This window comes from Arachis hypogaea, chromosome 20 (genome assembly GCF_003086295.3).
Source record: "Arachis hypogaea cultivar Tifrunner chromosome 20, arahy.Tifrunner.gnm2.J5K5, whole genome shotgun sequence".
NCBI lineage: Eukaryota > Viridiplantae > Streptophyta > Magnoliopsida > Fabales > Fabaceae > Arachis > Arachis hypogaea.
The window spans coordinates 89,929,266-90,001,354 of record NC_092055.1 but is presented as its reverse complement, the minus strand read 5'-3'; the positions used below and the strand labels follow the sequence as shown (position 1 = coordinate 90,001,354).

The 72,089-nt window shown below is 38.7% G+C and overlaps 1 protein-coding gene, 1 long non-coding RNA gene and 1 other non-coding gene across 3 annotated transcripts; all 3 read right to left on the bottom strand.

Moving 5' to 3' along the window:
• Positions 1-31,022: 31,022 nt before the first annotated feature.
• Positions 31,023-31,418, bottom strand: LOC112786003 (uncharacterized). The gene has a single exon (XM_025829426.1). It carries the CDS (start codon positions 31,416-31,418, stop codon positions 31,023-31,025), a length of 396 nt encoding a protein of 131 aa, XP_025685211.1.
• Positions 31,419-45,057: 13,639 nt separating this feature from the next.
• On the bottom strand, positions 45,058-45,685 carry LOC112784388 (uncharacterized). Its single transcript, XR_003193871.2, has 3 exons — positions 45,562-45,685; positions 45,195-45,297; positions 45,058-45,114 (listed from the first exon to the last, which is right to left on the bottom strand). It is a non-coding gene; the product is annotated as an uncharacterized lncRNA (long non-coding RNA).
• Positions 45,686-49,386: 3,701 nt separating this feature from the next.
• On the bottom strand, positions 49,387-49,494 carry LOC112788179 (small nucleolar RNA R71). The gene has a single exon (XR_003195555.1). It is a non-coding gene; the product is annotated as a small nucleolar RNA R71 (small nucleolar RNA).
• Positions 49,495-72,089: the final 22,595 nt, after the last annotated feature.

Below are 72,089 nucleotides of genomic sequence, written 5' to 3'. Positions count from 1 at the left end.
GTGACACTCATCATCATTCTCACCAATGAACGCGTGCCTGACAACCACTGCCGTTCTACATGCAAACAAGCTTGAATGTGTATCTCTTGGGTTTCTAATCTAAAATTAAAACCTTCGTGGTATAGGCTAGAATCATTGGCGGTCATTCTTGAGATCCGGAAAGTCTAAACCTTGTCTGTGGTATTCCGAGTAGGATCTGGAATGGGATGACTGTGACGAGCTTCAAACTCGCGAGTGTTGGGCGTGTGACAGACGCAAAAGGATCAATGGATCTTATTCCAACATGATCGAGAACCAACAGCTTATTAGCCGTGCGGTGACAGCGAATTTGGAACATTTTCACTGAGAGGACGGAAAGTAGCCATTGACAATGGTGATGCCCAACATAAAGCTTGCCATGGAAAGGAGTATGAATGATTGGAAGAAGGCAATAGGAAAGCAGAGGTTCAGAAGGAACAAAGCATCTTCATACGCTTATCTGAAATTCTCACCAATGAATTACATAAGTATCTCTATCCTATTTTATGTTTTATTCATATTTTAATTATCAATTCTCCATAACCATTTGAATCCGCTTGACTGAGATTTACAAGGTGACCATAGCTTGCTTCAAGCCGACAATCTCCATGGGATCGACCCTTACTCACGTAAGATATTACTTGGACGACCCAGTGCACTTGCTGGTTAGTTGTGCGGAGTTGTGATAAAGAGTTGAGATTACAATTGTGCGTACCAAGTTTTTGGCGCCATTGATGATCACAATTTCGTGCACCAAGTTTTTGGCGCCGTTGCCGGGAATTGTTCGAGTTTGGACAACTGACGGTTCATCTTCTTGCTTAGATTAGGTAATTTTACTTTATGCTTTAAGCTTTTTACTTTTTATTTTCGAAATTTTTTTTTCAAAAATACAAAAATATTTCTATTCTATTCTTCAGAGTTTTTAAGAATGGATTCTAGAGTTTCATGATGATTTGTTGAAGTCTGGCTGGCTGTGAAGCCATGTCTAATCTTTTGGACCGAGGTTTCAACAAATCATCATAAGAGCTTGTTGATTTCTATCAATCTTGCTATTGAAAGTAATGATCTGCTAAAGCTTAGCTGGCCATTGGCTACGTCTAGTGTTTTGGACCGAAGCTTTCACTGAAAGCTTGGCTGGCTAGTAAGCCATGTCTAATTCCTGGACAGGAGTTTTAGACTAACATTGCATGATTCCTGGAATTCTTATTAAAAATTTTGAATCTCTTTATTTTCTTTTCCATATAATTTTTGAAAAATCACAAAATTTTTTTATAAAATCATAAAAACCAAAATTATTTTGTGTTTCTTGTTTGAGTCTAGTGTCTAATTTTAAGTTTGGTGTCAATTGCATGTCTTTATTCTTCTTGCATTTTTCGAATATATGCATTATGTTCTTCATTAATCTTCAAGTTGTTCTTGATGATTTCATTGCTCTGATCTTTAATTTCTCTTGTTTTGTGTCTTTTGTTGTTTCTCATATGCATTTTCAAATTGTTATAGTCCTTAGTATACAAACTTCTAAGTTTGGTGTCTTGCATGCATTGTTTATTTGATCTTAGTTGCATTTTGATTGGTTCTCATCATTAAAAATTCAAAAAATATTTTTAATTGTGTCTTTTCAAAGTCAATAATACAGAGAATTGAAGATTCAGAACATTCAGTAGAGGAATCACAGAGAAAATGCTGGGCATTCAAAACGCCCAGAATGGAAGGAAAACTGGCATTTAAACGCCAGCCAGGGTACCTGGCTAGGCGTTAAACGCCCAAAAAGGTAGCATTTTGGGCGTTAAACGCCAGAATGGATGCCATTCTGGGCGTTTAACGCCAGGAGGACACTAGAGGGAAGATTTTGTTTTTAATTCAAATCTTTTTCAAAATTTTCATAATTTTTCAAAATCAAATTTTTTTCAAATCATATCTTTTCAATCATATGTTTTAAAAATCAATTTCTTTTTAATTTTTTTTATTTATTACTATTTTCGAAAATCCTTGCTACAATTAGTGATTTGATTCAAAATTTTCAAGTTGTTACTTGCCTATTAAGAAAGGATCAAAAGTTTTAATTCTAGAATCATATCTTTTAATTTCTTGTTGGTCAAGTAATCAACTTTAATTTTCAAAACTTTCTTCCTTTAAATTTGATTTTCAATCATATCTTCTCAATCATGCCTTTTCAATCACATCTTTTTCAAAATTTAGTTTCAATCATATCTTTTTGATTTCTAATTTCAAAATCTTTTCCAAAAAATCACTTAATTTCTTTCCCAATCTTAGTTTTCGAAAATCATCCATCAAATTTTTAAATTTCTTTTAATTATTTAAAAATATTTTTAGTTTATTTTCGAAAATTCTTCCCCTCTTCTCACATCCTTCTATTTATGGACTAACACTCCTCCTCAATATACAATTCAAACTCTATCTCTCTTGATAAGTTCGAATTCTTTCTTTTCTACCTTCTCCTTCTATTCTTCTTTTCCTCTGACATCTCAAGGAATCTCTATACTGTGACATAGAGGATTCTATATTTTCTTCTCCTCTCTTTTCATATGAGCAGGAGCAAGGACAAAGGCATTCTTGTTGAAGCTGATCCTGAACCTGAAAGGACCTTGAAGAGAAAGCTAAGAGAAGCTAAAGTACAACTCTCTATAGAGGACCTAACAAAAATTTTCAAACAAGAAGAAGCCATGGCAGCCGAAAACAACAACAATGCCAACAATGCAAGGAAGGTGCTTGGTGACTTTACTGCACCTACTCCTGACTTCAATGGGAGAAGCATCTCAATCCCTTCCATTGGAGCAAACAACTTTGAGCTTAAGCCTCAATTAGTTTCTCTAATGCAACAGAACTGCAAGTTTCATGGACTTCCATTTGAAGATCCTCATCAATTCTTAGCTGAATTCTTGCAAATCTGTGACACTGTCAAGACCAATGGGGTTGATGCCGAGGTCTACAAGCTTATGCTTTTTCCCTTTGCTGTAAGAGACAGAGCTAAAACATGGTTGGATTCACAACCTAAAGAAAGCCTGAACTCTTGGGAAAAGCTAGTCAATGCCTTCTTGGCAAAATTCTTTCCACCTCAAAAATTGAGCAAGCTTAGAGTGGAAGTCCAAACCTTCAGATAGAAGGAAGGTGAATCACTCTTTGAATCCTGGGAAAGATACAAGCAATTGATCAGAAGGTGCCCTTTTGACATAATTTCAGAATGGAGCATCATAGGTATTTTCTATGATGGTCTATCTGAACTGTCCAAGATGTCATTGGACAACACTATTGGAGGATCTTTTCATCTGAAGAAGACGCCTGCAGAAGCTCAGGAACTCATTAAAATGGTTGCAAATAACCAATTCATGTACACCTCTGAAAGGAATCCTGTGAATAATAGGACAAGTCAGAAGAAAGGAGTTCTTGAGATTGATACTCTGAATGCCATATTGGCTCAGAACAAAATATTGACTCAACAAGTCAATATAATTTCTCAAAGTTTGTCTGGAATGCAATCAGCAATAGTCAGTACCAAAGAAGCTTCATCTGAAGAGGAAGCTTATGATCCTGAGAACCCGACAATGGAAGAGGTGAATTACATGGGAGAATTCTATGGAAACACCTATAATCCTTCATGGAGAAATCATCCAAACCTCTCATGGAAGGATCAACAGAGGCCTCAACAAGGCTTCAACAACAATAATGGTGGAAGAAATAGGTTTAGCAATAGCAAGCCTTTTCTATCATTTTCTCAGCAACAGACAGAGAATTCTAAGCAGAGCCACTCTGACTTAGCAACTGTAGTCTCTGATCTAATTAAAACCACTCAACATTTCATGACTGAAACAAGGTCCTCCATTAGAAATTTGGAGGCACAAGTGGGTCAGCTGAGCAAGAAAGTTACTGAACTCCCTCCTAGTACTCTCCCAAGCAATACAGAAGAGAATCCAAAAAGAGAGTGTAAGGCCATCAACATAATCCACACAGCCAAACCTGGAGAGGAGGAAGAGGCAGTGATTTCCACTGAGGAAGACCTCAATGGACATCCACTAGCTTCCAAGGAGTTCCCTAATGAGGAACCATGGGAATCTGAGGCTCACACTGAGACCATAGAGATTCCATTGAATTTACTTCTGCCATTCATGAGCTCTGATGAGTATTCTTCCTCTGAAGAGGATGAAGATGTTACTGAAGAATAAGTTGCTAAGTACCTTGCAGCAATCATGAAGTAAAATACCAAGCTATTTGGTAATGAGACTTGGGAGGATGAACCCCCCTTGCTCACCAAAGAACTGGATGACCTGACTAGGCAGAAATTACCTCAAAAGAAATAGGATCCTGGAAAGTTCTCAATACCTTGTACCATAGGCATCATGACCTTTGAGAAGGCTCTGTGTGACCTAGTGATGAGCGGATAATTTATACGCTTTTTGGCATTGTTTTTACATAGTTTTTAGTATGATTTGATTAGTTTTTAGTATTTTTTATTAGTTTTTAAACAAAAATCACATTTCTGGACTTTACTATGAGTTTGTGTATTTTTCTGTGATTTTGGGTATTTTCTGACTGAAATTGAGGGACCTGAGCAAAAATCTGATTCAGAGGCTGAAAAAGGACTGTAGATGCTGTTGGATTCTGACCTCCCTGCACTCAAAGTGGATTTTCTGGAGCTACAAGAGTCCAACTGGTGCACTCTCAATTGCGTTGGAAACTAGACATCCAAGGCTTTCCAGAAATATATAATAGTCCATACTTTGCTCGAGGATAGATGATGTAAACTGGCGTTCAACGCCAGTTCCATGTTGCATTATGGCATTAAACGCCAGAAATAGGTTACAAGTTGGAGTTAAACGCCAAAAACAGGTTACAACCTGGCGTTTAACTCTAGAAACAGCCTAGGCACGTCAAAAGCTCAAGTCTCAGCCTCAGCACACACCAAGTGGGCCCTAAATATGGATTTCTGCACTATCTATCTCAGTTTACTCATTTTCTGTAAACCTAGGTTACTAGTTTAGTATTTAAACAACTTTTAGAGATTTATTTTGTATCTCATGACATTTTAGATCTGAACTTTGTACTCTTTGACGGCATGAGTCTCTAAACTCCATTGTTGGGGGTGAGGAGCTCTGTTGTGTCCCGATGAATTAATGCAATTATTTCTGTTTTCTATTCAAACATGCTTGTTTCTATCTAAGATGTTCATTCGCACTTCAATATGATGGAAGGGATGATCCATGACACTCATCACCATTCCCAAACTATGAACGCGTGATTGACAACCACCTCCGTTCTACCTCCGATTGAATGAGTATCTCTTGGATTTCTTAATCGGAATCTTCGTGGTATAAGCTAGAATCCATTGGCAGCATTCTTGAGAATTCAGAAAGCCTAAACCTTGTCTGTGGTATTCCAAGTAGGATTTAGAGATTGGATGACTGTGACGAGCTTCAAACTCACAAGGGTTGGGAGTAGTGACAGACGCAAAAGGATCAATGGATCCTATTCCAGCATGAGTGAGAACCGACAGATGATTAGCCGTGCGGTGACAGTGCACCCGGACCATTTTCACTGAGAGGATGGATGGTAGCCAACACACAGCTTGCCATACGAGGAACCTTACGTGCGTGAAGAAGAAGACAGGGGGAAAGCAGAGATTCAGAAGACAAAACATCTCCAAAACTCCAACATATTCTCCATTACTGCATAACAAGTATTTAATTCATGCTCTTTTATTTTTCGCAATCCAAACTAATAATTATAATTGATTTCCTGACTAAGAAATACAAAATAATCATAGCTTGCTTCAAGCCGACAATCTCCGTGGGATCGACCCTTACTCACGTAAGGTATTACTTGGACGACCTAGTGCACTTGCTAGTTAGTGGTACGAGTTGTGAAAAGTGTGATTTAAAATTCGTGCACCAAGTTTTTGGCGCCGTTGCCGGGGATTGTTCAAGTTTGGACAACTGACGGTTTAATTTGTTGCTTAGATTAGGAAAAATTTTTCTTTTTGGTTTAGAGTCTTCTATTATTATTTTTGGTTGAAATTTCTTTTTTAAATCCTTATTTTTCTTTTTAAATTTTTCGAAAATTTTATAAACTGATAATTGAGTTTTTCTGTTTGAGTTTAGTTTCATATTTTAAGTTTGGTGTCAATTGCATGTTTTTATTTTCTTTTAAATTTTTGAATTTGTGTTCATTGTTCTTTCTTAATCTTCAAGTTGTTCTTGTTTATTTTCCTTGTTTGATCTCTGGTTTGTCTTGTTTTGTGTCTTTTCTTATTTTTCTCGTGCTTTTTCAAATTTTTAGTTTCAAAAAATTTTTATTTATTAAATACCTTGTTAAAACACGTTAAATTTATAGCTCAATTGGCTAGAGTGTTGTGCTTATGTTCTTGGTAATTGGCTATCTTCCTTTTAAAACTTTTTCAAAAATAATTTTTCTTTGATTAAATCTTGTGTCAATTTTTATGTTTGGTGTTCTCTTGTTAATTTTCCTTTAGTTTTCGAAAATTTCATTGTGGTTTGCTAAAAATTTTAAGTTTGGTGTTCTATCTCCATGTTCTTGTTGTTCTTGAGTCTTCCTTGTGTAATGATCTTAAAAATTTTTAAGTTTGGTGTTCCTTGGTGTTTTCCCTCCAAAATTTTCGAAAATAAGGAGCATTAGATCTAAAAATTTTAAGTTGTGTGTCTTTTGCGTGTTTTTCTCTTTCATCATAAAATTCAAAAATAAGAAAAATATATATATATTTCTAACTATTTTTAAGCAAATATTTCGAAAATTTCCTTAAAAATTCAGATTTCAATTTCAAAATTTTATCTTATCATATCTTAGTTGTCAAGTTTTTTTTTTAAAAAATCATATCTTTTTCAAAACCTCCTAACCACTTTTTCTCTCTCTTCATTTTTTGAAAATCCTCACCCATTTTTCATTTTATTTTATTTTTTTTAATTTCCATTTTCTAAAAAAAATTTAATAAAAAAATTATTTTAATACTATTTGAATCTCCAATTCACAACATCTCCCTTTCTCCATCATGGACCTAAGTGGAAATGAACAGTCCAGAAGGACTATGAGGTCATATGCTAACCCCACTACTGCTTCATTTGGGAGTAGTATCTGTATACCCTCCATCGGAGTCAGTAGTTTTGAGTTGAATCCTCAGCTCATTATCATGGTGCAGCAAAGTTGCCAGTATTTCGGTCTTCCACAGGAAGAACCTACAGAGTTTCTGGCACAGTTTTTACAAATTGCTGACACAATACATGATAAAGAAGTAGATCAGGATGTCTACAGATTATTACTGTTTTCATTTGCTGTAAAAGACCAAGTTAAGAGGTGGTTAAATAACCAACCTAAGGCTAGCATAAGGACATGGAAACAGCTGTCAGAAAAATTCCTGAATTAATATTTCCCTCCAAAACGGATGACACAGCTAAGGCTGAACATCCAAGGCTTGGGAGAGATACAGAGAGATGCTAAGAAAATGCCCCTCTGAAATGTTTTCAGAGTGGGTGCAGTTAGACATCTTCTATTATGGGCTTACAGAGAAAGCTCAGATGTCTTTGGACCACTCAGCTGGTGGATCTATACACATGAGAAAGACAATTGAAGAAGCTCAAGAGCTCATTGATACAGTTGCCAGAAATCAGCATCTGTACCTCAGTAGTGAGTCTTCCATGAAAGAAGAGACTAAAACAGTAACTACTGAACTCAGTCCTGCAGAACAAGTTACTGAATTCAATCAGCAATTAGATTTTCTAACAAAACAGCTAGCCAAATTCAAGGAAATACTACAAGATACAAGAATGGCTAATATGAATATGGAAGTACAGTTGAAGCAAACAAAACAGCAGTTACCAAAATAAATAACAGAAGAGTGCCAAGCAGTTCAATTAAGAAGTGGGAAAACATTAAATACCTCACTTCAAACCAGCAGGAAGCCAAGAAATGAACAAACTGCTACCCAAAATCCCTCTGAGGACAGTAAGAGCCCAGAGAAGAATAATTCTGGCGCTCAAACGCCAGAAAAAGGTGAAGGGCTGGCGTTAAACGCCCAACCCATGCTCAGTTCTGGCGTTCAAACGCCACAAACAAGCAAGGAGTTGGCATTAAACGCCCAATCAAACCTCAGTTCAGGCGTTCAAACGCCAGAAATAGGTAAGGAGTTGGCGTCCAACGCTAATCCAGCTTCCAACCCTGGCATTCAAACGCCAGTGAGGGATCAGATACACACACGTGCTGATAACAACCCCTCTAAAAAGTCTTTTCCAACCACCTCTGTATGAAATAAACCTGCAGCAACCAAGGTTGAGGAATACAAAGCCAAGATACCTTATCCTCAAAAACTCCGCCAAGAGGAGTAGGATAAGCAATTTGCTCGCTTTGCAAACTATATGAGGACTCTTGAAATAAAGATTCTGTTTCCAGAGGCACTTGAGAAAATACTATCTTATGCCAAGTTCATGAAAGAAATCTTGAGTCATAAGAAGGATTGGAGAGAAACTGAAAGAGTTCTCCTCACTGAAGAATATAGTGCAGTCATTCTGAAAAGCTTCCCAAAAAAGCTTAAAGATCCCGGGAGCTTTATCATACCATGCATATTAGAGGGTAATTGCACCAAGACAGCTTTATGTGATCTTGGGGCAAGCATCAACCTAATACCTGCATCCACTATCAGAAAGCTTGGTTTAACTGAAGAAGTTAAACCAACCCGAATATGTCTCCAACTTGCTGATGGCTCCATTAAATACCCATCAGGCGTGATTGAAGACATGATTGTCAAGGTTGGGCCATTCGCCTTCCCCACTGACTTTGTAGTACTGGAAATGGAGGAGCACAAGAGTGCTACTCTCATTCTAGGAAGACCTTTCCGAGAAACTGGACAAACTCTCATTGATGTCCAAAAGGGGAAAGTAACCCTGAGAGTCAATGAGGATGAGTTTAAGTTGAATGTTGTCAAGGCCATGCAGCATCCAGACGCACCAAAAGACTGCATGAAAGTTGATCTTATTGACTCTTTGGTAGAGGAGATCAACATGGCTGAGAATCTCGAATCAGAGCTGGAAGACATCTTTAAAGATGTTCAGCCTGATCTGGAAGATTCAGAGGAATTGAAAGAGCCTCTGAAACTTCCTCAGGAAGAGGAAAAACCTCATAAACTCGAGCTCAAACCATTACCACCATCCCTGAAATATGCATTTATGGGAGAAGGTGACACTTTTCCGGTGATCATAAGCTCTGCTTTAAATCCACAGGAAGAGGAAGCACTACTTCAAGTGCTAAGGACACACAAGACAGCTCTTGGGTGGTCCATAAGTGACCTTAAGGGCATAAGCCCAGCTAGATGCATGCACAAGATCCTATTGGAGGATGATGTTAAGCCAGTGGTTCAACCACAGAGGCGGCTAAATCCAGCCAAGAAGGAAGTGGTGCAGAAAGAGGTCACCAAGTTACTGGAGGCTGGGATTATTTATCCTATTTCTGATAGCCCCTGGGTGAGCCCTGTCCAAGTTGTCCCCAAAAAGGGAGGCATGACAGTGGTTCATAATGAAAAAAATGAACTGGTTCCTACAAGAACAGTTATAGGGTGGCACATGTGTATTGACTACAGAAGGCTCAATACAGCCACCAGAAAGGATCATTTTCCTTTACCATTCATAGACCAGATGCTAGAAAGACTAGCAAGTCATGATTATTACTACTTTTTGGATGGCTATTCAGGCTACAATCAAATTGTAGTAGATCCCCAGTATCAAGAGAAAACAACATTCACATGTCCATCTAGAGTATTTGCCTACAGAAAGATGCCATTTGGACTATGTAATGCACCTGCAACCTTTCAGAGATGCATGCTCCCTATTTTCTCTGATATGGTGGAAAAGTTTTTGAAAGTCTTCATGGATGACTTCTCAGTATATGGAGACTCATTCAGCTCCTGTCTTGATCACCTGACACTGGTTCTGAAAAGATGCCAAGAGACTAACCTGGTTTTAAACTGGAAAAAATGTCACTTTATGGTGACTGAAGGAATTGTCCTTGGGCATAAAATTTCAAACAAGGGAATAGAGGTGGATTAAGCTAAAGTGGAAGTAATTGAAAAATTACCACCACCTGCCAATGTTAAGGCAATCAGAAGCTTTTTGGGGCATGCAGGATTCTATAGGAGGTTTATAAAGGATTTTTCAAAAATTGCAAAACATCTGAGCAATCTGCTAGCTACTGATACGCCATTTGTGTTTGACACAGAGTGTCTGTAGGCGTTTAAAACTCTGAAAGCTAAGCTGGTCACAGCTCCAGTTATTTCTGCACTAGACTGGACATTACCATTTGAACTAATGTGTGATGCCAGTGACCATGCCATCGGTGCAGTACTGGGATAGAGGCATAACAAGCTTCTGCATGTCATTTATTATGCTAGCCATGTTTTAAATGATGCCCAAAGAAATTACACAACCACAAAAAGAATTGCTTGCAGTGGTTTATGCCATTGACAAGTTTAGATCATACTTAGTAGGATCAAAAGTGATTGTGTACACTGACCATGCTGCTCTTAAATATCTACTCACAAAGGAGGATTCAAAACCCAGGCTCATAAGATGGGTGTTGCTTCTGCAAGAGTTTGATATAGAAATAAGAGACATAAAAGGGACAGAGAACCAAGTGGCTGATCATCTGTCCCGGATAGAGCCAGTAGAAGGGACGTCCTTCCCCTCTATTGAGATTTCTGAAACCTTTCCGGATGAGCAACTGTTTGCCATCCAGGAAATACCATGGTTTGCAGACATTGCAAACTATAAAGCTGCAAGATTCATACCCAAGGAATACAGCAAGCAACAAAAGAAAAAATTAATTACTGATGCAAAGTACTATCTGTGGGATGAACCATATCTCTTTAAGAGATGTGCAGACAGAATAATCCGTAGGTGTGTGCCTAGAGAAGAAGCACAGAAGATCCTATGGCATTGTCATGGATCACAATATGGAGGACATTTCGGAGGTGAGCGAACAGCCACAAAAGTTCTCCAATGTGGCTTCTACTGGCCCACTCTCTATAAAGACTCCTGAAAGTTTGTGCGTAACTGTGACTGCTACCAGAGAGCTGGTAATCTACCTTACAGTTATGCCATGCCACAGCAAGGAATCTTAGAGATTGAGTTGTTTGACGTATGGGGTATTGACTTCATGGGGCCTTTCCCACCATCATACTCAAAACTTATATTCTGGTGGCAGTTGACTATGTATCCAAATGGGTAGAGGCCATTGCCACACCCACTAATGATACTAAGACAGTGCTGAAGTTCCCCCGAAAACATATCTTCAGCAGGTTTAGTGTCCCAAGAGCACTAATTAGTGATGGGGGCACTCACTTCTACAACAAACAACTTTACTCTGCTATGGTCCGGTATGGAATTAGTCACAAGGTGGCAACTCCGTATCATCCACAGACAAATGGGCAAGCTAAAGACTCTAATAGAGAAATAAAAAGAATCCTGGAATGGACTGTAAGTACACGTAGAAAAGATTGGGCGAGAAGCTTGGATGATGCTCTAAGGGCTTACAGAACAGCATTCAAGACTTCTATAGGGACCTCTCTACACCAGCTTGTGTATGGTAAGGCCTGTCATCTGCCCGTGGAACTAGAGCATAAGGCCTACTGGGCAACCAGATTCCTAAACTTTGATGCCAAATAGCTGGAGAAAAAAGATTGCTCCAGCTGAATGAGCTAGAGGAATTCAGACTCACTGCTTTCGAAAATGCCAAGCTTTACAAAGAGAAAGCAAAAAGGTGGCATGACAAAAAGCTGTCATCTAGAGTCTTTGAACCAGGACAGAAGGTTCTCCTGTTTAACTCTAGGCTTAGGCTATTCCCGGGAAACTTAAATCCCGGTGGAGGGACCATATGTGATTACAAGTGTGTCACCATATGGCTATGTGGAGCTTCAAGACATTGATTCTAATAAGAAGTTCATTGTTAATGGACAGAGAATCAAGCATTATCTTGAAGGCAATGTTGAGCAAGAGTGCTCAAGGCTGAGGCTAGATTAAAAGCTCAGCAAGGTCCAGCTAAAGACAATAAAGAAGCGCTTGTTGGGAGGCAACCCAATGTTATTTAACTATATCTATTTAGTTTCCATTGCTATTTTATGTTTTCTGTAGGTTGATGATCATGTGAAGTCACAAAAACTACTGAAAATCAAAAACAGAATGAAAAACAGCATTAAAAATAGCTCACCTTGGAGGAAGAGCTTACTGGCGTTTAAACGCCAGTAAGAAGCAACAAGCTGGCGTTTAACGCCAGAAAGAAGCATCAAGCTGGCGTTAAACGCCAGAAAGAAGCACCAAGTTGGCGTTCAACGCCAAGAAAGGGGAAAAGCTGGCGTTTAACGCCAGAAACAAGCAGCAGTCTGGTGTTAAATGCCAGGATTGCACACTAAGGGCGTTTTGCATGCCTCAATGGAGCAGGGATGCTAAATCCTTGACCCCTCAGGATCTGTGGACCCCACAGGATCCCCACCTACCTCACCATTCAAATTCAAACTATTAACCTCCCAGACCCACCCATTCACACACCTCCATCTCCTCCACTTCTCCTTCTATTCCCTTCTTTCTTCTTTTGCTCGAGGACGAGCAAACCTTTTAAGTTTGGTGTGAAAAAAAAGCGTTGCTTTTTGTTTTTCCATAACCATTTATGGCACCTAAGGCCAGAGAAACCTCTAGAAAGAGAAAAAGGAAGGCAGTTGCCTCCACCCCCGAGTCATGAGAAATGGAGAGGTTCATCTCAAGGGTCCATAGTTCAGTGCTAGAGCATTTGACTGCAGATCAAAGAGACATAGAGGAGCTCAAGAGCACCATTGGTTCTTCAAGAGGAAGAAGACGCCACCCTCACTAAGGTGGACCCGCTCCTTAATCTCCTTGTCTATTTATTTTTCTGTTTTTTTGATTTATATGCTTTATGTTTTATCTATGTTTGTGTCTTTATTACATGATCATTAGTGTCTAGTGTCTATGTCTTAAAGATATGAATGTCCTATGAATCCATCACCTTTCTTAAATGAAAAATGTTTTCTGAAAAAGAAAAAGAAGTACATGAATTTCAAATTTTAAAACAGTTTAATTATTTTGATGTGGTGGTAATACTTTTTATTTTCTGAATGAATGCTTGAACAGTGCATATGTCTTTTGATAGTGTTGTTTATGAATGTTAAATATGTTGGCTCTTGAAAGAATGATGAAAAGGAGAAATATTATTGATAATCTGAAAAATCATAAAATTGATTCTTGAAGCAAGAAAAAGCAGTGAATACAAAAGCTTGCGGAAAAAAAAGAAAAGAAAAATGGCGAAAAAAGAAAAAAAAGAGAAAGAAAAAGAAAAAGCAAGCATAAAAAGCCAAAAGCTCTTTAAACCAAAAGGCAAGAGAAAAAATCTAATAGCCCTTAAAACCAAAAGGCAAGGGTAATAAAAAGGATCCAAGGCTTTGAGCATCAGTGGATAAGAGGGCCTAAAGAAATAAAATCCTGGCCTAAGCGGCTAAACCAAGCTGTCCCTAACCATGTGCTTGTGGCGTGAAGGTGTCAAGTGAAAACTTGAGACTGAGCGGTTAAAGTCAAGGTCCAAAGCAAAAAAAGAGTGTGCTTAAGAACCCTGGACACCTCTAATTGGGGACTTTAGCAAAGCTGAGTCACAATCTGAAAAGGTTCACCTAGTTATGTGTCTGTGGCATTTATGTATCCGGTGGTAATACTGGAAAACAAAGTGCTTAGGGCCACGGCCAAGACTGATAAAGTAGCTGTGTTCAAGAATCAACATACTGAACTAGGAGAATCAATAACACTATCTGAATTCTGAGTTCCTATAGATGCCAATCATTCTGAACTTTAAAGGATAAAGTGAGATGCCAATTTTACTTATCTATGATAAATTTCTATTTTCCATTGTTATTTTATGTTTTCTGTAGGTTGATGATCATGTGAAGTCACAAAAACAATTGAAAAAGCAAAAACAAACTGAAAAATAGAATGAAAAATAGCATACCCTAGAGGAGAATCCTACTGGCGTTTAAACGCCAGTATGGGCAGCAGAATGGGCATTAAACGCCCAGTCTAGCACCATTCTGGGCGTTTAACGCCAGAAATGGGCACCCGACTGGCGTTTGGTGTGGAAAAGCTCAGCTTTTTTGTTTTTCCATAACCATTTATGGCACCTAAGGCCGGAGAAACCTCTAGAAAGAGGAAAGGAAAGGTAATTGCTTCCACCTTCGAGTCATGAGAGATGGAGAGATTCATCTCAAAGGTCCATCAAGACCACTTCTATGAAGTTGTGGCCAAGACTCCTCATTGAAGAGGACAAGCCCATCACTAAAAAAAGGATGGAGCAAACAAGAGAGCCCACTCATGGACCTCAAAAAGAGCATGAGGAAAATCCTCATCATGAAATCCCTGAGATGCCTCAAGCGATGCATTTTCCTCCACAAAACTATTGGGAGCAAATCAATACCTTCCTAGGAGAATTAAGTTCCAATATGGGACAACTAAGGGTGGAGCACCAAGAGCATTCCATGAAATTAGAGAAGACCAAATAGTCATGAGGGAGTAGCAACAAAGGCAAGGAAGAGACATTGAGGAGCTCAAGCACTCCATAAGATCTTCAAGAGGAAGAACAAGCCGCCATCACTAAGGTGGACCCGTTCTTTAATCTCCTTGCTCTTATTTTTCTGTTTTTCAAAAATTATGCTTTATGTTTATCTATGTTTGTATCTTCATTACATGATCATTAGTGTCTAAGTGTCTATGCCTTAAAGATATAAATATGAATCCATCACCTTTCTTAAATCAAAAATGTTTTTAATTGCAAAAAGAAAAAGAAGTACATGAATTTCGAATTTTAAAATAGACTAATTATTTTGATGTGGTGGCAATACTTTTTGTTCTTCTGAATGAATGCTTGAACAGTGCATATTTTTTGAATTTGTTGTTTATGAATGTTAAAATTGTTGGCTCTTGAAAGAATGATGAAAAAGGAAAAATGTTATTGATAATCTGAAAAATCATAAAAATGATTCTTGAAGCAAGAAAAAGCAGTGAAAAGCTTGTGAAGAAAAAAAAAAGAGAAGAGAAAAAAATGGCAAAAAAATAAAGAAAGAAAGAAAAAGAAAAAAAAAGAAAGCAGAAAAAGCCAATAGCCCTTTAAACCAAAAGGCAAGGGTAAAATAAAAAGGATCCAAGGCTTTGAGCATCAGTGGATAGGAGGGCCCACAGGAATAAAATCCTGGCCTAAGCGGCTAAACCAAGCTGTCCCTAATCATGTGCTTGTGGCGTGAAGGTGTCAAGTGAAAACTTGAGACTGAGCAGTTAAAGTCGTGGTCTAAAGCAAAAAGAGTGTGCTTAAGAGCTCTGGACACCTCTAATTGGGGACTCTAGCAAAGCTGAGTCACAATCTAAAAAGGTTCACCCAGTTATGTCTCTGTGGCATTTATGTATCCGGTGGTAATACTGGAAAACAAAATGCTTAGGGTCACGGCCAAGACTCATAAAGTAGCTGTGTTCAAGAATCAACATACTGAACTAGGAGAATCAATAACACTATCTAAATTCTGAGTTCCTATAGATGCCAATCATTCTGAACTTCAAGGGATAAAGTGAGATGCCAAAACTGTTAAGAGGCAAAAAGCTACTAGTCCCGCTCATCTAATTGGAGCTAAGTTTCATTGATATTTTGGAATTTATAGTATATTCTCTTCTTTTTATCCTATTTTGATTTTCAGTTGCTTGGGGACAAGCAACAATTTAAGTTTGGTGTTGTGATGAGCGGATAATTTATACGCTTTTTGGCATTGTTTTTAGTATGTTTTTAGTATATTTTAGTTAGTTTTTATTATATTTTTATTAGTTTTTAAATAAAAATCACATTTCTGGACTTTACTATGAGTTTGTGTGTTTTTCTGTGATTTCAGGTATTTTCTGGCTGAAATTGAGGGATCTGAGCAAAAATCTGATTCAGAGACTGAAGAAGGACTGTAGATGCTGTTGGATTCTGACCTTCCTGCACTCGAAGTAGATTTTCTGGAGCTACAGAAGCCCCATTGGCGCGCTCCTAATTGCGTTGGAAAGTAGACATCTTGGGCTTTCCAGCAATATATAATAGTCTATACTTTATTTTAGATTTGATGGCCCAAACTGACATTCTAAGTCAGCATAGAAATTCTGGCGTCAAAATGCCAGAACTGGCATAAAAGCAGGAGTTAAACGCCCAAACTGGCACAAAAGCTGGCGTTTAACTCTAAGAAAAGCCTCTACACATGAAAGCTTCAATGCTCAGCCCAAGCACATACCAAGTGGGCCCGGAAGAAGATCTCTGCATTAATTGCTTATTTTTGTAACCCTAGGCTACTAGTTCTCTATAAATAGGACCTTTTACTATTGTATTTTCATCTTTTGATCATCTTTGAATCATGTTTTGATGATTGAACCCTCTTTGGGAGGATGGCCATTCGGCCATGCCTAGACCTTTTGTTCTTATGTATTTTCAACGGTAGAGTTTCTACACACCATAGATTAAGGTGTGGAGCTCTGCTGTTCCTCATGATTTAATGCAAAGTACTACTGTTTTTCTATTCAATTCACGCCTACTTCTTCTCTAAGATATACACTCGTTCTTCAACTTGATGAATGTGATGATCCGTGACACTCATCATCATTCTCTCCTATGAACGCGTGCCTGACAACCACTGCCGTTCTTCATGCAAACAAGCTTGAATGTGTATCTCTTGGGTTTCTAATCTAAGATTAAAACCTTTGTGGTATAGGCTAGAATCATTGGCAGTCATTCTTGAGATCCGGAAAGTCTAAACCTTGTCTGTGGTATTCCGAGTAGGATCTGGCAAGGGATGACTGTGACGAGCTTCAAACTCGCGAGTGTTGGGCGTGTGACTGACGCAAAAGGATCAATGGATCCTATTCCAACATGATCGAGAACCAACAGCTGATTAGCCATGCGGTGACAGCGTATTTGGAACATTTTCACTGAGAGGACGGGAAGTAGCTGATGACATGTCACCATGTCATGTTTTTCTATGCTTTTTCATACAAGAAATTGATGATTTGTGCTTAAAAATTGAATGCTTTTGTGCTTAATTGGTATATTTCTTTGATCTTTTAATTTTATAAATCTTGTAGGAAATAAGAAGAAAAAGAATCAAAGAAGCACAAAATAAGCTAAAAAGGAGAAAAAAAGAGCTTTGGGGTACACTTTGAAGTTGGAGCACACTTTGGAGCCTTAGGCCACGCTTCTAAAAGCGTGGCCCATGACCAAATTAAGGGAAAATAGGGAATCAGCATACAATGCTGCGCTCACTTAGTGAGCTGAGCGCTACAAGAGTGAAAAATGTGCTTGGAGTCAAGAAATTTTGCTAAGTTAAAATCTGGGCGTTCACAGCATGACCATGCCTCCTTCCAAGGGCTATAACTTGAGCTACAGATGTCCGATTGATGTGCTTCCAGTTGCGTTGGAAAGCTGACATTCAGAGCTTTCCAACGATGTATGGCAACCTATATTTGGCATAAAATAGAGGCATGAACGAAATGCATCTTTAAGGGCTAAAAACAAGCAAAAAAATCAGCCAATGCTTCCACCAAGGCTCGAAGCTGGAACCTCACTCCAAGGCAAAGTAGCGCTCACTTAGAGAGTGCTGTGCTCTCGATAATGCTCACTTTGTGAGCTGAGCTTGGTCTTCCTTTCCTTGTTTCTTGGCCTCATATTGGGCTCAGCTCACAAAGTGAGCTGAGCGCTACCCATGGGCATCACACAAGCAATTTTGACACGGTCAGGGAAGTGGAGCGCGCATCTTGACACGGTCCAGGGGCACAAGGCATGCAACAATCTTGCACCAAGACACGAATGCTCGGCTCACTTTGTGAGCGGAGCATCCCCCTGGAAGCAAAATTTCACATGGGCCAAAATTCAACCAAAATTTCATTTAAATTCAATTCTTCTCCAAATTGAATCAAGGCCAACCAAACCCATTTCTCCTAAACTCCAAAGCAAGCAAAGCCCACATCATCACTCAATGGCACAAGGATTAGATAGATTAGGAATTTGTTTTTCATTTCATTTTTTTATTTTCATTTTGTAAAGCCTATATAAAGGCATCATTTTCATCTTTGTAGAGGAGACCCTATGAGAGCTCCATTGGAGGGTAGAGGGGCTGGCTCCATTTGAGAACTCTCTCTTTATTTTTCATTTTCTGTTTTGAATTTTGGGTGGAGAATTGAAGAAATTCTGTTTCAATCTCACCTTGAATTCTCTCTTGTTCTTTTACTGCATAATTCAAAATTTCATTTTCTGTTTTAAATCTTCTTCTTCTACAATCTGTTCTTTTACTTTTCTGCAATTATTCTCTTGTTGGATCAAGGAAGGGAGTGAGATCTAGACTTGTTTTCTAGTCTCTTTGATTCCTTGAGATCTTCAACCTTCTTTTAAATTGCTGCAAATTAAGCACTGCTTTCCTGCTTTTAAATTCTTCAAGTCATTTTAATTTTCTGTTTTGATCCTTCACTGAAATTTTCCCTTTCTGTTTAGATTTGCTGCAACTCTCAATTTACTTTCCTGCACTTTTGTTCCTCTGTATTTTACAGTTGAGTTGTTGTGATCTTGATTTATTCTTCCTGCAATTTAAATTTCCAGTTGCTTGATCTATTGCTTTCTTTAATTTTCAGCACCCACTCCCCTTTATATTTCATGCAATTTACATTTCTTGTCATTTAAGATTCTTACAATTTACATTTCTTGCTCTTTAAGTTTTCTGCCCATTTACTTTCTGTAATTTATAATTCCTTGTCATTTATATTCTGTTGCTTCAAGTTTCACCCAATTTCACTTAAATGTTAGCTTGACTAAACTAATCACCCACTAAAGTTGCTTGATCCATCAATCCCTGTGGGATCGACCTCACTCTAAGTGAGTTTTACTACTTGATACGACCCGGTACACTTGCCGGTGAGTTTTTTGGTGTTTTGGAAAATTCGTTTTTCCATAAAAATACCATCAGTAGCCATTGACAACGGTGATACCCAACATAAAGCTTGCCATGGAAAGGAGTATGAATGATTGGAAGAAGGCAATAGGAAAGCAGAAGTTCAGAAGGAACAAAGCATCTTCATACGCGAGTTTTCTCACCAATGAATTACATAAGTATCTCTATCCTATTTTATGTTTTATTCATATTTTAATTATCAGTTCTCCATAACCATTTGAATCCACCTGGGTGAGATTTACAAGGTGACCATAGCTTGCTTCAAGCCGACAATCTCCGCGGGATCGATCCTTACTCACGTAAGGTTTTACTGGGACGACCCAGTGCACTTGCTGGTTAGTTGTGCGGAGTTGTGATAAAGAGTTGAGATTAAAATTGTGCATACCAAGTTGTTGGTGCCATTTATGATCACAATTTCGTGCACCAAAGATCGGATATACATCTTAGAGATAGATCAAACACGGACTGAAGAAGAAACAGTAATACTCTTATTAATTCATAGGACTCAGCAAGGATCCTCCCCTCAACCTAGGAGGTTTAGAAACTCATACTGAAAGGAAAATACAATGTAAAATGTAAATAGGACTGAATGGTATGCGTCCTGTTTTTTGATTATGTAAAATACACTTTAAATACTAAACAAATGACTAGTAAGGGTAGAATAGTCTATTTAGTGCTAAAATTCACTTCTGGGGCCCACTTGGTGAGTGTTTGGGATGAGCTTGGCATCCAACTTGGGTGAGAGGGCATTGAATGCCCTCTAGGAGGTGTATTTGCGGCCTTGTACTCCCTCTTGGGCGTTGGGAGGCTTGGTCCTTATTGGGCGATAAACTCCAGACAGGGGGTAAGTTGGGCGTTCAACGCCCGTTTTGGGCAGTCATTTCCGAAGCAAAGTATAGACTATTATTATATATTTCAGGAAATCCCTTGAATTTAGCTTTCCAACGCCGTTGCGAGCATGTCATTTGGACCTCTGTAGCTCAAGATATACTCGTTGGAATGGACGAAGGTCAGGATTTGGCAGCATCTGCAGTCCTTTCTTTTCCTCTAAATCAGACTTTGCCAAAACTTGCCAGAATCACCCAAAATTCACCTAAAATCATAGAAAAACCACAAAGACTCAAAGTAGAATCCAAAAAGTATTTTTTTGCACTAAAACCTCCTAAAACATAACAAATCTTAACAAAACATACTAAAAATACTGAGAACATAATGCCAAAAAGTGTATAAAATATCCGCTCATCACCACATAGATAAAACCGTCAAACTTGTGAGTTTATGCAAAAGAGGCTTCAGTCCAAGTTTTCGGTTAATTTTGAAAGTCAATTTAAGGCACTCAATGCTTATGAATAGATCACAATTTTTAAAGAAAGCAAAGAAGATTAGGATTTGACCAAAACTTGCAGGAAAACATTCTTTGAGGCGCTTTTCAAAACTGATTAGGAAACAAAGTTCTATTGACACAGAAATTTGTCAAATAGAATCTTGTTGCATCAAGGCATATAATGTAGCTCAATGAAATTGGAGAATAGGAAACCTCAACAAAATAGAGAGACCATAAGCTAGGTCGTTGATTAATTGATCTTGGCAATATTCAAAACAAAAACTGGTGAACACCAAACTCAATGAATCAGTCGAGTCAAAATTTAGTTCTGAAAATAGATTTGACCAAAATTTGGCAGCATCTCAGCAGTAAATTAGCTTATTTTCCAAATTAAACGAATCAATTCAAACTTCCTATCAATGCTTTAACATTTAAACACATAAAAACCATATGTAAATTCATATGAAATAACAAATAGGCCAGCAAACAGCAACAATAGTGATGAACAATTAAGTTTTAACCCATTAAGCAACCAGCATCAATAATAACCTAAACTCAGAATTTCGGTCAAAATCATCACTGCACCATTAACCATTAACAATACCTAGCAACTGGTTCATTCTAATAGCCATAAACAATGAACAAAAATAATGGTCTAAAATTTTAGCACCATAACAGCACAATAAACAAAGGTAATAGGTTCAAGCAATAGCACCAAGCAAGCCAATTTAGCACAAGGGTAAATCATCCAGCAACAAACAAACTAAGCAAAATTAAAGAAACAGCAACATTTCCAAAGAACATTATTGATCAGGGCAACCCTAAATCCACTATCCATGCCAGATTCTCTAACCACCTAATTCAACTAAACTAAACTAATCTAACTAAACTAACTAAACAAACTGAATTAACAACCTGTAATAGACTAAACAGATTAAACAGAAGAGAAAGAATTGAAACCTGCAAAGTAAAAAACTGAGACAAGGAAGGGGAAGCGGAGCAGGGCAACGTTGGCACGGAAGCGACGGATGTTCGGCGGTAGAGGAATGGAGAGTTAGGCAAGGTGAAATAGAAGAGATAAGGGAAGAGGAAGAAGAAAGGGGAAAAGGGGCGGTGGTCAGGTGGTCGCCAGCCGTTAGTAGTGGTGGCGGGTGGTGGGTGAAGGTGGTGGTGACGGCTTGAAACAGAGAAGGAGAGGAGTGGAGTTGAACGTTGGGGAGGGAAGAAGAGGAGTGTTAGGGGGTGAAGAGAATGAAGGGACGTGAGTAAGGGAAGAGTTCTCGCGACTAAGGGGGATATGGATTACATTTGTTCGTACACATTACAAGATATGCATACGCATTACGAAGAGAGGTTAGGGGTAGCTTGCATTCGCAAATGCTTGTACGCAAGGGGTGCTCTCTGTTCTAGCCATTTGCGTATGCATATAGTGTATGCGTGCGCGTCTTGGGCAATTTTCAGTGCCATGCGTACGCACCACCAAGCATACATACGCATGGTTGTGTTTTTTTTCAAACCAGCATAGAATCGAACTAACTCTCCTACTCCATATTTACAACTCTAAACCAACCAAAATTCAAATATAATAAAATCTTTAAGTTTTTTTGAAAAAAATATTTTTCAAATACTATACTAGGCAATTCAAACTAAACTTACAATTCAAACAAAATTCTATTCAAAACAACCAACCTACAACCTAAGGCATAAATTTAATCAAAGAAACTAACAACCAAAGTAATATATACAAGAATATGGAAAGAGGAAAAGTACCTAACAATAGCAACCCAATTCATTCATTGATTATATATACAAAAGGATGGAAAGAGTTTACCATGGTGCGGTGTCTCCCACCTAGCACTTTTATGTTAAGTCCTTAAGTTGGACATTTGGAAAGCTCCTTGTCATGGTGGCTTGCGTTTGTACTCATCCTTGAACTTCAAACAAAATTTGGATTTGTAAAGTGCTCCAAGATTCCAATTCAATTACACCAAGCTTTGATGGAGTTCTTCACAAGCCACGAGCTCCCAAAGTTGGTATTCATATTGTAATCTGGGATCCCATATCTTATTTTCACACCTATCTTCAACTCGATCATGACAATCCCAATTGGGTGGCAAGTGATCTGAATTCTCATGTAAACACCAAAGCATCTTCCTAGGTCCTATCAATTAAGTTCCACACCACCCCTTGCACTTAGACATTGAGGCTTCAACATTAATGAGCCTAACATTATTTTGCCAACCACCACATAACTCTCTCTTACTCTTCAATCTACAAATATTCCTAAGTTGACCATCCATCTCAAGCAAACCATATTCAAGTGGAGTAAGAAAGCTAAGGGATATGAATTTTACCCACTTGGATGGTGTAAAAGATGATGGTGACTTAGGGAGAGATGCTCCCACCGGCCTTGTGGTTTCCACTTCCTTGTGCTCTTTTTGGATTACTTCCACCCCTTGACAAGCCTTTCCACTTTCCTCCTCTTGCTTGACAACTTCTCCCAATTCTTCATTGCTTCAAATGAGTCTTAGAGGTTGTGCACATTCCCCCTCAACTTTGCTTTCATGCTCAACAAAAGAAGGTTCAACAAGATCATCGAGGAGACTAGTTAGTGTGGACAAAAACTCATTAATGATTGAGTCCATATCTTGATTGACCTCTGGTGCACGAAACTGGCTCCACAAAATTCGCACAGATAGACCGGCAAGTATACTGGCTCCAAGTAATACCTCAGGTGAGTGAGGGTTGATCCCACGGAGATTGCTGGTTTGAGCAAGCAGTGGACACCTTGCAAATCTTAGTTAGGCGGATAGAAAATTATAAGATGTAACAAAAAAAGCATAAAAAAATTAAATAAATAAAAGTTACTAGATATATGGAAATTCAATGGTATGAGAACGGTTGAGGCTTCGAAGATGCTTTGTCTTTTCGGATCAACTTTTCTTACTATCTTCTTCAATAACCTTCTGATTCCTTCAATCGTAGCCGTAAGTGATTAATTTATGTCCTCTCATTAAGTTAACCTCCTCTACTGTAGCAATCCACCACGTTGAGATGACTCATGTCCTCTCATCAAGCCACTTCTAGGTTTTTTACGGTAGTAGAAGATGAAGCTCTAAGCAATCCACTCCCCTTCACGATCCTACTCAAGGTGCCACAGACAAGGCAGATCTTCCGGATCAGAAAGTGCTGCTTCTCTGACTCTAGCCTTAATGCCACAAAGACCTTAAACACCCATAGTCAACAAGATTATATATCACATATCCAAAGTTGCTCAGATGCTCTATTGGAATCCGCAATGCAATCTCTAACTTTAGTGCAACGCTATCGTGGTCAGGAATCGCATGGAACCCATGTAGAACAAGGGTGATTGTCACGGGTCACCCTCAACTCATAAGATGACGAACGAGGCTGCATAAGAGAATAGAATGAGATATATTGAATTAAAACAGCAATATTATTGATCCATGAAACTCAGCAGAGCTCCTAACCTTAACCTTAGGAGGTTAGTGACTCATGCTGATAGAAAAATACAATGGAAATGTAAAAGTGGGCGAGAGTCCTCTAACAAGGGTGAACTCTTGTATATATACTAACCTGCTAATTAAGGATTACAGAAATAAGATAAACTAAGCTGATAGTGCGAAAATCCACTTCTGGGGCCCACTTGGTGAGTGTTTGGGCTGAGCTTGAGTGTCTCTCACGAGCTAGTACTCCTTAAGGGCGTTGAACGCCACCCCTGGGCTCCCTTTTGGGCATTGGATGCCAGGAATGAGGTTGGTGGCTGGCGTTGAACGCCAGTTTTAGGCCTTCATTTCCAAAGCAAAGTATAAACTATTATGTATTTCTGCAAAGCCATGGATGATAGCTTTCCATAGCTGTTAAGAGCGCGCCATTGGGATTTCTGTAGCTCCAGAAAAGCTCTTTCGAGTGCACAGAGGTCAGATTTTGACAGCATCTGCAGTCCTTTCCCTGTCTCTGAATCAGACTTTTGCTTAAGCTCCTCAATTTTAGCCAGAAAATACCTGAAATCACCATAAAACACACAAACCTAAAGTAGAATCCAAAAATGTGAATTTTGCACTAAAATCTATTAAAATATAATAAAACTTAAACCAAACATAAAAAAAACTATTTGAAAATAATGCCAAAAAGCATATAAAATATCCTCTCATCAGAACACCAAACTTAAACTGTTGCTTGTTCCCAAACAACCAAAAACAAAGTAGGATAAAAAGAAGAGAAGGATACAATAAATCTCAGAGTTCTCAATAAAGCTCAGTTTCAATTAGATGAATGGGACTAGTAGTTTTTTGCTTCTGAATACTTGTGGCATCTCACTTTCCATTGAACCTTAGAATGATTGGCATCTTTAGGAAATCAGAATCCAGATGATATTATTGATTCTCCTAGTTTAGTTCTTTTTTTATTCTTGAACACAGCTTCTTTAGAGTCTTGGTCGTGACCCTAAGCACTTTGTGTTTCAGTATTACCACCGGTTACATAAATGCCACAGACACTTTAACTAGGTGAACCCCTTAGGATTGTGATTCAGCTTTGCTAGAATCCCCAGCCAGTGGTGTCCAGAGTTCTTAAGCACACTCTTTTCATTGGATTACGACTTTAACTGCTCAGTCTCAAGCTTTTCACTTGACACCTTCACACCACAAGCATATAGTTAGGGGAGCAGCTCACTTGAATTGTTTAGGCCAAGAATTTATTTTTTTTAGACCCTCCTAACCATTGATGCTCAAAGCCTTGGATCCTTACTCTTTCCTTTTGGTTTTAAGAGCTATTGGCTCTTTGCTCTTGCCTTTTGGTTTAAAGATCTATTGGCTTTTTCTTATTTTTATTTCTTTTCTGCTTGCTTTTTTTTCGCATATTTTTTTTTCTTTTATTGTTTTTTGCTGCTTTTTCTTGCTTCAAGAATAAATTTTTGGACTTTTCAGATTACCAATAATACTTCACTTTTATCATCATTCTTTCAAGAGCCAACATTCTTAACTCCAACATCAAATATGCACTGTTCATTCATACATTCAGAAAAAAAAGCAATGCAACCACATCAAATAATTGAACTATTCTTAATATATAACTCCAAATTCATGCATCTTACTTCTTTTTCAATAAAATAATTTTTCTTTTAAGCAAGGCGAGAGATGCATGGAATATTTCATAACTTTAAGACATAAAGACAAATGATCATGCACTAGAAACAGAAAATGAAACACAATACATGGAAAACAGAAAAATAACATAAACAATAGGGGAGTAAAGGGAACGAATCCACCTTAGTGATGACGGCCACTACTCCTTTTGGAGGATCCAATGGAGTGCTTGATTTCCTCTATGTCATGCCCCTGCCTCTGTTGTTCTTCCCTCATAATTCTTTGTTCTTCCCTCATGGCTCTTTGATCTTCTCTTATGTCAAGGAGGATGGTGGAGTGTTCTTGATATCCTATCCTTAGTTGATCCATGATGGAGCTCAATTCTCCTAGGAAAGTGTGCAATTGGTTCCAATAGCCTTGGGGAGGAAAATGCATCCCTTGAGGCATCTTAGGGATTTCTTGTTGAGGCAGCTCCACATGCTCTTGTTGGTCCATGTGCTTGATCTCTAATTTGCTCCATCCTCTTCTCAGTGATGGACTTGTCCTCCTCAATAGGAATGTCTCCTTATATGACAATTCCAGTTGAATTGCATAGATGACAGATAAGGTGGGGGAATGCCAACCTTGCTAAGGGGGAAGTGATAAGAGAAGATTGTCGTTGGTAAAGAATTTCACAAAAATATAGTCACATTGCAAGTATAGTCCTAGACCAACATGTAATCCTACCCATCAAATTTAGAATTATGGTTGTCACAGAGTTCAACCGCAATATAAAGTAACCAAGAGTATTGGTCTCGGGTCGTCCTCAAGAGAATGGGCAAACATGTGCATCGATATTGGTTAGAATTCTGGGGTTGAGAGTCATAAGCAAGATTTTAAACTACTAAACTTAACATGCAAGAAATCTTAGGGTGCAAGAAACTAAATTAAGTAACTAAGGCAAGGTATGAGCAATTTCAATCTAGCAAGAGAACATATAAGCTACTTCTATTCTAAGACTAAGTAAATGACTAAACTAACTACAACAAGAACTAAATAATTGGGATTTTTGGGTTTCAAATATGAACGATAAAAGGCACTCTTGGCTAGGCATAGGAATTGGGGTCACCATCCTTGTCTAATAACCATATCTTGATAATTATGAGGAACCAATCTCATTAAGTCTACCTCTATGCTTAAAGTACGTATAATGTCTACATCCAAGCTTGAAGTACGTTAAATGGCTTGGTCAATCTCAACTCATAAGTCCCAATCCAACTACTAATTGACTTAGTAGTAGATTGGTGTCAATGGGTATCAAATTGACCACTAGGGCTCTCAAATCACCAAATCAATTAGACCCAATGACTCAAGTTTACCCAATTTCCTTAGCCTAGGCCAAGAGTAAATAAAACTACTCCATAATCAAAGGAAATATTTCATCAAACACATGGCATGCATTAATAAAAGACATATTCAAATCGAAAATTAATTGGAAACTACAAATACCCACTAACAATTATCAATAGAAAATAACTCAAATAACATTATTAATCATAGAAAACATCAATGCACCAATAGGAATTCTAGATCTACAAAATTCATAAAATGAGAAGAAAATGAGAAATAACAAGAAAATTCAAATTTAAACACAAGATATAAACAAAATTATACTAGAAAATTCAAATTAAGTAATTGAAACTAAAATTAAAAAAACCAATTCAGAATTTCAACAAGGGAAGATCAAATACAACTAGATCTAGAGAGAAAATAAGAGTTTCTCTCCTTAGAACATGAGAGCCCAAAACTAGCTACAATTGTGTGTAAAGTGTAAAATGATTGATCCCCGCCTTACCCCCTTTAATTGCTGGGTCTTTTCCATGTAGAACCAAGTTAGAATTGGGCCTTGTGCTCCTCCGAAATTGCCAGCCATGAGTTCATTAATGATGTCACGTGCCGAGCATCAAACGAGCGCCTCGGCCACACGTGCCCGTCGGCCACGCGTGCGCGTCATCTGAGTTTTGTAATCCACGTGTACGCGTCAGGCATGCGTACGCATCGGTGGGATTTTTGCTCATCCACGTGAATGCGTCAGCTTTTACGCGCCAATCCTAGCAACATGCTCCCACGCGTGCGAGTCGCAGCCAATTTCCCAAAGCTCCATTCTCTCTTCTAGGCCATCCTTGCCCTATAAACTCTGAAATCACTTAACAAATATATCACGGCATCGAATGGTAATAGAAGAGGATTAAAATATAGAATTTTTTGGTAAAAAAATCATGTTTTCAACCATGAAGCGAAATTATAACGAAAACACAAAACCTTGCAATTTATATGAATAAGTGCGGAAAATATTGACAAAATCCCCCAAATTCTACATAATATAAACCAAAAAATTAGGGTTTAACAAATCTCACCACACTTAAACCAAGCATGTCCTTATGCTAAAAATAAAAAGAACCAAAGAATATAGGAGAATGGGGTTCATAAAATGCAAATTACCTAAATGGATGCAACTAATGCAAATGCGTCTACCTACTTGGTGATAGCGAATCAATCTTCCAAGAACATATATGAGCACATTGGGCCAAAATGACAAGATAATTTATGAACTCTACCAATTCAAACATCAAAGTGGAGTGTACATAACTTGCATGAAGAAAGCTCGTGAAAGCCGGGGGAACAAGGAGTTGAGCATCAAACCCTCGCCAAAAGTATTTGAACTCTTTCATCTCTATTGTTTGAGGGCCAATTCTCGCAATTCTCTAATAATCTTACTTTTTAAGGCTTGCTCTTCTTCTACCAATCAACATATGTTCAATGCATGAATACACATATCAACAGGTCTTTCCAAGGGTTGTAATGAGGTTAGGGTGAAGGTAGGATTGTATTTGATCAGGTGGACTAAAATTGAATCCTTGATTAACCTAAACTTCCCACCTAACCTAAGACAATCCATGTAATTAAAATATAAAACCTAACTAGCCATTGACTATCTTTTGCCACATGTCCATGCATCCCAATTTGAATACAATACATATGCATTGCTATCACCACTTACTTTGGGGCATTTTGTCCCCTTTTTATTACTTTCTTATTTTTTTTTCTTTTTCTTCTTTTTATTATTTATTTATCATTATTATTACTATTTTTTTATTCTTGTGATGGGTACTATATATATGAGGGATCAATGCATATGCTTAAGATATTAAATATATGAACATGTGCCTAACTCTTTTTCACATTTTTCATAAAAAGTATAACATACCCAATTCCCAAACCAAATATTCCCCACCCAATTTTCTCACACTTAAATCATGTACACTCTTCTCACTAGTCTAAGCTAACTAAGGATTCAGATCAAGGACATTCATTATTTTCAACTTAGAGTTAATGATGTGCTAACATAACGAACAAATAGGGTTAAATAGGCTCAACATTGTTTTGCAACGGATGATGAAAGGGTAAGGCCATATGGGTATATGAGCTTTGTGAAATAAAGGCCTCAATCATTTATATGCATGCATACACCAAACAATGAAAATATAGAATCAAGCAAGACAAAGATTACAATCTTAGAGAGAACAACTCACACCGAAACAAGATATATTGGTTGATAAGATGCAACCAATCAATTAGGCTCAAAATCTCACAAGGTTGTGTGTTCTAGCTCAAAAACCATGTTCCAAAATGAATTCTTCAAGCAAGTTTAACACAAAATTTTTCAAATTGGTAGGGTGCCCTAAAGATGATTTCTCAGAAAAGAAGTCATCACCCTAACCAAGTAGTCCTAACCATAAACAACTACCATGCCAAAAAGTGTTCAAATACAAAAACTAACCATGCAACTTATCCTAATTAACAAAAGAAAATCAAAATTATGGGTGTTGAAAAGAAAGGGTTGTTACCTAAGAAGTCGGTAACCGACCTCCCCACACTTAGAAGTTTGCACGGTCCTTCATGCTATTGGTGATGCACAAAGTAACAATAATCACACAAAGCATCAATAATCACACAAAGTAACACATGCAAGAAAGAGAATAAGCACAAGAAAATCATGCACCTAGTCTAACTCTAAGACAATGAAGCATGCAATGGAAGAAGGTGGAGTCAGAAAAAGTGGGACCACGAATCTTGCAATATGCTATGAAGAAGCAAGTCATGGGTAATGAGCATAAGAATGGTAAATATGAAGCATAATAGGCTCAATGCACATAAAGAAAAGCAAGTGTATGAGAAAGAAGCACTAAATTGAGAGCATAATGTCAAAATGAACCAAAATGGCATAGGTTCTTTTCAACAAACACTTGGTGTGCAATCTTCAAACAACAAGCAAATTGGAAAGAATTCAAAAATATAACATTCCAAAATGAAATACCAAATATCAAAACAACACCACATAATCATAAAGGATTCAAGAGATATCAAAATATCCCATCAATGCAAGAGCAAACTCAAAGTTCAACACCCATGAAAAATATAAAAAGAAAGAAAGAAAATACACAAGAACAAATTAATCAAACTGCAACTAAGAAGAAATGGAAGAGAGTAAATAAATGGAACCAATAAGAGAAAAATTAAACAAAGACAAAAGAGAAGGAGGGGGAGTGAAACCTTGAGAGAGGGGAAAGAAGGTAAGGTAGAGTGCAAGTGAAGATATGAGAAGAGAAAGGAGAGAGAGAAAGAATGTGGGACCGCCGGAGGTGGTGGTCGCCGGTGGTAGTGGGCGAGGGCAAGGTGGTAGCAAGAGTGGAGAAGAGAGGCGGAAGGAGTAGAAGGAGAAGATTAAAGGAAGAATTGAAAATAGGATGGGCTGCATATCAGATGCGTGGGGGACGTGACGCGTGCGTGTCATCCACGCGTACGTGTGGATGACTAGAAAATAGTAGTGATGCATAAGCGTCGCCCACGCATACGCATGGGTAGCAAAAAGGGGAGAGGACGCGTACGCATCAGGTGACGCGCACGCGTGGAAACAGTGGTGCGTTGCACACAAAGGCAGCATAGAACTCGCACAACTCTCTGGTTTTTGTACCAGGAGTTGGCTGCAGTACAAACGACCCGTACGCCTCGGCGACATATACGCGTGGAGGGTGAGATTGGCTACCGACGTGTAAGCATCGCCCATGCTTATGCGTGGGTTGTAGTTGTGCTCCCCACACAGTTCTCGCATAATTTTCGCACAATTCTCTGGTTTTCTCTCCAGTTTACGTTGTGGACACCCCTTTTTTTTACAACATAAAGAAAGGAAGTTTTAACACAATCTTGGCAGTCATTCAAGCTAGATAGTCAAGAAAACACTCACAAATTTATGCAATACTCAAAATGAAGCATTTTCTTTAACATTACCAATTTAACCAAACCAGGATAAATGAAATCTTCATGAATATCACAATAATTCAACAAAATCAACAGAATCTAGCATACCTAAACAAACTCAACAACATCAAGTAATCACAAAATCCAACAAGGCTCTAAAACTATATGCAAGAAATTATGTACAATGGAAGATCATACCATGGTAGGGGTGTCTCCCACCTAGCACTTTTCTTTAACGTCCTTAAGTTGGACGGTTATGAGCTTAAGCTTCTCCTCCTACAGGTGCATCCTCAAGTAGGAACACCTCCACTTCCCTTGGTGACTTGTAGCCATGATACTTCTTTACTCTATGGCCATTCACTTTGAATGTTGCACCACTTTGAGGGTAGAATAATTGGACCACACCATATGGATTCACCTCCTTTACTCTAAAGGGACCATCCCATCTTGACCGGAGCTTTCCGGGCATGAATCTAAGTCTTGAGTTGTAAAGAAGAACTTCGTCACCCTCTTGAAAATCTTTCTTGCAGATATGGTGATCATGGAATGCCTTAGTTTTCTCTTTGTAGATCCGTGCATTCTCATATGCCTCCATCCTAAGACATTCAAGTTCCTCTAGTTGCAATTTCCTGGCTATACCCGCCTTGGTGAAATCCATGTTAGCTTAACCCCTCAATAGGCTTTATGTTCAATTTCAACCGAGAGGTGGCATGCTTTCCCATAGACGATCCGAAAGGGACTCATCCCTAACAGTGTCTTATACGCCGTCCTATGTGCCCACAATGCATCTCCCAACCGAGAGCTCCAGTCCTTCCTTTGTGGATTCACCACTTTCTCCAAAATTCGCTTTGTCTCTCGATTGGATACCTCCGCTTGTCCATAGGTTTGGGGGTGATAAGCGGTTGCAACTTTGTGTGATACCCCATATCGCTTGAGTAGTGCTTCTACCTTCCTGTTGCAAAAGTGAGAACCTTGGTCGCTCATGATTGCTCGTGGCGACCCATAGCGGCATACAATATTATTTCTAATGAAGGAAACTACAGTATTAGCGTCATCAAGGCGGGTAGGTATTGCTTCTACCCGCTTTGATATGTAATCAACTGCTAACAGAATGTACATATATCCACTTGAGTTAGGAAATGACCCCATAAAGTCTATGCCCCATACATCAAAGATTTCACAAAACAACATTGGTTGTTGAGGCATTTCATCCTTTTGGGATGCATTTCCAGACTTTTAACACTGGTGACATGACACAAAAAATTGGTTAGCATCCTTGAACAATGTTGGCCACCAGAATCCGCAATCCAAAACCTTTTTAGCAGTCCGTTGTGGGCCAAAGTGGCCGCCACACTCGGATGAATGACAAGATTCAAGAATGGGTTGGAATTCGGATTCCGGGACACATCTGTGAATTACTTGGTCTACTCCCCTTTTCCACAAGTGAGGGTCATCCTAAATGTAATATTTGGAATCACTCCTCAACTTATCCCAAAAGTTGGGAGGGAAAATATTAGAAACTAAGTAGTTCGCCATTGGTGCAAACCAAGGAAAACTATCCGAAACAGAATGTAAACTATCCAAAGGGAATGAGTCGTCAATCGGAAATGGTTCATATTTAAGATTTTCAAGGAGGCTTAGATGGTCTGCAACTAAATTTTGTAACCTACTTCAATCCCTAATCTCAATGTCAAACTCTTGCAAGAGCAAGATCCAACGTATGAGCCTAGGTTTCAACTCATTCTTTGTCAACATGTACTTTAAAGCTGCATGATCCGTGTATACCACTATTTTGGAGCCTAGCAAGTAAGATCTAAATCTACGCAATGCATGAACAATAGCTAAGTACTCTTTTTCTGTAGTGGTATAGTTGGATTGTGCCGCATCCAATGTCTTTGAGAAATAAGCAATAATGTAAGGGAGCTTACCGTCGTGCTGTGCAAGCGCGACACCTATGACATGATTTGACGCGTCGCACATGATCTCGAACGGCTGCGTCCAGTCAGGGCCCCTCACAATTGGTGCCGTGGTAAGAGCTCTCCTCAACTCCTCAAATGCTTCTGCACAAGCACGCACTATGAAAGTCAAAGTCTACGTCCTTTTGGGGTAGGCGCAATAATGGCAATGCAATCTTGTTGAAATTCTTGATAAAACACCTATAGAATCCTGCATACCCCGAAAAAGAACGGATCTCCCACACAGAAGAGGGGTGAGGTAAACTAGTAATGACATCAACCTTGGCCGGATCCACAGAAATGCCCTTATCAGAAACTATGTGTCCTAACACTATACCTTGTGTCACCATGAAGTGACATTTTTCGAAGTTGAGGACAAGGTTAGTGTCAACACACCTCTCTAAGAACTTGGCCAAGTTCTCTAAACAACTATAAAAAAAATCCCATATACACTGAAATCATCTATAAAGACTTCTAGACAACTCTCCATGAGATCGGAAAAGACACTAGTCATGCACCGCTGAAAAGTGGCGGGTGCATTGCATAACCCAAATGGCATCCTTTTGTAAGTAAAGGTGCCAAAGAGACAAGTAAAGGTGGTCTTTTTCTAATCCTCAGGAGCAATATGTATTTGGAAGTAGCCAGTAAAACCATCAAGAAAGCAATAATGAGATTTACCTGCAAGTCGGTCCAACATCTGGTCAATGAATGGCAATGGGTAATGGTCTTTCCTTGTTGCGGCGTTTAGCCTCCTATAATCAATGCATACCCGCCAAGGATTTTGCACTCTTGTAGTGACATCTTCACCGTCATCCTTTTTTATAGTAGTGATTCCTGATTTCTTTGGAACAATTTGGACTGGGCTCACCCACTCACTATCGAAAACCGGATAGATAATACCCGCATCAAGTAGCCTTGTGACTTCCTTTTTCACCACATTAAGAATAGTGGGGTTGAGCCTTCTTTGGGGTTGTCTAACTGGCCGAGCTCCCTCTTGGAGAAAGATGCGATGCATAAACATACGGGGGTCAATCACTACAATGTCGGCCAAGCTCTAACCAATCGCTTTCTTGTGCTTTCTTAGGACCTCTAGGAGCTTCTTCTCTTCTTGGCTAGAAAGCTCACTAGCAATAATGACCGGAAACCTTTGGTTGTCCTCAAGGAATGCATACTTCTAGTGAGAAGGTAGAGGCTTCAATTCACTTTTTGCTTCAAGTTGGGGTTCTTTTTCACTGAGGACATAAAGCTCATCCTCATCAACTTTTCTTGTTCACCCTCATGTTTATCCTTCTCTTCAACAACAGGATAGTACAACTTGTTGTGATCTTCTCTTTGTATCTCCGTTACTACCTCATCAATCACATCACATCGGAGAACGGAGTGCTCTTCGGGTGGGTGTCTCATGGCCTCTTCTAAATTAAACTTGATGGTTTTATCATCTACCTCAAAGGAGTATGTGCTGGTAAAGGCATCCAATTTGAATTTAGATGTCTTCAAGAAACGTCTACCAAGCAAAACGGATGAAGAACTTCCATTATCCATCGGAGGCATCTCAAGGATATAGAAATCAACCGGAAACACTAAATCCTTGATTGTCACAAGCACATCTTCCGCTATCGGCTAAGACAAATTTGGCAGCTGACCTTTTCAATGGAGCTAAATTCAACCTTGCAAATATAGAGAGTGGCACGATACTTACACAAGCCCCTAAATTGCACATGCAATCATAAAATGCAACTCCACCAATCAAACAAGACACTAAACATGGTCCGGAGTCACTACACTTTTCCGGAATAGACTTCATCAATGAAGAAATGGAACTACCTAATGACAATGTCTCCAACTCACCAATCCTATTTTTGTGTGTGCACAAGTCCTTTAAAAACTTAGCATACTTTGGAATTTGTTGAATGGCATCAAGAAGTGGAATGGTTACCTCAACCTTCTTGAATACTTGAAGCATGTTGGGATCAAACTTCGGAGTTTTCTTGGCCTTCTTTACCATAGAAGGGAATAAGATAGGAATAGATTCATCCATTATGGCCTTCTTCTTGGGCTCCTTAGGGCTCACTTCTTCTTTCTCTTGCCTTATGTCTACCTCCTCTTCTTCATGTGGGACATCAACAACCACTTCCTCCTCATGAATGTCTTCCATGGTCCCTCCTCCAATGTAGTCTCTGACCGTAGAGTGATGGCGTTGAGACCGCCCTTTGGGTTTGGAAGTGGTTGAGATAAAAGGCTAGAAGAGCTTGAGGCTTGGTTGGTATTGTTGGAGGGAGGTAAAGACATCCTTGAAAGCATTTCAGTGATGTTGGACAATTGAGCATTTATGTTACCAAATTGAGCCTTATTGTTCTCTTCACGTTTCTCTACTATAATTCTAAGTCTCTCTTGCTCATGGTACAGTACACGGTTAGAATCATTAACTTGGTTGGTGGAAGAGGATGAGGGTTGGTTGGATTGTTGTCTTTGATGAGGGGCTTGGTATTTAGAATGATTGTTTTGGTTTTGGTGAAGTGCTTGGTATGATTGGTTGTGATGATTTTGGTTGGCTAGATGGTTGTTGCTGTGATATTGTGATGAAGATTGGTGGTTGTTGTGGTAGTGAGAAGAGGAGTTGTTCCATCTTTGGTTTTGATTGCTCCCTTGTGTATTGTCCCTCCACCCTTGGTTGGAACTATTACTATGAGAGTAATTGTGTTGGCCTTGATATTGATAGGGTGGTGGTGCACAGAATTATGATCACACTTTTCACAACTCCGTACAACTAACCAGCAAGTGCACTGTGTCGTCCAAGTAATAAAACCTTACGTGAGTAAGGGTCGATCGCACAGAGATTGTCGACTTGAAGCAAGCTATGGTCATCTTGTAAATCTTAGTCAGGAAAATTCAAATGGTTATGAGGTTTTGATAATTAAAAGAAAAATAAAACATAAAATAAAATAAGATACTTATGTAATTCATTGGTAGGAATTTCAGATAAGCGTTTGGTGATGCTTTGTTGCTTCTGAACCTCTGCTTTCCTATTGTCTTCTTCCAATCATGCTTGCTCCCTTCCATGGCAAGCTGTATGATCCTCTCGGATGAAAAATACCAGGTACGGTTTCTGCACGGCTAATCAATTGTCGGATTTCTCGTCTCGGATGAAAAATACCAGGTACAGCAACCGCACGGCTAATCATCTGTCGGTTCTCACTAGCGTCGGAATAGGATATCTCTATCCTTTTGCACACTGTCACTGTGCCCATCATTCACGAGTTTGAAGCTCGTCACAGTCATCCCTTCCCAGATCCTACTCGGAATACCACAAACAAGGTTTAGACTTTCTGAGTCTCAGGAATGCTGCCAATTGGTTCTAGCCTCTACCACGAAGGTTCTAATCTCACGGACTCGGTCCGTGAATTAGAGACCCAAGAGAATATACTCTGACTGTCATCCAATGTCTACGTTGAACATCATGTAGACCGTTTGTGGTTGTCAGGCACGCGGATCTTGGCCAAGCGAGTAACGAAGATAGTGGGTGATTGTCACGGGTCACCCCTTCATTATGACTTAACTGAATTAAGTACGAGAGTATATCTTGGAGAAGAAGTGTGAATTGAAAGAGAAACAATAGTACTTGCATTAATTCATGAAGAACAGCAGAGCTCCGCACCTTAATCTATGAGGTGTAGAAATTCCACCGTAGAAAATACATAAGAGAAAATAACCTAGGCATGGCCGAATGGCCAGCGTCCCAGTCCAAAGATCCTAGATATCCGAATACAATAGTAAAAAGTGCTATTTATACTAAACTATTTACTAAGGATTACAGAAAATAAGTAACTAAGTGCAGATAGTGCAGAAATCCACTTCCGGGGCTCACTTGGTGTGTGCTTGGGCTGAGCATTGAGCTTTACACGTGCATAGGCCATTTCTAGAGTTAAACGCCAGCTTGGATGCCAGTTTGGGCGTTTAACTCCAGTTCTGGTGTCAGTTCTGGCGTTTTACGCCAGAAAAGGGTCTCTAGTGGGCGTTTGAACGCCAGTTTGGGCCATCAAATCTCGAGCAAAGTATAAACTATTATACATTGATGGAAAGCCCAAGATGTCTACTTTCCAACGCAATTAAGAGCACGCCAATTGGGATTCTGTAGCTCTAGAAAATCCACTTCGAGTGCAGGAGGGTCAGAATCCAACAACATCTGCAGTCCTTTCTCAGCCTCTGAATCAGATTTTTGCTCAGGTCCTACAATTTCAGCCAGAAAATACCTGAAATTACAGAAAAACACACAAACTCATAGTAAAGTCCAGAAATGTGATTTTTACATAAAAACTAATAAAAATATAATAAAAAGTAACTAAAACATATTAGAAATTACCTAAAAATAATTCCAAAAAGGGTATAAATTATCTGCTCATCACAACACCAAACTTAAATTGTTGCTTGTCCCCAAGCAACTAAAAATAAAATAGGATAAAAAGAAGAGAAAATACAATAAATCTCAAAAATATCAATGAAGATTAGTTTCAATTAAATGAGCGGGACTAGTAGCTTTTTGCTTCTGAACAGTTTTAGCATCTCACTTTATCCTTTGAAGTTCAGAATGATTGGCATCCATAGGAACTTAGAATTCAAATAGTGTTATTGATTCTCCTAGTTCAGTATGTTGATTTTTAAACACAGCTACTTTATGAGTCTTGACCGTGACCCTAAGCATTTTGTTTTCCAGTATTACCACCGGATACATAAATGCCACAGACACATAACTGGGTGAACCTTTTTAGATTGTGACTCAGCTTTGCTAGAGTCCCCAATTAGAGGTGCCCAGAGCTCTTAAGCACACTCTTTTGCTTTGGACCACAACTTTAACCACTCAGTCTCATGCTTTTCACTTAGACCTTCATGACACAAGAACATGGTTAGGGACAGCTTGATTTAGCCGCTTAGGCCAGGATTTTATTCCTTTGGGCCCTCCTATCCATTAATGCTTAAAGCCTTGGATCCTTTTTACCCTTGACTTTTAGTTTAAAGGGTTACTTATAACAACCTTGATTTTCGAGTACGCGAGATCTTTTCTGAAGACACGGATTTCTCCGAAAGATCAGTAAAGGGAACACCTCTTCTGTATCATCAAGCATCTCAATCCTCATTGTCATTATATTATCTTTAACTTAGGACCTTATTTGAGACAAGCCCGACAACGCAATCGTGAAGAACCTTGTTTTTGAACCGTATCGGTTAAGAGTTTTGATTCTAGTTTTCGTAAATAATCTCAGTTTGATGAACCGGACTCGATTCATGAGAAAAGAGAGATAATAGGAAAATATTATCATTACATGGGTATTAGAAGCTTCTTGAATGATATTATAAGGTTACCTGGTCAGTTTTAGTTAAAAATCGAAAATTGGTTTAACCGGGTTCACAGTTTACTGGTGTAGCCTAGCACCAGCACTCTCTGATGACTTTAACAATGCTAAGGCCTCATCATACATGTTCTATTCTCATAATAAATATGTTACTAGTGCCATTTATGCTAGTAGCTCAGAAAAGAATTTTTAGAGATATTTTTACAAGTGTTCCGATACATCTAGTTTTAGTAGTTATACACTGAGATATTTTGATATTATTTTAACCCACCTCCAAGCCAACCAATCACAACTCACCCTACACCCCCAAAACCCCCAAGGTTGCCTCATTTGCTCATTGTGGCCGAAAATCATTAAGAGAAAAAGGAGGGAAAAGTTCTTAGTTCCAAATCTTCAAAGCTTGATTTCTTCTGAACTAAAACTCAAACCAAAACTCCGATTTTACCAAAATAATCCTCTCTTCTTTCTCTACATAATTGATGAGCGGATAATTTATATGCCTTTTGGCATTGTTTTTAGTATGTTTTAGTTTGTTTTTATTATATTTTATTAGTTTTTAAATAAAAATCACATTTCTGGACTTTACTATGAGTTTGTGTGTTTTTCTGTGATTATCAGGTATTTTCGGGCTGAAATTGGGGGACCTGAGCAAAAATCTGATACAGAGGCTGAAAAAAGACTGTAGATGCTGTTGGATTCTGACCTCCGTGCACTCGAAGTGGATTTTCTGGAGCTACAGAAGCCCAATTGGCGCGCTCTTAATTGCATTAGAAAGTAGGCATCCTGGGCTTTCCAGCAATATATAATAGTTAATACTTTCGCGAGATTTGATGGCCCAAATCGGCGTTCCAAGTCAGCGTAAAAATTCTGGCGTCAAAATGCCAGAACTGGCATAAAAGCTGGAGTTAAATGCCCAAACTGGCACAAAAGCTGGCGTTTAACTCCAAGAAAACTCTCTACATGTGAAAGCTTCAATGCTCAGCCTAAGCACACACCAAGTGGGCCCGGGAGTGGATTTCTGTATTAATTACTTATTTTTGTAATCCTAGGCTACTAGTTCTCTATAAATAGGACCTTTTACTATTGTATTTTCATCCTTTAATCATCTTTGAATCATGTTTTGATGATTGAACCCTCTTTGGGAGGCTGGCCATTCGGCCATGCCTGGACCTTTTGTTCTTATATATTTTCAACGGTGGAGTTTCTACACACCATAGATTAAGGTGTGGAGCTCTGCTAGTCTTCATGAATTAATGCAAAGTACTATTATTTTTCTATTCAATTCATGCCTACTTCTTTTCTAAGATATACACTCATTCTTCAACCTAACGAATGTGATAATCTGTGACACTCATCATCATTCTCACCTATGAACGCGTGCTTGACAACCACTTCCGTTCTACATGCAAACAAGCTTGAATGTGTATCTCTTGGGTTTCTAATCTAAGATTAGAACCTTCGTGGTATAGGCTAGGATCAATTGGCGGCTATTCCTGAGATCCGGAAAGTCTAAACCTTGTTTGTGGTATTCTGCATAGGATCAGGGAGGTGATGACTGTGATGAGCTTCAAACTCGCAAGTGTTGGGCGTAGTGACAGACGCAAAAGGATCAATGGATCCTATTCCAACATGATCGAGAACCAACAGCTGATTAGCCGTGCGGTGACAGCGCATTTGGAACATTTTCACTGAGAGGACGGGAGGTAGCCATTGACAACGGTGAAACTCAACATACAGCTTGCCAGGGAAAGGAGTATGAATGGTTGGTGATACGCGGAAAACTTGTCTTGCAACAAATTTCCTTCGGCAAGTGTACCAAATTCGTCGTCAAGTAAAAACTCACAATAGAGTGAGGTCGAATCCCACAGAGATTGATTGATCAAGCAACTTTAATTAGAGGAATGTTCTAGTTGAACGAATCAGAATTTGAGTTGAGAATTGCAGAAAATTAAATGGCGGGAAAGTAAATGGCAGAAACAGTAAATGCTGGAAATAAAGAGCTAAATGTAAATGGCAGAAAGTAAATTGCAGAATCTTAAATGGGAATGGGGTAATTGCTCATAAAAGTAAATGTAGAAATTAAAGAGAATGGGTAAGATCAGAAATGGGAGTTCATTGGGCTCAGGAGATGTTGCATTCTCTGGATCAAGTTCATTTTCATCTCTTCCTCAATCAATGCATTCATTGATCTCCTTGGCAATCTTAAGTGATCGAATTACAATTCCTTGAAATTCAATCTCTCAAATCTTGATTAATAGCCAATTTCTTGGTCAATTGCTCATGAGAAGAGATGAAGTATGGTCACTGATTATACCACATGCATTTCCCAAATCAAGTGTTGGAAGGATTATAGTCACATATCCATCCACACCCAATTTGGTCCAGCATGAGAAAGCATTTCTAGCATGATCCCTTCATTCCTCTTTCAAGGTTCAGAAGAGATCCAAGTATGAATAACTTCTTTTCCAAGATAACTACCCAATTGGATGAAGATCGAAAGCTTTTTAGTAAAATCAAGAGAAAAGATAGAAGAAGGAGAATGAAAACTAAAATTGATCCATAAAATTACAACAGAGCTCCCTAACCCAATGAAAGGGTTTAGTTGTTCATAGCTCTGGAAAATGAAAACAAAGATGGAGAATACATGCTGAAAGTAAACTAGAAGTGCAGAGAAAGTAAAATACAGAGAGTAATTCTAGGCCAAAGGCTCCCTAAAGTTTTCAGCCCCCTAAACTAATTCAAAGTTACTCCTATATATACTACTCTTCTGATCTTCTAGTTGGCTCTTCAAGTCTTGGGTATGGGCTTTTGGATCCTGAGTTTGAAGCAGTTATCTTTATTATTGGGCTTAGCTTTGCTTGCAGGGACTTTTAGCTCAGGACGTTAGTGGTGTTAATGTTAAGTGAAAGTGTGGGTTCGAGAACGTTAGTGACAATCACCTTTTTCACTAACGTTGCTCACCCAAGTATGAGCCACGTTAACCTCAACGTTAGTGGCACAAACGTTACCACTAACGTTGCCTCTTGGTCCTTCGCACATGTTATTGGGACTTACCTTTCCCAATAACGTTGATAAACCTCCCCCTTCCCTACGTTAGAGTCCACGTTAACTTAGTTAACGTGGCTCTTAACGTAATCTTGCCACTCCTTCGAGAACGTTAGTGACACTTACCTTTGTCACTAACATTCCAATGTGCCCCTCTTTCTCACATTAGAGTCCACGTTAACTAAGTTAACGTGGCTTCTAACGTAGTCATGCTAGCCATATCCAACGTTGGTGACAAAGGTGAGTGTCACTAACGTTGGCTCATTACCTCTTTATCCACGTTAGCTTCCACGTTAACTAAGTTAACGTGGGAGTTAACGTTGCTCATGGTGGCTCTTGGTGGTTCACCCCAACGTTAGTGACAAAGGTAAGTGTCACTAACGTTGGCGACCAATTGCTCTCTCCACGTTAGCTTCCACGTTAACTAAGTTAACATGGCAACTAACATGGCCAATTATGAGCTTGGTCCAACGTTAGTGACAAAGGGGAGTGTCACTAACGTTGGCCTTATTGTCTTCTTCCACGTTAGAGTTCACGTTAACTAAGTTAACGTGACTCTTAACGTGGGCTATGATGGCTTCGAGGGCGTTATTGGCGATTACTTTTCTCATTAACTTTGCAAGTTAGCTCCCATTCCACGTTAGAGGTCACGTTAGTTAGATTAACGTGGCTACTAACGTGGTTCTTCCTTGCTTCTTTTGTCCTGAAATCAAGCAATAAAGTGCATCAAAGTTCTAATCCAAGTCATGGGAAATGCAACATCCAATTTGTCATTAAATTCATGCAAAATCCTCATGAAATCATGTAAAGTGCACAATGTATGCTTGAATCAAGATGTAAGTGAATATCTACCCAAAAATAACTTATTTTATAAGAAAATGCAAGAAACTACCCTAAAAACAGTAAAGAAAAGGTCAGTGAAACTGGCCAAAATGCCCTGGCATCAGTTGGAAGAAGGCAATAGGAAAGCAGAGGTTCAGAAGGAACAAAGCATCTTCATACGCTTATCTGAAATTCTCACCAATGAATTACATAAGTATCTCTATCCTGTTATATGTTTTATTCATCTTTTAATTATCAATTCTCCATCACCATTTGAATCCGCCTGACTGAGATTTACAACATGACCATAGCTTGCTTCAAGCCGACAATCTCCGTGGGATCGACCCTTACTCACGTAAGGTTTATTACTTGGACGACCCAGTGCACTTGCTGGTAGTTGTGCGGAGTTGTGACAAAGAGTTGAGATTACAATTGTGCGTACCAAGTTGTTGGTGCCATTGATGATCATAATTTCGTGCACCAAGTTTTTGGCTCCGTTGTCGGGGATTGTTCGAGTTTGGACAACTGACGGTTCATCTTGTTGCTCAGATTAGGTAATTTTATTTTATGTTTAAGCTTTTTACCTTTTAATTTTCGAAAAATTTCAAAAAAAATTTGTATTTCTATTTTGTTCTTCAGAGTTTTTAAGAATGAATTCTAGAGTTTCATGTTGATTTATTGAAGTCTGGCTCGTTGTGAAACCATGTCTAAACTTTTGGTTCGAGGTTTCAACTTATCATCACAAGGGCTTGTTGATTTCTATCAATCTTGCTGTTGAACGTAATGATTTGCTAAAGCTTGGCTGGCCATCGGCCCTGTCTAGTATTTTGGACCGAAGCTTTCACTGAAAGCTTGGCTGGCTAGTAAGCCATGTCTAATTCCTGGACCGGAGTTTTAGACTAACATTGCATGATTCCTGGAATTCTCATTAAGATTTTTGAAGTCCTTTTTTTTTCCCTTTTTCCACTTAATTTTTGAAAAAAATTACAAAAAAATTTATAAAATCTTAAAATAAAAAATATTTTATGTTTCTTATTTGAGTCTAGTGTCTAATCTTAAGTTTGGTGTCAATTGCATTCTTCTAATTTTCGAAAATTACATGCATTATGTTCTTCATTGATCTTCAAGTTGTTCTTGATGATTTCATTGCTCTGATCTTTAATCTATCTTGTTTTGTGTGTTTTGTTGTTTTTCATATGCATTTTCAATTTATTAGTGTCTTTAATATGAAAATTTCTAAGTTTGGTGTCTTGCATGCATTGTTTGTTTGATTTTAGTTTTCTACGATTAGTTTTATTTTGATTGTTTCATCACTAAAAACTCAAAAAAAATTCAAAATTATGTCTTTTCCAGTCAATAATACAGAGAATTGAAGATTCAGAACATCCAGCAGAGGAATTACACAGAAAAAAATTGGGCGTTTAAAACGCCCAATGAAGAAGGAAAACTGGCGTTTAAACGCCAGCCAGGGTACCTGGCTGGGCATTAAACACCCAAAAAGGTAGCATTTTGAGCGTTAAACGGCAGAATGGATGCCATTCTGGGCGTTTAACGCCAGGAGAACACTAGAGGGAAGATTTTGTTTTTAATTCAAATCTTTTTCAAATCATATCTTTTCAATCATATCTTTTCAAAATCAATTTCTTTCCATTTTTTTATTTATTACTATTTTCGAAAATCCTTGTTACAATTAATGATTTAATTCAAAATTTTCAAGTTGTTACTTGCCTATTAAGAAAGGATCAAATTTTATTTCTAGAATCATATCTTTTAATTTCCTGTTAGTCAAGTAAACAACTTTAATTTTAAAAATTTCCCCTTTTAATTTGATTCTCAATCATATCTTCTCAATCATATCTTTTCAATCACATCTTTTTCAAAATTAATTTTCAATCATATCTTTTTGATTTCTAATTTCAAAATCTTTTCCAAAGATCACTTAATTTCTTTCCCAATCTTAGTTTTCAAAAATCATTTACCAAATTTTCAAAATTTCTTTTAATTATCACTACAAGAAAAACACCCATTCAGGTACATTTGAAAAGTGTAGCCAAAAATGAAAAAAAATGATGCCTTAGGCTACGGCTACGCTTTTTGGGCTACGGCTACGCTTTTTGGGGTGATTCCTATTCGGTCGTTGCCTATTCTCAAAGGCTACGCTTTTCTGCACCAAGGACTACGCTTTTGGCGTTTGGGAATAGGCTACGCTTTTCAAGTGATGCTGTCTAGGACCAAAGGCTACGCTTTTCAACTTTCATTTTTTCAGAATAGGCTACGCTTTTCAACGCTACTGCATCACTTATAAAGCGTAGCCACATTGTATACCATAGCTACTTTTTATAAGCGTAGCCTTAGGTCCCTCTTTTTTTTTTTGTATACTATAGCTACTGTATATAAGTGTAGCCTTATGTCCCTCATTGTTTTTTTCTATATATATATATATATATATATATATATATTCTAATAATTTTTTTTCTAAAACCTAATATTTAGTAATATGATTATATATATAATCCTATTTTTTTAATTAAATTAGTCAAAAATTATAAAATAAAAATAAATACATAATAATACCATACAATATTCTTTAAATAATAAAAATTATCCTTTAACAAAATATATTTATAATGAACTAAAAATATTGGGATGACCATAAATAAGTATTCATACATCTCACACTAAATTAAACATACCCATATCAAAATATACATTAGACCACTTAGAATTTACTACTAATAAACTATAAAAAACCAAAATATTGTATCCTACATAAGTATCTTCTAATAAAAGTTATTAATCTTCTGATAGAAGAGAAAAAAACAAATTGATGTCAAATAGAGCACCTAACATCTGCGACTGAATTGAACATATATTGAAGAATTGAAGCAAATTCTTGGCTTCTCCGATTGAGCGCAACTGATTCTGGCATCCTCTATTCGTAAAGGCCCGCTCTCATTTTTTTGCCTCGGAAAGCTGAGAAGTCATTGCCATACAATATTGTTCTTGTCATACAATACTGTTCATGAAATAGTCTGATTCCAGCAACCAAAACATAAACATTTGTGGATTAGAGATTCTTACTAATTAAAGTAATTTACCCATCAATATATAAGATTAAATTACAATGTGTCAAACTTTGGAGCTATACAGATAAGATTGAAGTAGCACTTCAGGAGCACGATACCTAACAGAAGCCAGCGTACAACTTATAAACTGCACAACACACAACTGAACAATTTACATACAAAAGTTGAAAGCACTTACCGCCGTGTGGAGACATACTCAGTGTAGGGTGGTTGTGAACTGATCTCACGTGCTAGGCCAAAATCAGCAATTTTTATGATATCCTTGGTAACCAGCAAGTTCTCTGCAAAAAAATGAGTATACATTGTGTCAAAACAAAACTTGCAATGAAGTGATAAAATTAATCAGAATAGACCATAGTATAAATCTCCATTTGCTGCACAATAACAACTTCATTAAAATGTCAACCTAAATGATTCATAATTGATAGAAAAAGCTAGGTAATTCTTGAGAAGTTTGAAAAAAAAAGCTAACATACTCAAAGCATGTTCTCTATTTTATCATATAGCACATTTAACAAAGGATTCGGATGCAATGATAAACGTACCAGGCTTCAGATCACGGTGGAAGTATCCCCGCTGGTGCATATAAGCAAGACCTTGGAAAACTTAAAAACACCAATTCCTAACTTCACCCTCAGAAAACATCTTCTCCCTGTCTTTCATAAGTTGGTACAGGTTTCATTCCTAAATCACCCAAAAAATTGAAACATCAATTACTGAACTTTGCACAAGATGATGCAGACTACATCTAATGAAGAACTGGCCACCCATCATGTACTCAAAAATAAAGTACAGAATGTCACTTTCTCGAATAACTTCCTTTAGCTTCACAATATTTGGGTGGTTCATTTTTCTTAGTGACTGTAAACCAAGAGAAATTGAAGTAAGTTATAAACAGAAAATAAAAAGCCATATGGCAAATAAGGTTTCAGAAGGATCGGCAAAATGAGACACCTTGACTTCTCTCAGGTTTGGTTAAAGATACCCAATATACCCAGAAATATATAGATAATAATAAGAGACAATCAAGAAGACACGAAAGGAGAGAATGAAGGGCACAGACCTCATTTTGGATCCTGTTGCATAAAGATTCAACCAATTGATTTCTGTCAAATCCCATATTAACCACTTCCTGAAGAAGCTCTTCGTCAATCTGCAAAACCATGATATTGGTGGATTTTGTATGTATGAACTGATTATAATATATCCAAAAATTCAAATGAAACTGCAACAACAAAAGCCAAAGTTTAGGTTCAAAATCAACAACAATATCAACTCAGCCAGAGCATTCCAAATTTCAAATATTCACAAACAAACCAACAAATCATGAAACAGAAACTATAGATATTCAATTGGAGCACCTAAATCTGGAGGAAACAATCCTCAGTAATTTGATCAAGACACATAGACACATAGTCTAATCACAATTAAGACACAAAAGTACATAGTCTAATCCAAATAGAAACCGGAACCTGAAGAAGAGATCTGGGGAGATTGCAGCAGAACTTTTCAAAGGACAGAATTGCATCCGCACCCTTGGCACCCTTGACTCTTTCCCTAAATTTTTATAATTGGCATCGAGTTAATTGGCTTCTTATAGTCATCATATCATATTTTAAGTAATTACTGCACACAATAGTATATAAAATACAGTATGATGCATCTGAGAACAAATAAACAACTTACCTAGCCTTTGCCATATCTTCCTCAAGGCATCTCACACACTCTGCAGCTTTTTCCAAGGACTTCTTAGCCACTTCCTTTGATAATGAAAACAATATATATTACAAACCTTTAATACAGAAAACTCAGGAATAAAAACTTAAACTTAATTAAGTTTTAGTTATTGAGATGATAAAAAAAATCATATAAAGTGGGACATTGATTTATATACTGTATACAAGGATAACTAGAGAAGCAGAAGGCTAAACTCTCCTTGCAGAACTAACAAAAGCTAATATCGTGAACTGTAAATAGTTAAATGGGCTTGTTCACATTTCAACTTTCAAGCTCAAAGGGTTTATGCATGAGAGGACATCATATATGTTCTTAATGAACATTTGGGAGAGTGGGTTCAAAACAGAAATATGGAATTGAAACATTGTTTCCGAGAGTTAAAACATCTACTTTACCTGTGAACTATCAATTAAAGCAGCAAGGTCATTTCTACCGACATCTTTGACAACTGAAAGATATGCAAAGAGCATTCAATTAACAATACTTATAGTAGTTGCGTCTAAAAAGTAATGTAAAATGCTTATAGTTTTCTTAGGATCTCTACACCATTCTCTCTCAATCCAAATGCTTATTCAGATCTTCCCCTTTGGATCTAATTCAGGATCCTCTCTTCTCTTACCCTTCCTCTTATGGAGAGCACAAGTATGCTATCTCAACCACACATTCTACATGCACTTCTCCTATTTTCTTTTCAGGTGCTCTGCCTCGATTCCTCTGTTCTGTGTGATTCTCTCCCAATATAGAAAATGCTGAATTTGTGTTGTTGTGATAAAGCTGAAGAATTTCCACTAATGGATTGTGGTTATCGGATTCAGATTACTTGGATGTTGTGAAGGAGATCAAGAATTTAATCAAGGACTCTTCATCAGCTGAGGAGTCGAGTGCTCTGCGCTACATGCTTCTCGGCTACCAGGAAGCTAAAACCATTCATGCAGTAAAACCCCCAATTCCTATCAGTGTCATATCCAGAAGCTACAACCCCTAATTAAAAATCCTAAAATTGGAACCCAAAACCTCCCAAATTTCACAGAACAAACTGAAAATCGATACATACCTTCTCAGGTGAGCGGCGATGACGATGCTGAGCGACGACGATAATGCTGAGCAGCGACAGTGAGCACATGCGACGATGATGCTGAGCGGCGACGGTGAGTGCACAAGATGGCGATGCGAGGTGACGGTCAGCGCACGCAACGATGATGGTCCGCACGGCAGAGCCCTAGCCGGTGTCGTCCTCTCTTTCCTTCCCCTCTCCTCTCTTCTTCTCTTCTTCTTCCCGTTCTCCCCTTTTCTGGTTTTTCCCTCTTTTGTGTGTGTGTGAGTGAGGATGAGAGTGTGAGCTTGTGAGCGGTGAGCTAGTGACTGGTGAGTGGCGCAGCCATGTGGTGAGTGGTGACTGGGTGGCGACGGTCAACAGCGATGGTGAGAAGGCGAAGGTGATGAGTATCGTAGGTGAGAATGGCGAAGGTGAGGGTTCCTCCAATTGAAGGTGCTGTGTGCGTGTGTGCTTTTGGTGAGAATTGAAAGAGGAATAAAAATTTCACTAAGTGTTAGGATTTGATCTCATACATTAGGCATCACTTTTAAAACGCACCCAAAACTTAATGAATAGGCTACTCTCTAAAAGCGTCTCCTTTGATACAAAAAGTGAACCTATAGATATTAACCTACGGCTACGCTTTATAAGTGATTTCTAAAATACCTAAGGCTACACTTTTTAAATGATGCCACAATTGTGTATCCTTTTCTCATATAAAAAGGCAACACGGAGAAAAGCGTAGCCTATTCTATGAATAGGCTATGCTTTTCAAATGTAGCTTAAAAAAAGTGTGGCTGAATGGGTATTTTTCTTGTAGTGTATTTCAAAATCTTTTTACTTTAATTTCGAAAATTCTTCCCCACTTCTCAAATCCTTCTATTTAAAGGACTAACACTTCTCCATTATTAGCAATTCGAACTCTATCCCTCTTGATAAGTTCGAATTCTCTCTTCTCTACCTCATCCTTCTATTTTTACTTTCCTCTGACACCTCAAAGAATCTCTATACTGTGACATAGAGGATTCCATATTTTCTTCTCTTCTCTTTTCATATGAGTAGGAGCAAGGACAAGGGCATTCTTGTTGAAGCTGATCCTGAACCTGAAAGGACCTTGAAGAGAAAGCTAAAAGAACCTAAAGTACAACTCTCTATAGAGGACCTAAGAGAAACTTTTAAACAAGAAGAAGCCATGGTAGCCGAAAACAACAACAATGCCAACAATGCAAGGAAGGTGCTTGGTGACTCTACTGCACCTACTTCCGACTTCTATGGGAGAAGCATCTCAATCCCTGCCATTGGAACAAACAACTTTGAGTTTAAGCCTCAATTAGTTTCTCTGATGCAACAGAATTGCAGGTTTCATGGACTTCCATTGGAATATCCTCATCAGTTCTTAGCTGAATTCTTGCAAATCTGTGACACTGTCAATACCAATGGGGTTGATCCTGAGGTCTACAAGCTTATGCTCTTTCCCTTTGCTGTAACAGACAGAGCTAGAACATGGTTGGATACACAACCTAAAGAAAGCCTAAACTCTTGGAAAAAGCTAGTCAGTGCCTTCTTAGCAAAGTTCTTTCCACCTCAAAAATTGAGCAAGCTTAGAGTTGCAGTCCAAACCTTCAGACAGAAGGAAGGTGAATCCCTCTATGAAGCTTGGGAAAGATACAAGCAATTGATCAGAAGGTGTCCTTCTGACATGCTTTCAGAATGGAGCATCATAGGTATCTTCTATGATGGTCTGTCTGAACTATCCAAGATGTCATTGGACAGCTCTGCTGGAAGATCTCTTCATCTGAAGAAGATGCCTGCAGAAGTTCAGGAACTCATTGAAATGGTTACAAATAACCAATTCATGTCAACCTCTGAAAGGAATCCTGTGAATAATGGGACAAGTCAGAAGAAAGGAGTTCTTGAGATTAATACTCTGAATGCCATATTGGCTCAGAACAAAATATTGACTCAGCAAGTCAACATGATTTCTCAGAGTCTGTCTGGAATGCAAGTAGCAACAGTCAGTACCAAAGAAGCTTCATCTGAAGAAGAAGCTTATGATCCTGAGAACCCAGCAATGGAAGAGGTGAATTACATGGGAGAATCCTATGGAAACACCTATAATCCTTTATGGAGAAATCATCCAAACCTCTCATGGAAGGATCAACAGAGGCCCCAACAAGGCTTCAACAACAATAATGGTGGAAGAAATAGGTTTAGCAATGGCAAATCTTTTCCATCATCTTCTCAGCAACAAACAAAGAATTCCAAGCAGAACCACTCTGAATTAGCAACTGTAGTCTCTGATTTAATTAAAACCACTCAAAGTTTCATGACTGAAACAAGGTCTTCCATTAGAAATTTGGAGGCACAAGTGGGTCAGTTGAGTAAGAAAGTTACTGAACTCCCTCCTAGTACTCTTCCAAGCAATACTGAAGAGAATCCAAAAGGAGAGTGCAAGGCCATTAACATAACCCACACGGCCAAACCTGGAGAGGAGGAAGAGGCAGTGATCTCCACTGAGGAAGACCTCAATGGACGTCCACTGGCCTCCAAGGAGTTCCCTAATGAGGTACCATGGGAATCTGAGGCTCACACTGAGACCATAGAGATTCCATTGAATTTACTTTTGCCATTCATGAGCTCTGATGAGTATTCTTCCTATGAAGAGGATGAAGATGTTACTGAGGAACAAGTTGCTAAGTATCTTGGAGCAATCATAAAGCTAAATGCCAAGCTATTTGGTAATGAGACTTGGGAGGATGAACCCCCCTTGCTCACCAAAGAACTGGATGACTTGACTAGGCAGAAATTACCTCTGAAGAGACAAGATCCTGGAAAGTTCTCAATATCTTGTACCATAGGCACCATGACCTTTGAGAAGGCTCTATGTGACCTAGGGTCAAGCATAAACCTCATGCCTCTCTCTGTGATGGAGAAGCTAGGGATCCGTGAGGTACAAGTGGCAAGAATCTCACTAGAGATGATAAACAATTCAAGGAAACAGGCTTATGGACTTGTAGAGGATGTTTTGGTAAAGGTTGAAGGCCACTACATCCCTGTTGATTTCATAGTCCTAGACACTGGGAAGTGTATGGATGAATCCATTATCCTTGGCAGACCCTTCCTAGCCACAGCAAAAGTTGTGATTGATGTTGACAGAGGAGAATTGGTCCTTAAAATGAATGAGGACTCCCTTGTGTTTAAGGCTCAAAGATCTCCCTCTGTAACTATGGAGAGGAAGCATGAAAAGCTTCTCTCAATGCAGAGTCAAACAAAACCCCACATTCAAACTCTAAGTTTGGTGTTGGGAGGCCACAACCAAACTCTAAGTTTGGTGTTAAGAGGCCATCATCATGCTCTGAGTATCTGTGAGGCTCCATGAGAGCCAACTGTCAAGCTACTGACATTAAAGAAGCGCTTGTCGGGAGGCAACCCAATTTTACTTATCTATGTTAAATTTCTATTGTTATTTTATGTTTTCTGTAGGTTGATGATCATGTGAAGTCACAAAAAAAAATTAAAAAAGCAAAAACAAACTGAAAAACAGAATGAAAAATAGCACACCTTGGAGGAGAAGCCTACTGGCTTTTAAACGCCAGTAAGGGCAGCAGAATGGGCGTTAAACGCCCAGTCTGGCACCATTCTGGGCGTTTAACGCCAGAAATGGGCACTAGACTGGAGTTTAACGCTGGAAAAGGGCAAGAAGCTGGCGTTAAACGCCAGAAATGGGCAGCAACCTGGCATTTAACGCCAGGATTGGCAGCAAAGGGCGTTTTGCAAACCTAATTGGTGCAGGGATGAGAAATCCTTGACACCTCAGGATCTGTAGACCCCACAGGATCCCCACCAACATCAACTCACTTTCTCTCACTTCTTCACACCTTTTCATAATACTCTTCCCCAAATAACCTCCACCAATCACCTCTATTACTCCTTCAAATCCATCATATAACCCACCTACACCCACCCACTCAAATTCAAACCATCACTCCTTCCTTTTCCACATCATAACCACCTAAACCCCCTTGTCCAAACAATTCACACACCTCCATCTCCTCTATCTCTTCTTCTTCTCCTCCTTTCTTTATTCTTTTGCTCGAGGACGAGCAAACCTTTTAAGTTTGGAGTGGAAAAGCTCAACTTTTTTGTTTTTTCATAACCATTTATGGCACCTAAGGCCGGAGAAATCTCTAGAAAGAGGAAGGAAAAGGCAATTGCTTCCACCTTTGAGTCATGGGAGATGGAGAGATTCATTTCAAAGGTCCATCAAGACCACTTCTATGAAGTTGTGGCCAAGACTCCTCATTGAAGAGGACAAGCCCATCACTAAGAAAAGGATGGAGCAAACAAGAGAGCCCACTCATGGACCTCAACAAGAGCATGAGGAAATTCCTTATCATGAAATCCCTGAGTGCCTCGAGGGATGCATTTTCCTCCACAAAACTATTGGGAGCAAATCAACACCTCCCTAGGAGAATTAAGTTCCAATATGGGACAACTAAGGGTGGAGCACCAAGAGCATTCCATCCTCCTCCATGAAATTAGAGAAGACCAAAGAGTCATGAGGGAGGAGCAACAAAGGCAAGGAAGAGACATTGAGGAGCTCAAGCACTCTATAAGATCTTCAAGAGGAAGAACAAGCCGCCATCACTAAGGTGGACCCGTTCTTTAATCTCCTTGCTCTTATTTTTCTATTTTTCAAAAATTATGCTTTATGTTTATCTATGTTTGTGTCTGTATTACATGATCATTAGTGTCTGAGTGTCTATGTCTTAAAGTTATGAATGTCCTATGAATCCATCACCTTTCTTAAAAGAAAAATGTTTTAATCACAAAAGAACAAGAAGTACATGATTTCGAATTCATCCTTGAAACTAGTTTAATTATTTTGTTGTGGTGACAATACATTTTGTTTTCTGAATGAATGCTTGAACAGTGCATATTTTTTGAATTTGTTGTTTATGAATGTTAAAATTGTTGGCTCTTGAAAGAGTCATGAAAAAGGAGAAATGTTATTGATAATCTGAAAAATCATAAAATTGATTCTTGAAGCAAGAAAAAGTAGTGAAAAGCTTGCAAAAAAAATGGCGAAAAAAATAAAAGAAAGAAAGAAAAAGAAAAAGAAAGCAAGCAGAAAAAGCCAATAGCCCTTTAAACCAAAAGGCAAGGGTAAAATAAAAAAGGATCCAAGGCTTTGAGCATCAATGGATAGGAGGGCCTAAAGGAATAAAATCCTGGCCTAAGCGGCTAAACCAAGCTGTCCCTAACCATGTGCTTGTGGCGTGAAGGTGTCAAGTAAAAACTTGAGACTGAGCGGTTAAAGTCGTGGTCCAAAGCAAAAAGAGTGTGCTTAAGAGCTCTGGACACCTCTAATTGGGGACTCTAGCAAAGCTGAGTCACAATCTGGAAAGGTTCACCCAGTTGTGTGTCTGTGGTATTTATGTATCCGGTGGTAATACTGGAAAACAAAATTCTTAAGGTCACGACCAAGACTCATAAAGTGGCTGTGTTCAAGAATCAACATACTGAACTAGGAGAATCAATAACACTATCTGAATTCTGAGTTCCTATAGATGCCAATCATTCTGAACTTCAAGGGATAAAGTGAGATGCCAAAACTGTTCAGAGACAAAAAGCTACTAGTCCCGCTCATCTAATTGGAGCTAAGTTTCATTGATATTTTTGAATTTATAGTATATTCTCTTCTTTTTATCCTATTTGATTTTCAGTTGCTTGGGGACAAGCAACAATTTAAGTTTGGTGTTGTGATGAGCGGATAATTTATACGCTTTTTGGTATTATTTTTAGTATGTTTTTAGTATGTTTTAGTTTTTATTATATTTTTATTAGTTTTTAAATAAAAATCACATTTCTGGACTTTACTATGAGTTTGTGTATTTCTCTGTGATTTCAGGTATTTTCTGGCTGAAATTGTGGGACCTGAGCAAAAATCTGATTCAGAGGCTGAAAAAGGACTGCAGATGCTATTGGATTCTGACCTCCGTGCACTCGAAGTAGATTTTCTGGAGCTACAGAAGCCCAATTGGAGCGCTCTCAATTGTGTTGAAAAGTAGACATCCTGGGCTTTCCAGCAATATATAATAGTTCATACTTTGCTCGAGATTTGATGGCCCAAACCGGCATTCCAAGGCAGCGTAAAAATTCTGGCGTCAAAACGCCAGAACTGGCATAAAAGCTGGAGTTAAATGCCCAAACTGGCACAAAAGCTAGTGTTTAACTCCAAGAAAAGTCTCTACATGTGAAAGCTTCAATGCTCAGCCCAAGCACACACCAAGTGGGCCCGGGAGTGGATTTCTGCATTATTTACTTATTTCTGTAACCCTAGGCTACTAGTTCTCTATAAATAGGACATTTTACTATTGTATTTTCATCCTTTAATCATCTTTGAATCATGTTTTGATGATTGAATCCTCTTTGGGAGGCTGGCCAGTCGGCCATGCCTGGACGTTTTGTTCTTATGTATTTTCAACCGTGGAATTTTTACACACCATAGATTAATGTGGAGCTCTACTGTTCTTCATGAATTAATGCAAAGTACTATTGTTTTTCTATTTAATTCACGCCTACTTCTTTTCTAAGATATACACTCATTCTTCAACCTGACGAATGTGATGATCTGTGACACTCATCATCATTCTCACCTATGAACGCGTGCCTGACAACCACTTCCATTCTACATGCAAACAAGCTTGAATGTGTATCTCTTGGGTTTCTAATCTAAGATTAGAACCTTCGTGGTATAGGCTAGAATCAATTGGCGACCATTCCTGAGATCCGGAAAGTCTAAACCTTGTCTGTGGTATTCCGAGTAGGATCAGGGAAGGGATGACTGTGACAAGCTTCAAACTCGCGAGTGTTGGGCGTAGTGACAGACGCAAAAGGATCAATGGATCCTATTCCAACATGATCGAGAACCAACAGCTGATTAGCCGTGCGGTAACAGCACATTTGGAACATTTTGACTGAGAGAACGGGAGGTATCCATTGACAACAGTGAAACCCAACATACAGCTTGCCATGGAAAGAAGTATGAATGATTGGAAGAAGGCAATATGAAAGCAGAGGTTCAGAAGGAACAAAGCATCTTCATACGCTTATCTGAAATTCTCACCAATGAATTACATAAGTATCTCTATCCTGTTATATGTTTTATTCATCTTTTAATTATCAATTCTCTATAACCATTTGAATCCGACTGACTGAGATTTACAAGATGACCATAGCTTGCTTCAAGCCGACAATCTCCGTGGGATCGACCCTTACTCACGTAAGGTTTATTACTTGGACGACCCAGTGCACTTGCTGGTTAGTTGTGCGGAGTTGTGACAAAGAGTTGAGATTACAATTGTGCGTACGAAGTTGTTGGCGCCATTGATGATCACAATTTCGTGCAACAATAACCATATAATATATCAAGGCTGGAAATAAGGTGAGATGGTTGTCTCCATCCCTCTTCAATTCGGTTTTCAAGGAAACATGCTTAAACAAGTGTTTTCTTGATGTTCTTCCTTAGATCTCTTGCTTAGCTTGACTTGTGGGCCAAAGATCTTTGATTTCCTGCATGTTTAAGGTGAGGATAACCTTCCTAACATGCTGCTGAAGTTCGTTTAGTTGATGGTTTACAGTTTTAAAGTTGTTCTTGATGTGTTTTAGGAGGAAAAAGTGCTTTAAGAACACTTCAAAGAGTAACCGGATTTGGAGCAGCAAATCAAGGTAGGATTTGACGAATTTAATCTTGATTAATTGTGTTTGAGTTGTGTGATTATTATATGGTTTGGTTATGCTTGAAATTAATTGTTTATATGAGTGATACTTGTTGAAATTTTGGTGAAAAATTGATAAAATTTGACGAAATTCAAGCTATGAACTTGTGTTCTTGTGGCTGCTGGAAAATGAAATCCTAACCCTTAAATTGGGGTTCAATTTGTGTTGAAATCATGTGGAAAAGATGGGGCTTTAGTGGCTGCAATTTTATTTTACATTATGGTAAAAATCGGTTGCTGAAAAGATTGAAAAACGGGTAAAAACAGAGAAAGAATCTGAAGAATTTATGAAGAACACAGAGAAGACTTTGAATGTGATGAAGAACATGGAAGAACAGGCCTTAGATCTTAAAAAGGGGAAGGAAGTAAAATTTTTTGTGTTTGTGGGGTTATTTGGTAATTTCCAAAAGTTAGGGTGGTTAAAGTAGAAATATTAAAAGTTACGGGTGGTAAAAAGTAAAATTTAAAGGTTAAAGGTTAAAGTAAAGTTAATTTTCGAAAATTAATAATAAAATAATAAATAATAATAAAATATTAAATAATAATATTTAATTAAAAATAATATTTTAATAAAAATAATAAAATAATGCGGAAAAGGCAGTTTTCTGTAAAAGCTTTAGAAAGACAACTTTAAGCGCAGAATCTCATAATTACCTTCATAAAACACTTAGGGAGTGGTAATAATATGTTAGTGAGGCAAAGATAAAAGAAAGATAAAATTTTGAAGAAAAGATAAAAGTCAAAGAAAAAGTTTGTAAAGTTTTAATGACTGAAACAGACAGAGATTAGTGAACGAACTAGGGCAACATAGTTAGTCCTTGAGTTGCGACTAGGGTTAGGTATTATATGAAAAGTTAAACTGTTTCAATATAGACTTAATGAACCTATACTTGGGACAGGTTAACTATTCATACCAAAATTTACACAAGCTTTAAATACATACATTAAACAGAGAAATCAGAGCAGAGTAGAGAAACACAGAGAACAGAGTAACCAGAGAAAAGTAAAGAAATATAGAGAAAAGAGTAATCTGATAAAGAGAAATGGTTTGAGTTAATATGTTGTAAAAGTAAAAGCTGTTAAGTTTATATAGTATGATTGAACGGAGAAAGAAAGAAGTACTGCATAAGAATGTGAAAGTGATGATGAATAATGAGAATGATAATGAATGATGGTAATGAGAATGATTATGTGATGATCTGCTGCATGAAGGCAGTCAGATAGATAGTGGTACTACCACATAGCGTTTTCCAGTGCTACACAGCTATTGAGAGCTATACCTGCAACTGATAACCTGGGATCACTTGCAGAGGATATTAATTCATACATAGCTAGAATGCCGCACCTGTAACGCAAGGATTGCTTACAGAGGATATGATTTCATACACGGCTGGAATGCCGCCTGATAAACCCCGATTTTGTGATTTATCTTGTGCTTATTTTGGGAGATTTTACCACCTTTTTCCACTTTTATTCAATGATATAGCATGGTTTTGTAATTCTCCCATGAATTTTGCTTAAGTGTAAAAACATGCTTTTTAGGCCCTAAATTGGTAATTTTGATTCATTTTGATTCCATTCGATGCCTTGATGTGTGTGTTGAGTGATTTTAGGTTTATAAGGCAGGTATAGGATGGAAGAAATGAGTAGAAAAGCATACAAAGGGGAGAATGCATGAAGAAACAAAGATTGGGAATGCATCAAAGGACGCGCACGCACACAAGGCGCGCATGCGCAAAAGTGGTCTCGCCAATAGACGCACACGCGTACTTGCCGCGTCCGCGCGAATGGAAAAATTTGCCAATTGACGCGCACGTGCACCTGGCGCGCATGCGCCAATACTCTTATATGGCCCACTTAAAGACAAAACGCTGGGGTGATTTCTGAGCTGCCCAGGCCCAAATCCAACTTGTTTTTTAGTGTATTTCATGCAGAATTGAAGTCCAAGCAAAGGAGGAGCAATTAGTTTAGCCAACATGAGCCTTTAGTTAGTTTTCTAGAGAGAGAAGCTCCCTCTTCTCTCTAGAATTAGGTTAGGATTAGGTTAGATTATCTTAGATTCATGTTTAATTACTTGATTTCATCTTGTTTCTTTTATAATTTCTCATTTCTACCTCTTGATTCTCTTAATTGTGATGTTAATTTCTCATTTTGCTCTCTTTTGTGATGATGAACTCATGTTAGATTTGATTTACTTTTAATGCAATTTAATGCTTGATGTTTCTTCATTGTTGATTTGAGTTGTTGATCTCAATTTTCTTGCACATTAGTAGTTGTTAGATGTTACTATTCTTGCAATTTATGAAGTTTACTTTTATTGCACTCTATGTGTTTGATGAAATGTTCTCTTTAGTTTTTGAGTAGTTTCGTCAACTCTTGGTCTAAGCCAAGGGAATTGGGTAATATTGAGTCATCGGGTATGATGGAATTGATGATTTGAGAACCCATGGTGATCAATTTGATACCCATTGACGCTAACCCATTACTAAGTTAATTAGTAGGTAGGTTAGGACTTAAGGGTGGATGTGATCAAATCTATTTGACGTACTTCAAGATTATGAGTAAATTTTACGTACTTAAAGCTTTTGGGAAGTAGACTTAATAGGTTGGCCTCTCATGATTATCAATTTTCGGTTTGTTGACAAGGATGGTGATCTCAATTACTCAAGTTTTAGCCAAGAGTCCTTTATTTTGCTTTCTTTACTTGCTTGCCAAATCTACTTTTCTTGCCCTCTTATGAACCAAAACCCCCCTCTTTACCCCTTTATAACCAATAACTAAGCACTACATTGTTTCCTAGGGAGACGACCCGGAGTCCAAATACTCCGGTTATTTTTTATTAGGTGTTTGTTATCTGTGACAAAACTATAAATTTTTTTGTATGAGAGGACTTTTTGTTGGTCTAGAACTATACTTCCAACGATAATTCAATTGAAAAATTCTATGTCAACAAGAGTTCAACACTCATCAAAATGACGCCGTTGCTGGGGACACAATGATGCTATGTTATTGGCTATTGTATATATTGTGAATAGCTTGAATTTTGGTTTGTTTGCTAGTTTTTGCTAGTTTAGGATTTTATCTTCTTTGTTTCTTATTAATTTTTTTTTCTCTTTCACTATGAATTCTCATCCTTTTGGCTATGAGTGTAATTCAAACTATGTTGTAGGAAATGGAAGCTCCAATGAGGATATACATCAAGGATTTGGAAATCAAGGATAGGAGGAACCTCAAGCTTATGAACAACCTTCATGGCAACAACCTCCTACGAACTCTTATAGGTATAATCCTGATCCTAATGTGTATCAATCCAATGTGTGTGATGACCCTCATTGTGGTTGTCAACCACAATCATCATATGCATGTGATCCCACTCCTCAATATAGCCATACACCATACTCCCAAGCCTCACACCACCATTCAACCCCATATGACCATAACTCATACACACCGTATCAACCACCATTTGAATCACATATAGAACAACCACCATCCCAATACCAATACTCCCAAGAACCATAAATTCCACATACACTACCTCAAGAATTCCACCAATATGAACCACCTTCCAACATTAACAATCTTCCCTCAAACACTGAACCCTATCTTCCACCACTACCTCCTGACGAAGCCTTCATGTTAGAATTGAGAGACCTTGAATCTCATATCTTAAGGCGACAAGAGGAGTATGAAACTAAGTTTAAGGAGCTAAGAGCAAGGATTGCTAGCATGGTAGATGCCGTGAATCACCTAAGATCCCACCTAGGTTCATGTACCCTAAGTACTCCCACTGTTGAATGTGGAAAAACTATCAAGGAGCCAAGTTAGGGAGTGAACTTGAAGCTCCATGGTGAGGAAGAAGAGTTGGGACAAGAAGTGCAACAAGAGGAGAAGGTAGAGATTAGTGAACAAAAGGAAGTAGTGGATGGATGTTTGGGATATGTTGAGCATATAAAGGATGTTAAAGAGGAGAGTAAAGTTGTGGAAGTAAACAGAGAGTTAAAGGAAAATGATCAAGAAGTGGATTCCATCACTTGTGATTTTTTTCCCACATTGACTAATTCCCTTAACAATCTTGTTAAGCCTTTTCCCAGTAGACTAGAAATCAATCTTGAGAAGGATGTGCAACCTCCAAAAACGATTGTAAGTGAAGAACCGAAAGAAGTGTTCCAAGCAACAAGCCCTCCTATCTATGATGATTCCACATCAACATATGATCCTTTCCAGTTTGAAGAGTCCTTCCCCAAAATGCTCATACTTAATGAAGAGGTAGACTTCACTAGACCTCTTATCTATGATGAAAGCGATGGGGAGGAGATAGAAGAAGTTGGTGAAGAAGAATGTGAACTTGAGGAAGCTTGGCAAGAAGAGAAACTTGAAGAACCTTGCCGAGTGGTGGAAACTTCTAGAAGAGGATGGACGGGAGTAGAGCTTGCTTTATCAAGACCTTTGGGTACTCCTTCACCTAGTTCACCATCCAATCTTCCACTTGAGTGGGTAAAACTTCTAACTCTCAGCTTTATTATCCCACTTGAGTATGGTCTGCTTGAGGCGGATGGCCAACTTAGGGCGCTTTGTGGAATTAAGCGGAAAAGGAGGATGTTTAGTGGTTGGCGTTGTAAATCTAGATTCATTATGGTTGGAAGCTCAAAATCGGCGAGCATGGATTGGTGTAATGCTCAATTAAGTGGGCCCAGAAGAGTAGTTTGGTGCTTTCATGAGAATTCTGCTTTCTCGTCGCCCGGACAAAGTCAAGGCAATCAACTAGAAGATGGGTGCGAGGACAAGATATGGGACCCTGGATTACCCTGTGAGAATCAATTTTGGGAGCTCATGTCTTGGAGAGGACCTCACTCAAGCTTAGTGAAGATGGTTGGAACTTCTGACAACCAATTAAAGGACAAGCACTCTTGGAGGTTGATGGTAGCAGAAATTGGCGAATTAAAAATTGTTAAAATATATACGTTGCAAGTATAGTTCTTAACTCGCCAGAAATCCACTTATCAATTTAGAAAGGTGTCACAGAAATTTAAAATTAAAATACTGGGAGTATGAATCCCAGGTCGTCTCCCAACGAGTTGCAGAAAAGTGTGCTATTTTATTAATCAAAGGTTTTCAAAAAGGTTTGAGTTGAGTAAGCAGGAAATTAAATTGGAGAATTTGAATAATGTAAATAAAAACCTTGATTGGGAGTTGATTAGTTGGAATCCCTATTATTGTTGGAATACTCTCAAGATTAATTGACAATTAAAAGTTGTCCTGTTTAGTTATCCTTTACTAGGTAAGGAAAAGTCAAACAAGTTGGAATGCTACGTCTGTTCACAAGTTGCAATCCACTTAATTAAAAGAGATTGGTGTTAGTGACTAGAAGGCAATCCAACCATAAACCCAATTACAATCTTTCTTTTAAGCTTTCCAACTCAAGGGTTCCCTTCAATCAACTCCCCATCAAGTTAGGGAACTACTCGCTCATTGTGAATGTAAAATTCATAGCATATGAAAAGGAATTAAAGAAAGACATTGTAAATAAAAATTAAAATAATTAATTAAAAAATAAAGATAATCCTTATATTAAATAATCCAAAAAGATATTCCAATGGTAAAATTAAACAAAGCAAAGAACATGGAAGAGTAAGCCAAGTAAAGAAAACGAACTAGAATGACGAAGTCTTGATGAGGTAATAACTCTTCTCAGTGTCCCAATGCAAAGAGCAATCGAAAAGTAAATCCTAAAAACTATGAATGTCTAGAGAGAAAACCTAGGGAAGGAGTAAAAACTAGATCTCCAAACTAAAACTCTGTAGTTTTGCTAGCTTCCTTTCTAATATCCAACTCATTCATGCCCTATAAAGCCTGAAACGCTTAACATACAGATCACGGCATTGAATGGAATAAAGGAGAATTAAAATGCATAATTAAAAGTCTCTAGGAAGCAGTTTTCAATCATGCAATAATTTCAGGAAGGAAATATAAATGCATGCTAAATTAATGAATAAGTGGGTAAGGATCATGATAAAGCCACACAATTAAACACAATATAAACCATAAAATAGTGGTTTATCAACCTCCCCACACTTAAACACTAGCATGTCCTCATGCATAATTGAAGGAGATAAAATAAATAAGTATGAACATGTAGAAACTCATGCAATGCAATGCAATCCTATATACATGAATACAACTATATGATTCTTGCCCACTTGATCAAAAGTAAATAAGCTCTTCAAAACAATTGCAAATCAAATTCCACTAATTCTATCATTATACAGTAAGACAGATAAAAGTGCAAGAAGATAGCTCATGAAAGCAGGGAACATGGAAATTCAAGCATTGAACACTCACTAATGATGTATGTACGCTCTAATCTCTCTAGTGTATAGGGTAATCACTCTATCCTTCTCTAATCATGTTCTCTAACTTTTGTTCTTCTCCTAACCAATCAACAATAGTTAATATACCAATGCAAACATCATGAGGTCTTTCCAAGGTTGTAATGGGGCCAAGGTAGGGGTAGGGATACATATATGGTTAAGTGAGCTTATAAATTGAATCTTTAATTAACCCAAGCTTTAACCCAACCTATATATATTTAGTGTAACCTTAGAATTCATACCTAGTTACCCAGAATTCCCTTTTACATTCCATACTCATGTATCAACTTTTTATTTTAATTTTATCATATGTGCATTGATCTTTGAATTCTTAATTCAACATTGGGGTAATTTTGTCCCCTTATTTATTTATTGATTTTTTTTAGACATAAAAATAAACATAGCTTATCAATGCAAATAGATTTTTAATTCTTATAGTTTCATATGAGTAGGTATCCAAATTCCCATTGTATTATCATGACACATTTCCTTAATAACTTTTGTTCCCACAATTTCCCATACTTAACTAGCACACACAATTCTCTCTTAAGCTAACCAAAGATTCAATTTCGGATATACAATTGTTTTTCCGCTTAAGGCTAGTAATGTGGTGAAATATAGAACAAACGGGATTTAAAGGCTCAAAGTGGTTAACAAAGGTAATTAAAAAGGTTAGGCTTAATTTGGATAAGTGAGTTTAAACAAATAATGGCCTCAATCATATGCAAGCATACAAATATAATAAATATTGGACATATAGGATGAAACAAAATATAGATTACAATCATAGAGAAGTAAACACACAAGAATAAAATATTTATGGTTAAATAATGTAACCATGCATAAAGGCTCAAATCTTCACAGGTTGTGTGTTCTTTAGTTCAAAAATCATGTTCCAAATACATCTTCAAGGAGATTTATCATAAAAAATTTTTTTTAAAAATTAGTGAAATTTTGTTCCAAAGATAGAGTCTTAGAAGAAACTTATTGTCTTTATAATCAAGTAGAGCATGCATGCAACTAACCTATTACTATACAATTTATCCTGTTCTATAAAAGAAAGAAAATCTAACTAAGATATCCTAATTTATTAGTGCTAGGGAAGAGAAATTACCTCCGGAAGTCAGGTACTGACTGACCTCCCCACACTTAAGGCTTTGCACCGTCCTTGGTGCCATCTGTCAGGAACAGGGGTGGGCTGGTAGCAGTATCTCCACAGTCGGGACCATCATGGCTCCCTGTACTGGTAAAGGAAGTGGAGTCCGGGGTGTCTGAGTCCTTGAAGTATCCCTTGAGTAGCTCCTTGAGGTGTTTGAATCGGCGCTCGTTACGGCGCTCTCTTAACTTCGCTTTCTGTTCTTGCCGATCCAACCATTCGATTATCTGCTGGAGCAGTTCGTCTGTTGTAGGTGCTTGTGGTGTTGAAGAAGGAATATCTTCAACCGGTGCAGTAGGAAGGCTTGTAGTGGCTGCTGGAGGTCTGAGGTATTTCCCGTTAGGGACATACTGATCATCCCGTGGAAGCATGGCTTTGGTGTCCCCAGCTCTGTAGGAGACTCCAGCTACTGAGACAAGATCTGAGACCAAGGCGGGAAAAGGTAAGTTGCCCACGATTTGGACGTGTCCCATGGCATTCCGGATATGTCTTGGTAGATTCAGAGGTTGGTCTGTAAGGATGCACCATAGTAGAACGGCCATGTCCGCAGTGAAGGAGGACTCGTGATTGCTCGAAAAGACGTAATGGGACATGATCTGTGCCCATACGCGAGCTTCCAAGGTAAGTGCTGAAGCCGATATTCCCTTAGGGCGGGTACAATGGTATCCGTAGATCCAATGGCTGCCAGGTAGTGCGATAACTCTGAGAACAGCTTCCCAGTCAAATTGGAACATCTGGCGCTTGAGTGTGGATTCTTGAAAGGCGTCCAATCCTTCTGGAATAGGGAGAAGACCTAAAGCTTTTTGAATGGCCTCTTCTCTAATGGGGACTTGCTTCTGACGGACAAAGACAGACTGCAGGGTAGGCAGGTAGAAGTTAGAGTAGAACTCAACTACCCAAGAAAGATTGACCTGCCTTGGTTGTCTCTGTAGGAAACCCCATTGTCTTCGTTCAATTTGCGGCTCAACAAAAGTAGCAATATTGGGTAGGAGGATAAGAAGGTGTTCGTTGTTGTAGCTCCTTTCAGCCAGGATGGGGAACATCTGCTCACAGTAGCGATTGGGAAATCGCGCAGTGTCCTTTGCTTGAAAGGCTTTCTCCTTTTCATCAACCTTTATGATCCTCTTAACTCTTTTTGTTGAGGGCTTGACTGTAGTTGAAGAAGGCTCTGCCACTAGTGCTCTTTTAGTTCCTCTTCTTGCTGGTGGTTTGGGAGTAGCTTTCTATTTTCCTTTCTTGGTGGCCATCCTGAAAAGGGAAGAGAAAGTAAATTAAATTCAAAGAGATATATAGCAAGGAAGAGAACGGAAAAGGTGGTGATGGATGTACATTAGGAGGTAACTGACATTAACACATTCTCATGAGTACCTGTGAAAAGTCATCAATGAAAAATAGCTAGTGCATATAATGACAAGTGAATGCAAGGTGTTTATTGGCATGCCGGAAAAAGGCATGAGTAGCATAGATCAAGCATCACTCGTAACAAACCATCACATTTGTATTGACAATTATTTTCAATTAATACAATAGTAAAGGGAGTTTATGAAAAGCATCATTGAATAGTAGAATAACATAGAGAAGTGCATAATGCCATATGGGCTTTTTCACAAACACATAGCATGCATGGTAGATAAGGTATAGAAAGTATTAAAGTGAACATGCAAGCAATCCTTTAAAAAATAATATATAATTGTCAAACAAGTGCAACAATTCACAAGCATATAATGAGGAATAATGACGCGAATAAAATTCTAACACCATGTAAAAAGGAAAGAAGAAGAAAGAAAATATGGATAATGAAAAGAAAAAAGGAAAGAAAAGAAAATAACATATAAAATAAGAAGAATGATAGAAAAGGAAAGAGGGAAGAAGAAAATAAAACCTTGTTAATGGAGGTGAAAGAGAGAGAGAGAAAGGGGAGATAGAAGGAAGAAGGGAGAAGGAAGAAATAAGGAGGGAAAAGAGAAATTAGGATTTGGAGAAGAGGAAGATAAGATATTTTGGCAATTAAGTTTGAGCTGTGCGGCGCAGGCGATGCGGCCGCGGGGGGCACGAATTCGCGCGATTGCGCTTCAAGTAAGGTGACGTGGTCGCGTCGGTCACGCGGTCGCGTGACCCATGTTGTACTTCTGGCACTAGTGCAGCTTCGCGCCTGCACAACTCTCTATTCAAATTGATATATTTGCCAAATTTGGGGTGAGGCGATCGCGTGGGGCATGTGATCGTGTGAGTGGGCTTCAGAAGGGAACGACGCGGACGCGTGAGCCATGCGTCCGCGTGGATAGAATTGTGCGTTCAGCACCAATCCAGCACCACTCGCGCACAGTAATTCGTTGTGCACCCTTTTTACGTCGAAAATTAGGGCACGCGGCCGCGTGGGTCATGCGGTCGCGTGGGAGGCCATTATTCCCATGTGACGCGGACGCGTCGGTGACGCGGTCGCGTGGGACGATTTGTGCCACTGGCACGCCTCCAGCCACGCTCCAGCGTGACTCTCTGTTTGTTTTTATTTTCTCCCCTCTCCTTGCGACGCGGACGCGTCGCTGGTGCGGTCGCGTCGCGTGGCACTTTTTTTTTTAAATAATAAGAATATGCAAATGCAGATGCACGAAATGTACTGATAAAGAGAAGAGTTATTGAATAGAAAAACTAAAAATAAAGAAAAGAACGATCATACCATGGTGGATTGTCTCCCATCTAGCACTTTGCTTTAACATCCGTAAGTTGGACGCTCCACTAGCTCAATCTTCTGCTATGTGGGGATCTTCCAAGAGGAAGATCTCAAGCTCCTTGTTTTTCTGCATCTTCTCGCCATGGTATAGCTTCAGGCGTTGTCCATTAACTTTGATGAGTTCAGAACTTGAAGGATGACTTAGGTGATAAACTCCGTACGGTTCGGCCTTCTCTACTCTGTATGGACCTTCCCATCTTGATCGCAACTTACCTGGCATGAGCCTCAGTTGAGATTTGTAAAGGAGAACTAAATCCCCAGGTTGGAACTCTTTTTTCTTGATGTGCTGATCATGTACAGCCTTCATCTTCTCCTTGTATAGTCTTGAGTTCTCATAAGCTTCTAGGCGAAGGCTCTCCAGTTCTTACAGTTGCAACTTCCTTTCAGCTCCGGCTTTCTTAATTCCCATGTTGCACTCCTTGACTGCCCAAAAGGCTCTGTGCTCTACTTCAACTGGGAGATGGCAAGCTTTTCTATAAACTAAGCGGAAAGGACTCATCCCAATGGGTGTTTTGTATGCTGTCCTATATGCCCAGAGTGCATCTTGTAGCCTGGTGCTCCAGTCTTTTCTATGAGGTTTGACTATCTTCTGCAAGATACGCTTTATCTCTCTGTTTGACACCTCGGCTTGCCCATTGGTCTGAGGATGGTATGCTATCGCAACCTTATGAATTATCCCATGCTTCTTCATTAATCCTGTTAGTCTCCTATTACAAAAATGGGTGCCTTGATCGCTCACGATTGCCCGTGGTGATCCAAAGCGACAAATAATATGGTTTCTCACAAAGGAAACAACAGTGTTAGCATCATCAGTGCCGGTAGGAATTGCTTCTATCCATTTGGAAACGTAATCCACTGCTAACAATATATAAAAATAACCATTAGAATTTGGAAATGGACCCATGAAGTCAAAGCCCCAAACATAAAAAATTTCACAGAAAAGCATAATTTGTTGAGGCATTTCATCCCTCCTGGATATATTACCAAATTTTTGGCATGGGAGACAAGATTTACAAAACTCAGCAGCATCTCTAAAAAGAGCAGGCCACCAGAATCCACGGTCTAAGATCTTTCTTGCTGTTCTTTGAGGGCCAAAATGTCCTCCACTCTCAGATGAGTGACAGGCCTCTAAAATAGACTGGAATTCTGATTGAGGCACATACCGTCTAATTACCTGATCAGTGCCACATCTCCATAAATATGGGTCATCTCATATATAATATTTAGACTCGCTTTTCAGCTTGTCTCTTTGATGCTTAGAAAAGTTTGGAGGAAATGTGCAGCTAACTAGATAATTAGCTACAGGTGCATACCAAGGGACTACCTCAGATACTGCTTGCAGGTTATCAAATGGAAAATTATCATCTATAGGAGTAGAATCATCCTTAACGTGCTCAAGGCGACTCAAGTGGTCTGCCACTAAATTCTGGTTACCACTTCTATCCTTTATTTCTAAATAAAATTCTTGTAATAGCAGTATCCAACGTATAAGCCTTGGTTTGGACTCCTTTTTAGCTAATAGATACTTTAAAGCTGCATGGTCCGAATACACTACTACTCTAGTACCAAGTAAATAAGCTCGGAATTTATCCAGAGCAAAAATAATAGCAAGAAGTTCTTTCTCAGTAGTAGTATAAATGGACTGGGCAGCGTCTAAAGTCTTAGACGCATAAGCTATAACAAAAGGATCCTTACCTTCACGCTGAGCTAGCGCTGCTCCTACTGCATGGTTGGAAGCATCGTACATGATTTCAAACGGCTGGCTCCAGTCTGATCCTCTCACAATTGGAGTTTGAGTCAAGGCGGTCTTCAGCTTATCAAACGCTTGTTTGCAATCCTCACTGAACTCGAACTCAATATCTTTCTGCAGTAATCTGGACAAGGAGAGTGCTACCTTACTGAAGTCCTTTATGAATCTCATGTAAAAACCTGCATGGCTGGTATGCGAAATTGTTACTCAAGTTGTGAATTATTGTTCGAAGTTGATTCCCTGGCGATGGCACCAAAAACGGATGCACAGAACCATGGTCTAAACATATCTTCACAACTTCGCATAACTAACCAGCAAGTGCACTCGGTCGTCCAAGTAATACCTTACGTGAGTAAGGGTCGAATCCCACAGAGATTGTTGGTATGAAGCAAGCTATGGTCACCTTGTAAATCTCAGTCAGGCGGATGTAAAATAGTTATGTAGTTTTCGAAATTTAGTAATAAAAGAAGGATAGAAATACTTATGTAAATCATTGGTGAGAATTTCAGATAAGCGTATGGAGATGCATTTGTTCCTCTGAACCTCCGCTTTCCTGCTGTCTTCATCCAATCAGTCTTATTCCTTTCTATGGCTGGCTTTGTGTAAGGATGTCACCGGTGCCAATGGCTACTTTCAATCCTCTCAGGAAAATGGTCCAAATGCTCTGTCACAGCACGGCTAATCGTCTGGAGGCATCACCCTTGTCGTTGGTTGCATCTTATTCCTCTCTGTGAAAATGGTCCGATGCGCTATCACTGCATGGCTAATCATCTTGGAGGTTCTCGATCATACTGGAATAGAATTTACTATCCTTTTGCGTCTGTCACTACACCCAGCACTCGCGAGTTTGGAGTTCGTCACAGTCATTCAATCCCAGAGTCCTACTCGGAATACCACGGACAAGGTTTAGACTTTCCGGACTCTCATGAATGCCGCCATCAATCTAGCTTATACCACGAAGATTCTAATTAAGAGATCCAAGAGATAATCATTCAATCGAGGGTAGAACGGAAGTGGTTGTCAGGCACGCGTTCATGGGGAATGATGATGATTGTCACGTTCATCACATTCAGGTTGAAGTGCGAATGAATATCTTAGAAGCGAAATAAGATGAATTGAATAGAAAACAGTAGTACTTTGCATTAATCTTTGAGGAACAGCAGAGCTCCACATCTTAATCTATGGAGTGTAGAAACTCTACCGTTAAAAATACATAAGTAAAAGGTCTAGGCATGTCCAAGATGGCCAGCCCCAAAACGAGATCACAGGATCAAAATACAATCCAGGATGTCTAATACAATAGTAACAGGTCCTATTTATAATAAACTATCTACTAGGGTTTACAGAAGTAAGTAATTGATGTATAAATCCACTTCCGGGGCCCACTTGGTGTGTGCTTGGGCTGAGCTTGAAGTCTACACGTGGAGAGGTCATTCTTGGAGTTGGACGCCAGCTTTTGTGCCAGTTTGGGCGTTGAACTCCACTTTGCAACTTGTTTCTGGCGCTGGACGCCAGAATTGGGCAGAGAGATGGCGTTGAACGCCAGTTTGCGTCGTCGAAAATTGGGAAAAGTATGGACTATTATATATTTCTGGAAAGCCCTGGATGTCTATTTTCCAACGCAATTGGAAGCGTGTCATTTCGAGTTCTGTATCTCTAGAAAATCCATTTTGAGTGCAGGGAGGTCAGAATCCAACAGCATCAGTAGTCCTTCTTCAACCTCTGAATCTGATTTTTGCTCAAGTCCCTCAATTTCAGCCAGAAAATACCTGAAATCACAGAAAAATACACAAACGCATAGTAAAGTCCAGAAATATGAATTTAACATAAAAATTAATGAAAACATCCCTAAAAGTAACCAGATTCTACTAAAAACATACTAAAAATAATGCCAAAAAGCGTATAAATTATCCGCTCATCACAACACCAAACTTAAATTGTTGCTTGTCCCCAAGCAACTGAAAATCAAATAGGATAAAAAGAAGAGAATATACTATAAATTCCAAACTATCAATGAAACATAGCTCCAATCAGATGACCGGGACTTATAGCTTTTTGCCTCTTGAATGGTTTTGGCATCTCACTTTATCCATTGGAGTTCAGAATGATTGGCATCTATAGGAACTCAGAGTTCAGATAGTGTTATTTATTCTCCTAGTTCAGTATGATGATTCTTGAACACAGCTATTTTATGAGTCTTGGCCGTGGCCCTAAGCACTTTGTTTTCCAGTATTACCACCGGATACATAAATACCACAGACACATAATTGGGTGAACCTTTTCAGATTGTGACTCAGCTTTGCTAAAGTCCCCAATTAGAGGTGTCCAGGGTTCTTAAGCACACTCTTCTTTTTGCTTTAGACCTTGATTTTAACCGCTCAGTCTCAAGTTTTCACTTGACACCTACACGCCACAAGCACATGGTTAGGGACAGCTCGGTTTAGCAGCTTAGACCAGAATTTTATTCCTTTAGGCCATCCTATCCACTGATGCTCAAAGCCTTGGGATCCTTTTTATTTGCCCTTGCCTTTTGGTTTTAAGAGCTTTTGGCTTTTTCTGCTTGCTTTTTTTTTTCCGCCTATTTTATTTTTTTTTCTGCAAGCTTTGTTCTTTGCTGCTTTTTCTTGCTTCAAGAATCATTTTTATGATTTTTCAGATTATCAAATAACATGTCTCCTAGTCATCATTCTTTCAAGAGCCAACATATTTAACATTCGTAAACAACAACTTCAAAAGACATATGCACTGTTCAAGCATACATTCAGAAAACAAGAAGCATTGTCACCACATTAATATAATTAAACTAAGTTCAAGGATAAATTCAAAACTCATGTACTTCTTGTTCTTTTGAATTAAAACATTTTTTATTTAAGAGAGGTGATGGATTCATAGGACATTCATAACTTTAAGAAAAAGTTACTAACTACTAATGATCATGTAATGAAGACACAAACATAGATAAGCACTTAACATAGAGAAAACGAAAAACAGAGAAAGTAAGAACAAGGAATGAGTCCACCTTAGTGATGGTGGCGTTTCCTTCTTGAGGAACCAATGATGTCCTTGAGCTCTTCTATGTCTCTTTCTTGTCTTTGTTGCTCCTCCCTCATTGCTTTTTGATCTTCTCTGATTTCATGAAGGATGATAGAGTGCTCTTGATGTTCCACCCTTAGTTGTCCCATGTTGGAACTTAATTCTCCTAGGGAGGTGTTGATTTTCTCCCAATAGTTTTGTGGAGGGAAGTGCATCCCTTGAGGAATCTCAGGGATTTCTTGATGATGAGCTTCTCTTGATTGCTCCATCTTTTTCTTAGTGATGGGCTTGTCCTCTTCAATGAGGATATCTCCCTCTATGTCAATCCCAGCCGAATTGCATAGGTGGCAAATGAGGTGGGGAAAGGCTAACCTTGCCATAGTGGAGGACTTGTCAGCCACCTTGTAGAGTTATTGAGGTATAATCTCATGAACTTCCACCTCTTCTCCAATCATGATGCTATGGATCATGATGGCCCGGTCTATAGTAACTTCAGACCGGTTGCTAGTGGGAATGATTGAGCATTATATGAACTCCAACCATCCTCTAGCTACAGGCTTATGGTCCAGTCTTCTTAGTTGAACCGGTTTGCCTTTTGAGTCAATCTTCCATTGAGCTCCTTCTACACATATGTCCATGAGGACTTGGTCCAACCTTTGATCAAAGTTGACTCTCCTTGTGTAGGGGCGTGCGTTCTCTTCCATGTTTGCCAAGTTGAACGCCAACCTCACATTTTCCGGACTAAAATCTAAGTAATTCCCCCGAACCATGGTGAGATAATTCTTTGGGTTCGGGTTCTTACTTTGATCATGGTTCCTAGTGATCCATGCATTAGCATAGAACTCTTGAACCATTAGGATGCCGACTTGTTGGATGGGGTTTGTTAGAACTTCCCAACCTCTTCTTTGAATTTCATGTCGGATCTCCGGATACTCATTTCTCTTGAGTTTAAAAGGGACCTCGGGGATCACCTTCTTCTTGGCCACAACATCATAGAAGTGGTCTTGATGAGCTTTAGAGATGAACCTTTCCATCTCCCATGACTCGGAGGTGGAAGTTTTTGTCTTCCCTTTCCCTTTTCTAGAGGATTCTCCGATCTTGGGTGCCATCAATGGTAATGGAAAAACAAAAAGCTTATGCTTTTACCACACCAAACTTAGAATATTGCTCGCCCTCGAGCAAGAGAAGAAAGAATAGATGAAGAAGAAGAAGAAAATATGGAGGAGAGGGGGAGATGTGTTTTCGGTCAAGAATAGAAGAGAGGGTTGTGTTGTGTGAAAATGAAGAAGAATGGGGGGCTATATATAGGGAAGGAAGGGGGATAAGTTCGGCCATTTAGGGTGGTTTGGGTGGGAAATTGATTTTGAATTTTGAAGGTAAGTGGAGGTAGGTGGGGTAGGTTTATGGGGAAGAGTGGGTGGATGTGAGTGGTGAAGTGGTGATAGGGAAGGGATATTGAGGTGATTGGTGAAGGGTTT

Coding starts and splice junctions, on each gene's coding strand:
- LOC112786003 (XM_025829426.1), bottom strand. CDS start 31,418: ATGGATTTCACCAAGGCGGGTATAGCCAGGAAATTGCAACTAGAGGAA.